The following is a 70,561-nucleotide window of genomic DNA, read 5'->3' as shown; positions in this document are numbered from 1 at the left end:
TCCCTCTTGTCCTCTCCTCTCCTGCTCTGTGCTGCAGAGACGCTGGCCATGAAGGGTTTGACCCTCAACTGTCTGGGGAAGAAGGAGGAGGCCTACGAGCTGGTGCGACGAGGCCTCCGCAACGACCTCAAGAGCCACGTCTGTATCCTTCCACCGCTTCCCTCCGAGCCCCCCCCCCAGTTCCTGTAGCTGGCACCACAAACCTGCTCTGAAACTTTGTTGCTTGCTCTCTCAGACATTATATTAAAAGGATGTGTTTAGATGTTAGATAGTTGCGTTGGCAGTCTGCTTCCTGAACTCCCCCTCTCAGGCTGGCACGTGTACGGCCTGCTGCAGCGCTCCGATAAAAAGTATGACGAGGCCATCAAGTGTTACCGCAACGCTCTGAAGTGGGACAAGGACAACCTGCAGATCCTTCGAGACCTCTCCCTGCTGCAGATCCAGATGAGAGACCTGGAGGGATACAGGGTGAGGATTGCCCCCTCAGAGAGATGACACCCGTATAATAATCTGGCTTAGTATTATATCTGACGTGTGTGTGTGTGTGTGTGTGTGTGTGTGTGTGTGTGTGTGTGTGTGTGTGTGTGTGTGTGTGTGTGTGTGTGTGTGTGTGTGTGTGTGTGTGTGTGTGTGTGTGTGTGTGTGTCTCTCTCTCTTTCTCTCTTCAGGAGACTCGCTACCAGCTGCTGCAGCTCCGTCCTGCCCAGCGGGCTTCATGGATTGGTTATGCTGTAGCCTATCACCTGCTAGAGGACTTTGAGATGGCCGCCAAGATTGTGGAGGAGTTCCGTAAGACGCAACAGGTATGAAGAAGCTGCGGACTGCTTAACAGAAACTCAGATATTATATACAGCCAAGACGCTCCACTCGGTATAAAGAAAGGCTCATTACATGTGAGGTGATAGAAGACCAAAGTTTGTAAGCAGTATAGTACAAGTATACATTTTTCCATCTTAAAGGGTGAAAACATAAATGTGTTAATAGTTCTCCACCAGCTGGACACCGCACTCCTTTAATATAGACAGACTCACAATGAACAGTTAAAAGAAAAGATTAAATGTGACACAGCACCACCAGAGATATTATTCCACACATTCTTCTAACTCATCAAAACCTGGTGGCTACATTACCCATAATGCATCTCAACCACCAACTGTTCTGTGAAGGATTCAGGTGTGTTGATGCTACTGTTGGCTCATGTGGTCTGGAGCTGCCAGCCTCCAGCTGACCTCACTGCTTTTAACTCCACACCCCCACATAAAAGAAAAAAAAAATCTTGTCATCTTCATCCCCAACTGAGCTAACTCAGGAGTATAGGACTTTACAGTTCGACCTGATGATCAAACCCTCAAGCTGATGTTTCCCTTCATTCATGTTTTACCATGGTAACATTACAAGCCACAACAGCAAATAGTTGTGTGTTTACACTGAAATCAATGGCTGTCTGTCTGTAAGCACCTTAGTCACATAAAAAAGAATGAGTAGAATGAATGGGTATTGATATCGTGATGCAGGAGAATAAAGAAAAAGAAAACAAAAATGAAACTATAATATAAATAAATGTCATCAGTTTTAAATTGGTTTAATTTGATATGATTCTGTGCTGTTTTTAGAACTCTTAAAGCCAATGGGTATATCTATTTTTTTTCTATGTATACATATACAAGAGCTTGTATGTATTTATACTCTCTTATCATCAGTCACATTGTGTACTCATCTGTGCTTGAAGCAATAATATTACCCAGCAAATACAAGGAAGCCAACAGTTTCAATACATAATATGATCATAGGACACTCTTTGTAGCAGGAAATAACAGAGTAACTTCTGGGAAAAGTTTGCCACCTGCTGGGGAGTTAAGGGTGTATGTGTGTGTGTGTGTGTGTGTGTGTGTGTGTGTGTGTGTGTGTGTTTGTTTGTTTGTACAGACGTCTCCAGACAAAGTGGACTACGAGTACAGTGAACTGCTGCTGTATCAGAACCAGGTCCTGAGGGAGGCCGGCCTGTACAAAGAGGCCCTGGATCACCTCAACAACTATGAGAAACAGATCTGTGACAAACTGGCTGTGGAGGAGACAAGAGGTGAGTCCCACACGCTGTCTCACTTTACTGTGCACACAATGCAAAGCTGTCTCTGCCTGTCCTCACAGTGACTAAGCCATCAACAGGGGTCACACTGTTTCTTCTGAGGGATCACACATTCTTTAGGTTTCAGTGCCATTTCATCATTTGGATGTGTGTGTGTGTGTGTGTGTGTGTGTATAGGAGAGGTGCTGCTAAAACTGGAGAGGCCTGATGAGGCTTTAGAGGTCTACAGGAAACTCCAGGAGAGGAACCCTGAGAACTGGGCCTACTACCAGGGTCTGGAAAACTCCTTAAAGCCAGGTGAGTACTATCCTCAGACCCACAGCTGTGTGGTCCACATTACATGATGGACTGATGTGGCGCCATATGTCCAACATCCATCTCTACGCACTTCTAAATCATTGTTAATGGACAGTTTTGAAGATATCTGCAGTACTTCTATTTGTTTAAGCCAGCTGTGCTTCCAGATGTATTCAACAGAGTTCCATCTGTTTCATTCACTGTGTTCCTCCAGGTAGTGCCGAGGAGCGTCAGAAGATTTACGAGGAGGCCTGGGTGAAGTTCCCTAAAGGCCTGGTTCCTCGAAGGCTTCCTCTTAATTTCCTCACAGGTAAACACAGTACAGCCTGCAGCATCAGCACCTCACTTAAACTCCGATTACTTAAGGTGGACCATCTATTCTCACTGTAGTGGCTACCTCAGCTGCAGAGAAACATCTGGCTGCTGAGTCTCTCCTGAGTTTTGCTGCTGTGGTGGATTTAAAAAAAAAATGTGTATACAAACTATTTAACTCATAAAATCCTTTTTTTATGAGCACCACACTCGCCCCAACAAAACTTCTTTTTTTTTTAAACCGCAACATTTTCCAGGAACTCCTTCCACCCAATGTTAAAGGGCAGTTTTATGCTATGCTGCAGTACAAATCTCACTTTGCTGTACCTTTGTGTTTACTGTGTGTTGTGCTGGGCAGGGGAGAAGTTCCGTGAATGTTTGGACAGCTATCTGAGGATGAACTTCAGTAAAGGCTGCCCGCCCGTCTTCACTACCCTTAAATCCCTCTACACTGACAAAGACAAGGTATGATTGACAGCACGAGGATGCATACTGAAAGTTTCATCCCTGTGGTTCTCAGTACAAACAGTTTTTTTTGTTTTCTCTCCTCATGCAGGTTTCAATCATTGAAGAATTAGTAGTCGGCTATGAAACTTGTTTAAAAAGCTGTCGAATGTTTAATGAAAACGGTGAGTCTTTTCTTTTCTTTTTTCTTGTCATAGCATATTATTCACCCTCCAGTCAACTCCAAACACACTTTGTGGTTGGTTGCTTTAAGATGAACTGTGAAAGTAATCACAATCAGCTGGGAATTCAATGACATCACAGGTTTTAACAGTTTTTAGTCTAGCTTTTATTAAACTTTTATTTCATTTTACTTTACTATATATTTATATATAATCTTTTTGTTAACAATTTCATCATTCTTATTGTCATTTATTTTACTTAAATTTTCAAATGTTTTCTTTCTTTTTTATCATTCCTATTCTCTTATTTATGTTAAGTTTTTTTTGTTTTTTTGGTATTTTCTTCTTTCATTGTTTTTCTTCCTTTTCTTTATGTTGTCCTTGGTCTACACTTGTTCTGTCTTATCAGCTGTATGTAAATGTGCTGTATTAATAAAGTGTTTTTGATTGATGTTTGAATGTGTGTACAGATGATGGGAAGGAGGAGCCCCCCACCACTCTGTTGTGGGTGCAGTATTTTCTGGCACAGCACTTTGACTTCGTAGGTCAGCCCGTCCTCGCTCTGGACTACATCAACACGGCTATCGACAGCACGCCCACGCTCATCGAGCTCTTCCTCATCAAGGCCAAGATCTACAAGGTATGGTGTAAACTCAGCACACACACAGACACACCTCTTACAGCTCACTAATTGTGGTGTTCACCTGTGTCCACGTTTCTTGCTCCGCAGCACGCAGGCAACATAAAGGAGGCGGCTCGGTGGATGGACGAGGCTCAGGCACTGGACACCGCCGACCGCTTCATCAACTCCAAGTGTGCCAAGTACATGCTGAAGGCCGGCCTGGTTAAAGAAGCAGAGGAGATGTGCTCCAAGTTCACACGGGTGAGACACACAGCTCAAATGTTTGTGTGTGTTGAAGTAATCTGAAGATTGTTTTACCTGCCAGAAAAGGACAGCTGTAGTCATACTTTTTATGTATTTCCCAAGTGCCATTACTGCTCAGTGTAGATGTCTTTTTATTCTCACTATGTGTAAATATGTGTGTGTTTTCAGGAGGGGACGTCGGCAGTAGAGAACCTGAATGAGATGCAGTGCATGTGGTTCCAGACAGAGTGTGCTCTGGCCTACAAGGCTATGAACAAGTTAGGAGAGGCCCTGAAGAAGTGCCACGAGATCGAGAGGGTGAGTCTGCAGCAGAGACACATGAAGAAGGAGAAGAAGATTCAGTATCATCAGTGATTAACGACCCAGAGAGTACCTTGTTTAACTCTCTCCGTCTCTCTCGTCATCCCCGCCAGCATTTTGTGGAGATCACAGACGACCAGTTTGACTTCCACACCTACTGCATGAGGAAGATGACGTTGCGCTCCTACGTGGACCTGCTGAAGCTGGAGGACGTCCTGCGGCAGCATCCGTTTTACTACAAAGCAGCTCGGACCGCCATCCAGATCTACCTGGCCCTGCACGACAAACCTCTGACTGACGACAACAAGGAGAGCCAGGCAGACACTGGTTAGTGTGTGTGTGTGTGTGTGTGTGTGTGTGTGTGTGTGTGTGAGTGAGAGTTGTCATTAACTTTACACTGTCTTTCTTTTTGCAGTTTTCAAAAACACCAGTGTAGTATAATAGTGTGTTAAAGGTAATAATACTGTATGCCGTTATGCTCTGTTTAGAGAATCTGACAGACAAGGAGCTGAAGAAACTGCGCAACAAACAGCGAAGAGCCCAGAAGAAAGCGCAGCTAGAGGAGGAGAAGAAGAACGCCGAGAAAGAGAAGCAGCTGAAAAACCAGAAGAAGAAGAAAGAGGACGACGACGAGGAGATCGGAGGGCCGAAAGAGGAGCTAATACCTGACAAACTGGCCAAGGTGGGCTCACCTGTACGAGCTTGTGTGAGCATGCAGTAAAAAGTAGAACACGGGTTAATAATGTGGTGTGTTTGTTTTAACCAGCCGGACAGTCCTCTGGAGGAGGCGGTGAAGTTCCTGATCCCTCTGAAGAACCTGGTGAGGAACCAGATCGAGACTCACCTCCTGGCCTTCGAGATCTACTTCAGGAAAGGTCAGATAATCTCCCAGCATGCATCTCACCAGCTTTCATACATACATTGTAATAGTTCAACTGGAAGCAGAGGTAGCAAACATTACATGATGTTTAAACCCTTTGTGTGTGTGTGTGTGTGTGTTTCTCCAGAGAAGTACTTGTTGATGCTGCAGTCAATAAAGCGAGCCGTAGCCATCGAGCCTTCTAACCCATGGCTGCACCAGTGTCTAGTGCGCTTCTTCAAAGGAGGTAAGAGACAGCAGTTTACTACATCTAGATCATCTTCATTCTTTAAAGCTTAATGTGGGTTTTTTAATATGTGTGTGTGTGTGTGTGTCTAGTGAGCGAGAGCACGGACCTGCCGGAGGCGGTGAGGACAGTGTTGAAACAGGAGATCTCCAGGCTGTTTGGGGAGAGCAACCCTCAGAGCTACAACAAGAACTACCTGAGCCAACATTCAAACTCCATCCCACACAGACTGGCTGGTAAGCAACACACACACTAACACACACTGACACACACTCATCATCAAAGCATTCCCTCTTTGTTTCCTTCACTTTTATGAATGAAACTCTCCTACAAACAGAGAGGAACAGCTCATCTCATATGGATTTTAGGGCTGTTGATTGTTAGTGGTGAATAGATGCCACACATTGGGACACACAGTAGAAACAGAACTTCATCTTAGCAGAGACACACTGTCTGGCTCTCTGTCTGTGGTGTTTTGTGGGAAGCAGATGATGGTGAAGCAGCGTAACTGTGGTAACCAAGTCAGTCAGTCAATCAATCAAGCTTTATTTATACAGCAGCTTTCATACAGGTTAATGTAGTTCAAAGTGCTTCATAGCTGATTGAAAAACTGATAATAAGACAGAACAAGTGACAAAAAAGAAAAGGAATAAAAACAATGATGGAAATAAAAGTAAAATAAGAGAATAAGAAAAATGTTATTAAAGGTTACAGTAAAAAAAACTAGGTTAAAATAGATTAAAAAGACAAAAGTAAAATGAAATGTTTTATCAATGCTGGACTGAAACTGGGTTTAAAAAAGATTAAAAGACAAAAGAAACATGAATAAAATCGATAGATAAAACTTACAGAATGATAATAATAAAATAACACAAAATAAAGTAGAACAAAATTTTTAAGACTCGAAAACAAATAAAATGGAAGAAAAAGTATTAATAATATAAATAATTCTTAATCAAAAGCCAGGCTGAACATGCATGTTTTGAGTTTACTTATAAACTTTTCAGCAACATTTCCAGCTGTTCTCAGATCCTCAGGCAGATGTTTCAGCGGCTCGTAGCATCATAGTTAAAGACTGTCTCACTGTTGGTTTTAGTTTTTGCACTTTGGAACAGCTGACAGAGGATCTGAGCAGCCGTACTGGTTCATACACTGTCAGCAGCTGGGCTTTATATGCTGCTACAAGACCATGAAGTGCTTTAAAACCAAGGTCTGACTTCCTAAACTCACATGATGGGTAAATATGTTTCCTTGTTTGTAGAATAACCAACCAATAGCATTTACGATGACCGTTTATGGGCGCAGAGTATTTGTGGCACTATAAGTGAAGGCCTTAAAGACGATCTACAGAGCAGTTCCCTCACAATGAAGGTGGCATCATTGCACTAGAAGCGTGTACTGATAATGCCTTCATTCTCTTCAGCCAAGTTCAGTAGACATTTCAGCAGAAGACATGCTGGAGTCCTGTGCACTATTCAGAATACAAGCAAACTTAGGAAACACTAAAGGAAAAAAGGTCCAATGACATCATCTTTTCTTTTAAATGTTGTCAGACTAACATTGATGTGAAGCAGCTTGTCATCAGCTGGAGTCTCTTTTGTTTTCCAGCTGCTAAGATGATGGTCTACCTGGAGCCTTCTTCTGATAAGATGGCCTGCGAGATAGCGACGGCCTTAGACGAGTCGCTGACAGGAGGAAGCATCCAGGTCTGCTGTGATTCACACACACACACACACACACGTTACACCCTGTTGACTTTTGAGTGGTTGATAATGTAAATTAACTGTGTGTGTGTGTGTTTGTGCGTGTGCAGATCTCTACTGAGGTGCTGGAGGCCTTGCGCGACGGGCAGCTGGGCGAGGGTCAGCAGCAGAAGGTGGTCGAAGCCTACCGAACCGCCTGCCACAAGATCTTCCCCTACAGCCTGGCCTTCATGCCTCCCGGTTACCAAGACAACAGCACCAACATCAGTGCCAACGGCGACCTGTCGGCAGGAGAGCACGACGACATGGCAAACGAAATGTGAGCTCATCAGAGGAAGAAGAGGAGGAGGAGGAGAGGAAAGAAAAAAAAAAGAGGAAGAGGTGCGAACACGCCGCCAGACGCCTTAGTCCACCAACACACCCCTTACCCCCAACCTAGCGCCCCTCTCCCTCCCTCTCTCTCTCTCCCCCTCCCCTTACCCCACCTCTCCTCTCCTCTCCCCCTCCACCCCCGGGCTATGGCAGCTGTGTGTCGCCCCTGCATTGCACTGATCTGGATGGACTGAGCGCCGCAGGAGAGAGAGAGAGAGAGAAAGGAGCTGGCACATAGAGGAAGACGATGCCCATTTAACTTTTTTAAACAATAAAAAACAAAAAAAAGGCCCTGTCCACACAAAGCAACAACAACAACAACAACAGATAAATACAGGTATGGAAGAGGCGAAAGACGATTCTGGAAAAAAGTGGACACTGGCTGGCTAAGATGGGTTCTGTAAACACAGTCTAGGTTTTCTATAACTCCTGTGTTTTCACGCCATGTCCTTCTTGTAGGTGCATCTGCTTCTCACGTTTTTAAAAGTAATTTATATATTACAAACTGACAAAAATTAATAAAACAATGTTTGCAAAACCAAAACGGTACCATTGTAATAGTGGTGGTGATGATGTCATCGTTCAGAATGTGAGCTGCTGTTTGCCAAAAAAAAAAAAGGAAAAAAAAGGGGAAAGTAGCTGGTTTTGCAGGTTGTAGCCGTCCTGCAGTTCTCTGCCATGCCACACGAGGGCGCTGCCTTTTCCCAACATGAACTGGAGGAAGGAGGAGGAGGTGACTGAATGAGCTGCAGATGTCAGGGTTGTGACACACTGATGTTGAACGCTGACTGCATCTCTTCCATTGGATCCTGGTGGAGAAACAACAGCGAGAGGTCCAATGAAAACCACTGGATTCAACCCACCGTCAACCTGCTCCTGTTTATCAACCAGCAAAACAGTTCTGAATAAAAACTGGGTTGAATAAAACTTGTTTTGTGAAAGGAGTCATTTGAATGAATTACACTGAGATACACACACACACACACACAGTCAGCTTCATTTATTAAAGTGTGGAAAATAAGAGTATTCAGAGCTGTTCTACATGTTGCAACTCCCGAGTCAGCACCTTCTTGTCTCGGGCAGTGAGGAGTTGGTGTGTGTCTTCATGTGGAGCAGAGAACATGGAGCTGTAGGTGTGTGTTTGTGTTCAGAGCCTCCACCTGTCCAGTGTTGTGGGAGCAGAAGGTGTGCTCCTGAATCAGGTATGAGGTGATGAACTCTGGAGAAACAGGCGCTCTGGTATGACTTGACACAGCTGCATGCAGGGACTGTGGATGCTTGGACATTTAAAATTTAAGTGACAGACTATAGTTTTTTTTTTTGTGTTCTGGATTTAACTTCACAACAGAGACAGTGAAATTACTTTCAATAGATGCCTGCCTGTCAGAGGAACATAAATGAATGACTGTATCAGTGAGTCTTGAAAAGTAACTTTTGTCGAAGACAGCAGTATCATTTTTTCCAAAGTAAACATGAATTATATGATTGTTTTTATTTTCCTCCAGGCTCTAGTTTGATCTCATTTCACTTCCAGAAAAGTGTTCAGTCTTAATACAACGTTGCTGTTCACATGAAACCTTTTTACGAAGGAGAAACTTAGGCAGAGAGCACGCTACTTTGGAATGACTTGAACGCAGCATGAGTTGCATTCTAGACATATATTTAGACGCCGCATTGACTGCTGCTGCCAATTGGAGCGACGTGCCTACACGGCGGCCATCTTGGTACAGGGCCACTCGCTCCTGCAGCGCATTATGTCTATAGAGGAATAACGTGTTTGCACTATTAAAAAGTGATCATACATCGCTCAATTATAATGAAAATAAATAAATAAATAAATTAAATTTGCTCAATTGTCAATATATATTCACACGGGTTTTTGTTACAAATGTCAGACAGACAGATAGATAGACACGTTTTTAACAAATCAAACCGTTTGGAAATCGGTCGAGATTTAAGTACATACTTCTACTTTAAAACTGTGCAGTAGCTCTTACCTCCATAGATATACATGCACTACTGCCTGCTAGCCCTGTACCAAGATGGCGGCGCTTTAGGCACGCTTCTCTACAGTCAATGCGGCGTCTATCTATGGTTGCATTCCTGAACTGCTGTGAAACTTCCTGCTGGTGTGTTCAGCGATGCTCAGACATTCAAAGTTTAAATAGAGTCTGACAGAGGTGGTGTATTTTTTTGTGTTCTGTTTCCAACCTTTTACAACACAACTCATCAGTGAAATGCCTTTCAACAGACACCTGTCAGTAGACTAGAGGGACATGAATGGATGAAAGAATGATTGAATGAATGATTGTTGAATGTATCAGTAAGCCACTGATATTGTAAAGATTGAACTTCCCATGTATACACACTGTAGACATGTGTCACTGTTCATCTCAGGAATAAAGGAGATTTCCATCATTGGGTTCAAAAGTTTGAATAGGCCTAGATGTACAGCAGTGTATCTAATAATATAGTCATTCGGACATGATTTTGACATTTTAATAACTTTTGTTCAGTAAGTAAAAGTTTGATAAAGAATTATAACTTTGACTTGAAAGGTAAAAAAAAACCCTCAGAAAATCTTCAGTTTGAGTTTTATTCAGTTAATGTTTGACAGAATTTCATAACTTCAAGAGTTGTGGCTTCAGCTGAGGATCTTTGCATCTCTTCAATTTGACAGTAAATCTTATAAGTTTGACTCAATAATAAAAACTCTCCTAATGGCTACCTAATTTTGACTAAAGAAGTAAGTAAGAATTAAACATAAAGTGGATTCAAGTGAACATCAAGCAGTCATAATAATATGTAAATATCAGACTGAGTTACAGACAGTAATAGTTATGTTCAGGACAAAAACACACCGAGATTTTCAATGTTGTTTTTTATTAAAGTTAATCACTGTGACTTGGATTATTCCCAAAGTTGTAGTTATTTCATGTGACAGCAAACAGCTTGGTTTCAGGCTCCATACATGCAGCACACAGTGACACTAACACACTTTGAGCTGCACTCATAAAATCCCATTCACCTTATTTGTATTGAGATGAAGGTAGAAATCTCAGAGACACAAGTTACAGACAGATAGACAGAAGCTCCACACATAAAACAAAGTATCTGCTGGATAACACAAGATGTAAAAGGGGAAACACATGTATGTGATTTAAACTGATCCTCATCTCAACTTTCATCTTTTTTGTCATAGAAACTGTAAACATATTTGTATATGAAAAGAGAATAACATGAAATAAATTCTTAAAATTGCATATCATCATCATCATCATCATCATCGTCATCATCTCTACCTCACTGTCACAGAGACTTTCACTGGTAGTATCTTTAGAGAGTGTGCATAACCTGTATAGAAGAATGGAAACATCTTGTCAGTGAAAGTGTGTTTGAAGGTGTATATGTGTTTGCTGGTGTCAGGATCAGAGAATGACAGTTTCCGTCTGTCCCAGTCCAGATGCACTCTGATCCTCTGAGGATTTGTCTTTAGTGAGAGATAAGTTTCTTTACCTAATGGGGAGGACACTGAGTATGTATCACAAAAAAACTGTAATCTCCATAATCCAGAATTAATGTCATCCTTCCTCTGGACAGACTCCTCTAACACACCCAGGTCCCAGTCTCTGTTGTCTCCAACTTCAACATCCCAGCTGTGAGTCCCTGAGTTGAAACCCTCAGAGGTTATAACATAGTTCTTGTAAAAAGTGTAGCCATCAAATCTCTCTGGATTGTCAGGAAGCTGCTGTTCCTCTCCAGCTCTCACACTGGTCAGATCATCAGACAGGAACAATTCTGATCCAGCAGTGTTTGGATCCAGAACCACAGGAGTGTAGGAAACCATCTCCTTCATCTTGTCCCAGATGTTGAAGGTCAGGTTGCCCAGGTGTTTGGCCTCATCTATCAGAGCTCCAGAAACCAGCTGTGGATCATCCAGCAGGGGGTGCTGTTGGACTCTTTCCACTGCAGCCTTGTAGTTGTTCAGGAAGGAGACATCTGCAGCTCTCAGCTGCTCCTTTGTGGCTCTTACTGTGTCTGAAAGAGGTTCTATCTCTCTGCTCACAGTTTCCATCTTCTCCTTCATCATCTGACTCTTCTGCTCCTCTTCCTCCCTCAGAGCAGCCATCCTGGCCTCCTCTTCATCTTCTAGAAACTGGTGGAGCTTCTTAAACTGCTCCTTAATCTGATTCTCTGTGTTTTGAGCCTGAACCTTGATGTGTTTTGCTGTTTGATTCCAGTTTTGTTGAAACCTTTTGAGAAGGTTCAGTTTTCCTCTTAAAGGTCTCAGGGATTTCTGGAGTTCTTCCCTGAGATCTTTTGCAGCTTCATTGATGGGTCTGAATGTGTGGTTTTTGTGTATTTTAGAGTCTCTGCAGACGAGACACACTGTGCTGATGACACACAGATATACATTATTTTAAAAACCCCAGATCCAAGCAGCCTAGTTACATTTAAATCTTTCCTCACTGTCATTAAATCCTGTATGTCTCAAACTTTTCTTAAATTTAATGATTACAAGTCTGAAGTCATACTGTTTGGTCCCCCCAAATTGTATAGTGTAGTTCTTTTGCAACAAACCTTGGCAAACTCACAAACAACATTGCATTGGCTGTAAGAAATCTAGGGTTAATATTTGATGCTAACCTTTGTTTTCATAAGTTTTTCAAAGTCAAAAATGTTGTTGAGTCATGCTTCTTCCAGTTGAAGATCATTTCTAAAATTAAGTCTTTTTATCTTTTGCTGATCTTCAAAAAGTCATACATGCTTTTACAAATGTGAAAACATTTGTCTGTACCCTTCCATGAAAATAGAAAACCCACAAGTCACCGCACACTGAAGTGTTAAATGATGACATCAGAGACAGTGGTGTCATCTATGTTGTTGTTTTTTTTATTAAAGTCAGTCACTGTGACTTGGATTAATCCCAAAGTTGTTGTTATGTCATGTTTCAGGAAACAGCCTGTTTTCAGGCTCCATACATGCATGCTAGACAAAAGCTCCAAACATAAAACAAAGTATCTGCTGGATAACACGAGATGTAAGAGAGGAAACACATTTATGTGATTTGAACTAATCCTGATCTCAACTTTCATCTTTCTTTATCATAAAAACTGTAAAAATATGTGTACATGAAAAGAGAATACCGTTTTGTTTAGTAGAAGAAAAATGTGTTTATCTGATTGGGAAAATGCTGTGTATTCATTCATATTACAATATATTATCCATGATCCATAGTCTATGGACCATAGACAAGGCTTTTCTTCCTCTGGGCAGACTCCTCAAACACACCCAGGTCCCATGATATGATGTCTCCAACTTCAACATCCCAGCTGTGAGCCCCTGAGTTGAAGCCCATCATCATCATCATCTCTACTTCAATGTCACAGAGATTTTCACTGGTAGTATTTTAAGAGGATTTGTATCTGCAGTACAAATATATGGAAACAGCTTGTTAGTGAAAGTGTGTGTGAAGGTGTGTATGTGTGTGTTGGTGTCAGGATCAGAGAATGACAGTTTCCCTCTGTCCCAGTCCAGATGCACTCTGATCCTCTGAGGATTTATCTTTAGTGGGACATCAGTGCCTTCTTCTGATGAGGAGAAAGCTTTGTATTTATAAACAAAAAACTCTATACTCCATAATCCAGTGACTATGTCTTCCTTCCTCTGGACAGACTCCTCTAACACACCCACTTCCCACCATGTGTTCTCCCCAACTTCAACATCCCAGCTGTGAGTCCCTGAGTTGAAGCCCTCAGAGGTTAGAACAGAGCAGGGTCTGGAAAATCTCTCTGGATTGTCAGGAAGCTGCTGTTCCTCTCCAGCTCTCACACTGGTCAGATCATCAGACAGGAACAATTCTGATCCAGCAGTGTTTGGATCCAGAATCACAGGAGTGTAGGAAACCATCTCCTTCATCTTGTCCCAGATGTTGAAGGTCAGGTTGTCCAGGTGTTTGGCCTCATCTATCAGAGCTCCTGAGAGCAGCTGTGGATCATCCAGCAGGGGGTGCTGTTGGACTCTTTCCACTGCAGCCTTGTAGTTGTTCAGGAAGGAGACATCTGCAGCTCTCAGCTGCTGCTCTGTGGCTATGATTGTGTGTGAAAGGGCTGTTATTTCTCTGCTCAGAGCCTCTATCTTCTTCTTCATCATCTGACTTGTCTGCTCCTCTTCCTCCCTCAGAGCAGCCATCCTGGCCTCCTCTTTCTCTTCTAGAAACTGGTGGAGCTTCTTGAACTGCTCCTTAATCTGCCTCTCTGTGTTTTGAGCCTGGACCTTGATGTGTACAGCTGTTTGATTCCAGTCTCGTTGAACTTTAGTAAAGAGCTTCAGTTTCTCTTTTACAGGTTTCAGGGATTTCTGGAGTTCCTCCTTTAGATCTTGCACAACTTCATCGATGGGTCTGAATTTGTGGTTGTTGTGTATTTTAGAGTCTCTGCAGACGAGACACGCTGGCTGCTGATGATCCAGACAGAACAGTTTGAATTTCTCAGAGTGCAGACTGCAGAGAGCCTCAGACCCTGATGAAGCTCTCTGATCTCTCTTCAGTAAGAAGGCCTCACACAGATTCTTTAACACCAAGTTACAAGCTGGTTCAAACTTTGAAGACGTCTTACAGAGTGGACACTCCTGAGTATGTTTGTCTTTCCACCAGCTGTGCAGACAGGTTTTACAGAAGCTGTGGCTACATGACAGGAGGACAGGATCTTTAAAGATGTCATGGCAGATGGAACAGCACAGATCCTCCTCTGAACAGGAAGCCATTATCCTCTGTGAGTAAAACAAACCTCTCAACAGGCAGACAGCTCAAACAGCTCAATGTGGTGAGGTTCCTCTCTCTCCTCTAGAAAGTTACTTTCACCTTCAGTCCTGTTTTCTCTAAAACTGCATTCAGTGTGTGCAGTCAATAAGTGGTTGAAGTGACAGTGTTCCAGTATTCCAGTATTCCCTTCTGTCGATGTCCTCACTCAGTGGAAATCATTGTGTTTCTTCTGTGTGTGTGTGTCAGTGTGTGTTTCCACAGTGAAGAAGACAGACTGTTTCCTGGTTTGTATCTTTTGGGTGATGTGAAAAGGGTGGAGCTTTGATGGGCTGTATCAGGGTTTAAAGTCCAACAGAGATAATATTGCTTAATCATTAAAGCATTAATACAGTGTGTTAAAGTAACATGGAGGAATAGTGATCTTCTTCAACAGATAAATGAAATCATCCACAGTTGAGATCTTGCAGGGTATTTTTTCTAAATTACAGAGACACTTTACATTTCTATGGTTTTCCAGAGTAAATATGAGATAAGATTTTTATTTTCCTCCATGCTCTGGTTTGATCTAATTTCTTTTCTTTTGTTCTTTTCCTGTTAGTTTTAAGTATGTCATTGTCCATCCTTTGTTTAGAAAAAAATGGACCCTCTGTTCTAAAGCAACTACAGACCTATCACCAAACTGTCTTTCCTAAAGAAAGTAATTTCTACTCAACTGATTTCTTCTATAAATGGCAATAGTGTTTTAACTCATTTGGGTCTGGTTTTAGAGCTCGTTCTTGTTGAAGTAATTAATGACTTACTTTTAGCTCCTGACAGAGGTAACTGCTAAATTTTAGTCATTTTAGAGTTAAGTGCAACTTTTGACATAATTGACCACAGTATCCTCCTTGGTTGCCTGGAGACTTGGGTTGGAATCAAGGGCATGGCTTTCAGGTTATTACAATCTTACCTCCTCTATAGAACTTTCTCTGTCACCCTGGGTAATTCTACCTACGCAACGACTCTGCTGAATTGTGGGGTTCCTCAAGGCTCAGTTCTGGTCCCCCTTTTGTTTTCCTTATACATGCTGCCCCATGCTGCCAATTCATACAGAGTCATGATGTATTGTATCATTTTTATGCTGATGACACACAGTTATACCTTCCATTAAAACCCTCAGATCTGAGCAGCCTAGTTAAACTAAAATCTTGCCTCGCTGACATTATATTCTGCATGTTGCATAATGTTCTTAGATTTAATGACTACAAGTCTGAGGTCATAATGTTTGGTCCCCCAAAATTGATGAGGTCTTTTGCTGCAAACCCTAGCGAGCTGTCAAGAAATATTACAAAGCTGCAAGGAATCTCAGGGTAATATTTGATGCCAACCTTTTATTTGACGATCAAGTCAAAAACGTTGTCAAGTCATGTTTCTTCCAGTTGAAGATCATTTCTAAAATGAGTTGTTTTAAAAAAAAATGTAGCTGATCTTCAAAATGTCATACGTCCTTTTACACGCATTGACAAATTTGTTGGTACCCTTCCGCGAAAATAGAAAACTCACAATGTTCTCTGAAATAACTTGACATTGGCACAAGTAATCGGCATCCATCATTGTTTATTACGTATTTTATAAATATCAGATATTGCTTTTGATTTTTGATTCAAATCTTGAATCTTTTAAATAATAAAGCAAATGAAAATGGCATGGTCAAAACTTATGGGACCTTTAACCTAATATTTTGTCGTACAACCTTTAGAGGCAGTCACTGCAAAAAAGTGATTTCTGTAGCCCTCAGTGAGACTTCTGCACCTGTCTGTAGGTAGTTTGGTCCACTCTCTTCCTGAGTAAAATGCTCCAGCTGTCTCAGGTTTGAAGGGTGCCTTTTCAAGACTGTTTGTTTCAGCTCTTTACTTATATGTTTGATAGTATTCAAATCAAGACTCATTGAAGGCCACTTCATTAAAGTCCAATGTTTTCTTCTTAAAATCTTGGGTGCCTTTAGCTGTGTGTTTTGGGTCATTATCCTGTTGGAGGACCCATGACCGATTGACACAGAGCTTTCTAAAACTGGACAGTACCCCATGCCAGATGCAGCAAAGCAGCCCCAAAACATAGCCAAGCCTCCTCTATGTTTCACAGTAGGCATGGTGTTCTTTTCTTGGAAAGCTTAATTTTTTTTTGCCTCTGAACATACAGCTGATGTGACTTGCCAAAATCTCTACCTCACTGTCACTGGTAGTATCCTCAGAGGATGTGTATCTTCAGTCCAAATGTATGGAAACAGCTTGTCAGTGAAAGTGTGTGTGAAAGTGTGTATGTGTGTGTTGGTGTCAGGATCAGAGAATGACAGTTTTCCTCTATCCCAGTCCAGATGCACTCTGATCCTCTGAGGATTTCTACTTAGTGTGAGATCATCATAATTTGATGGAGAGCATGCTGTGTATTCATCATTACAAAAATGTATACTCCTAGGCAGAGTCTATGTCTTCCTTCCTCTGGACAGACTCCTCTAACACACCCACGTCCCACTCTGTGTTCTTTCCAACTACAACATCCCAGCTGTGAGTCCCTGAGTTGAAGCCCTCAGAGGTTATGACAGAGTGGGGGTAGTAGTAGCCATTAAATCTCTCTGGATTTTCAAGAAGCTGCTGTCTCTCTTCAGCTTTCACACTGGTCAGATCATCAGACAGGATTAGTCCTGATCCAGCAGTGTTTGGATCCAGAACCACAGGAGTGTAGGAGATTATCTTCTTCATCTTGTTCCAGATGTTGAAGGTCAGGTTGCCCAGGTGTTTGGCCTCATCTATCAGAGCTCCAGAAACCAGCTGTGGATCATCCAGCAGGGGGTGCTGTTGGACTCTTTCCACTGCAGCCTTGTAGTTGTTCAGGAAGGAGACATCTGCAGCTCTCAGCTGCTCCTTTGTGGCTCTGACTGTCTGTGAAAGAGTTACTATCTCTCTGCTCATAGCCTCCATCTTCTCCTTCATCATCTGAGTCTTCCGTTTCTCTTCCTCCCTCAGAGCAGCCATCCTGGCCTGCTCTTCCTCTTCTAGAAACTGGTGGAGTTTCTTAAACTGCTTCTTAATCCTCCTCTCTGTGTTTTGAGCCTGAACCTTGATGTGTTTTGCTGTTTGATTCCAGTCTCGTTGAACTTTAGTAAAGAGCTTCAGTTTCTTTTTTAATGGTTTAAGGAATTTCTGGAGTTCCTCCCTGAGACCTTTTGCAGCTTCATCAGTGGGTCTGAATGTGTGGTTGGTGTGTATTTTAGAGTCTCTGCAGACGAGACACGCTGGCTGCTGATGATCCAGACAGAACAGTTTGAGTTTCTCAGAGTGCAGACTGCAGAGAGCCTCAGACCCGGATGAAGCTCTCTGATCTCTCTTCAGTAAGAAGGCCTCACACAGGTTCTTTAACACCAAGTTACAAGCTGGTTCAAACTTTGAAGACGTCTTACAGAGCGGGCAATCATGTGTTTGTTTGTCTTTCCACCAGCTGTTCAGACAGGTTTTACAGAAGCTGTGGCTACATGACAGGAGGACAGGATCTATAAAGATGTCATGGCAGATGGAACAGCACAGATCCTCTGAACAGGAAGCCATTATCCTCTGTGAGTAAAACAAACCTCTCAACAGGCAGACAGTTCAAACAGCTGCCACAGTTTGGTGAAGTCCCACTCCTTCCACTAGAAAGTTACTTTTTCTAAAACTGCATTCAATGTGTGAAGTTAGTAAGTCGTTGAAGTGGCATTACTCCAATATTTCCGTATATCAGTATTCCCTCCCTTTGATGTCCTCCTTCAGTGCAAATCGCTGTTTCTTCTGTCTGTGTATATTTCCACAGTGAAGGTTTGTATGTTTTGGGTGATATGAAAGGGTGGAACTTTGTTGGGTTATGTCTTGGTTTAATCATTAAAGAAAGAGCACCAATAAAAAGGTTTAATAATATGTTCCACTCCCTCCTCTAGAAAGTGACCTTCACCCTCTGTCCTCTTTTTTATATGTGTGTCAGGATCAGTTTTCAGTCTTAATACAACATTGCTGTTGACATGATGTCATGGATGCTCCCTCCACATCTGGCATTTCCTAGTGTTTTCCCTTCCCCTATCTTTCTTCTTCTTATTATTATTATTATTATTATTATCATATTATATATTTTATTTGCTGCAGATGTCAGAGTCGTGTTTTGTGTGACCCACAAATATCCAAGACTTCACCTTGATTCACTTGTCTGCACCTCTTGTGTTTGACCCTGATGGAAAGCAGAGGTGTTAGGTCCGATGTAACCGACTTCAAAAGAATAAAATAAAGACACATGATATATGTAGAACAAATTTGATTTATTAAACTGAATTCACTTTACACTGACAGTATTCAGAGCCATTCTACATGTTGCAAATCCTGAGTCAGCACCTTCCTGTGTCTTCATATATAGAAGCAGTGGAGCAGAGAACATGAAGCTGTCTTCACAGTTTGGCTCGGTGTGTGTTTGTGTTCAGAGCCTCCACCTGTCCAGTGGTGTGGGAGCTGAGGAAGGTGTGGTCCTGATTCAGGTAGGTGGTGATGAACTCTGGGAAATCTCTCTTCAGGACTACCTCCAGGAACATGTCTGCTGCTGTGTGTAACCTCTGTTTATCCCTGAAGGAGACAGAGAGACAGTTTCAATCAGGCTTTACAGGTTCATCACAGCAACTTCTCATCAGTATCTCACACACTATGATTAGACTTTGGGCTGTTCTGCCCTATGAGTGAAGTTTAAAAAACTATAAACGATGTTTAAAGGAACATAACTCTTTATCATGTACAGATGCTGAGGCCAATGTTTCCTTTGCAGGCACATGCCCACACTGTAATATTGTGTAATTTTAACATTTTTTTTAGGTGGAGGTTTATAATCTGCTTCTCCCTGCAGTGTGTATTATCTTTCATTATCTACCATTTTTGTATATATTGGAACTCATGCTAACTAAACTAAACTAAGTTTTCAGTATAAACACAAATTCACATTTTTGTTTCTGTCACAACTTCATGTGTATCCAATTCTAATGGTCCAATGAGTATAAACCCATTCTTACTAATCCTATTCACTGAAATTTCCACATGAAAAAAATTGTCCAGAGCACATCTTCTCATTGATTTTATTAACACCACGGACCTTTTTGTAGCCAGTTGTTGTTGAAGAAGAGTTTCAAATTTCCCATAAGGTGATGATAACAAAGATACAAAAATGGTTAATATCATTGCAGTTAATCATTAGAATTACCAAACACAAGGAGGTGATACAATGAAGATATTGGCTCAACTTTTAAAGAAATAGTACAACAAATACAGTGCTGTTACACACAGACATTCACTTTGTTTACCCTATATGACAGTGTCAGAGGTGAGATACTTGAACATTATGTCTAAAATAGCATTGATGCAATCCTATGCACACCAATGTATTTTTCCAGACATTTCCTGAAGAGAAGCTTTATATGTGTTGGGTTGACTCAGCTGTTTCAGAGCTATGACAGCAGTCATGTGACTGGCTGAAAGATTATTTAACAATCACCACACCCACTGATCTATATTTACCATAACACAGCCAGTTTGTACTTTGTGCTGCTGCACATATACGGACCAAAATAGCAGTTACTCATGGAGACGCCCACACAGTGGGTTATGCAAAGTAAGTGGGACATCGGTTTGTGGCGACCACCAGGCAGCCATCAAAGGCTTACCATTGACCCCTTAAGTTTCACCAGATAAAGCTCTTGGACCAAATGCATACTGAGATAAGTCAGTCAAGCCAGACTGACGAGGAACACACACAACCTCATTGCTCAACAGGTGGTTCCTAAGGTCTCCTGGAGTGTCTGCTTACCTAACGGACTGACAGAGATTGCTGAGCTCTATCATCACCTCCTTTGTGATGTCAGTCACCAGCTGCCTGCTCACCACCCTGCTGTCATCCTCCAGCTGAGTCTGATGGCGGATCCACTGCCACACCTAAAGACACACACGTACACAAACTTTTGCTTTCCACAAGAAGATGAATACCAATGGAATTGATAATCTGCTCTCTTGTGAAGGCAGAGGAAATACCACTGTTGCCCGACTGTGATGAAATGGTAAGACATGAATCTTTCTTTAATCAAATATGTCTTGTTTCCTGTTCTGTTTGTCTCTGTTTGTGATGGATTGTCTTTGCATGTCACCAGATGTCTAACTACATTTGACAGAAATTGAGCCATGGACCAAGACTAAAAAACTTCTGGTAATTTTTTAAGCAGCATTATTCCTAAACATGATCCTTAAACTGGAATCTTTTGTTAAACAACATCTGTGTGTTTAGATTTAGGTACATTTCTATTCAGATAGATTTCATCTCATTTTTATCTCATTTTGCTAAATAATAACATGTAATTGTAATATTTTTTTTGATATGCTATTGTTAACTTCAAATGTCTTGTAGGTGTGGCTCATTTGATATTATCTGCAATAGCCTATCTTTAAAACACATTTTGTACTTGATCAAATTCATGTAATGACTGACATGACTTTTTGCACAATTCATCCTTAAAGTTAGTTTATTTTGAGACATTATATTGTCTATGTACAGCTAACTTCTAGCGTCTAGTCCACAAACACTGAGAATGTGAAGTAGGAGGCATCCTATGTATATTTGCTTGAATGTTCTGATCAGTGTGATTCAGCTGATAATTGTCTAAAGTAAGTCCTCTTTTGATTTTAGATAATTTAATCTTAAACTCACCTGTGATCTGGAAATCTCTGCTGTGGCTGAATCTTCCACCTGGCCTCTGTAGAAAAAGTGACCTTTACCTAGGGAACAAAGTGTGGTTTTAACAGTCAGTCTGCACAATAAGACTCAATAAACATATGAATTAATACACTTACCTAATAGCCAAGCATCAATAAAGAGGACACCAACTGCAATGTTGTATTTCAAACCATAAAGGGTGACTCCTCCCTATAGAAAATCAAAATACATTAAATTACACTTTATTATTAGGGACTAATACAGTATATTTGTGTCTTCTAAGTACATTGTCATTCCCTCCTACTAACATCTGCACATAGTAAAATAGTGCCATCTTACTGTGCCATAATGTAACACAGTGTCTTTGCCTTTTGCAGTATAGACGCTGGAGGAGGCTATCAGTCTGCTTAGAGATAAATAGACTCACATCCAGTGGTACAAATGTATCTGATTTTAATATCTAGTAAGTGCTACAACTTTTGGTGTATTTGGTATATTCCACAGTTGAGTTATGGGACTGCTGGATGACTGACCGCAGGCATGGACAGCAGGTCATCAGGGGTGACAGTGACATCATTTCGAAGCTGATGAAGCTGGTTATCACCTTCAGTGTGGTGCTGAAAGAGCTGCGACAGAGAAAAGATTATTATCACTGGAGAATAGATCAGAAATACTGACCCTCCACCTTGGCCAGGATGCCATTATTATTATTATTATTATTATGTTAGGAAACAGTATATAGACCATGATCTGTTAGTACTCACTTTCTGCATGGGCTCAATCAGGTTCAGGTCATACACCATGAAACCGTCCACACCTGCCTTGATCTCCAGAGACTTTAGTCTAAAAAGAGGGAAAGAAACAGTGGATGTAGTGTATATTAGATAAATATTAAAAATAAACATTAAAATAAAACATCTCAGGCTGCTTTCACATCTAACCCTGTTTGATTTAGTTCAAAACAAACATATTTTGGGTTTACACCTGAACAACAGGGTCTCAGTCTCCCTTCCATTTGGTGGTGTTCATTTATAATGTTAAAACAAAGCTGATCAACACAGGACTTCTGCAATATTAAATGCTATACATATAGATTATACAACCCCAATTCCAGTGAAGTTGAGACATTGTGTAAAATATAAATAAAAACAGAATACAATGATTTGCAAATCCTTTTCAACCTATATTCAATTGAATACATTACAAAGACAATGTATTTAATGTTCAAACTGATAAAATGTGTTTTTTTGCAAATATTCACTGATGATGCCTCCAACACATTCCAAAAAAGCTGGGACAGGGGCATGTTTACCACTGTGTTACATCACCTTTCCTTTTAACAACACTCAATAAGCGTTTGGGAACTGAGGACACTAATTGTTGAAGCTTTGTAGGTGGAATTCTTTCCCATTCTTGCTTGATGTACAACTTCAGTTGCTCAACAGTCCGGGGTCTCCGTAGTCGTATTTTGCGCTTCATAATGCGCCACACATTTTCAATGGGAGACAGGTCTGGACTGCAGGCAGGACAGTCCAGTACCCGCACTCTTTTACTACGAGGCCACGCTGTTGTAACACATGCAGAATGTGGCTTGGCATTGTCCAAACAGGTGTTATTTGAGCATTCATCAACTTTCCCAGTCTTTTGTTGCCCCTGTCCCAGCTTTTTTGGAACATGTTGCAGGTATCAAATTCAAAATGAGTGAATATTTGAAAAAAACAACAACACAGTTTATCAGTTTGAACATTAAATATCTTGTCTTTGTAGTGTATTCAACTGAATATAGGTTGAAAAGGAACTGCAAAACCCTTTCCATTTTGGCACCTATACTTCAGGACAAATGATTATATCAGGGGTCAGCAGTCAGGTTCAATAATGGGCCAGTTTTTAAAAAAGATTTTTCATTGGGGGGGTGATAATCGATGCAATTTGTTCAAGAATAAAACAGATTTACAACACTGTTGAAGATTGTATCTAAAAGGGAACAGAGGCATCAACACACCATTTCTCTTTCAATGCCAAAAGTTGTTGAATTCACATATTAAACCTTAATTTCTGGAAGGTGTTTTGGACTTAGGATAGCATGACAGTTTTATTGCTCCTGCTGGTGTGGGGACAGGATTAGATCTAACAAGGATATATGACAATAATTGGGATTTACAGGAGCCTTGTGTTTTGACATAAACTATGAAAGTCAGTATAGTACCTTTATAGTCAGTACCACTGTATTATATTAAATCTAAATGGTTGGTTTCAATTACCCCATAGTATTATTTGTCAGACTGTCTGTAGAACCCTAGATTTTGGGTCAGTTTAATGAGTCAAAGCCTAAATATATGCCAACAATGCTGCTCTTGCCTGGTGACAGTAGCCAACACTGTCCTGTAGGGGTCACTGTTTGGGTCCTGAGGCAGCAGCAGGGCAGCCATGCCTCCTGTGGCCAACGCTCCCCGCCGATGACACGTCTGAACCAACAGATCCATGTAGCTGCGCAGGAAACGCTTCTCCATGTTGACATATTTACTGCGGTCGGGCAGCAAGAAGGCACTTCGGTGACCTGGACAAAAAACATGGAAGGACATTTCCCTTTTCTCCTTTTCACCTGATTTTCCCCTTTTAACTGTGTAGAGTTATATTGAAAAGCTACTCATCTGTATGACAATACCAATACTTCATCATACCCTCTGATGGAGTACATGTGACCCTGGTCCTTTAATGAGGCAATGACTAGATTGAGAGGCTCAGTGGAAACAAAGAGACAGAGGAAAGACAGGAGCAGTTGAAAATGAAGGTTTTTGGCTCACCAAACTTATTGACAAAGGAGGCTGAATAATCCCAGATGCCACAGTTGAGTCCTGCTGAATGGTCTCTCAGCTCATAGAGGATCTCCTCCATCTCAAATGCTGCTAATACATTTTCAATTAACACTGTTGCCTTGATGCTGCCCAGAGGAAGGCCCAGCTAGACACACAGACACAGCAATTCACATATAGTACACACACGTACAAAGGGCAGTTAGCTATGAGTTAAACCAGAAAAAAATAACCAAAATCAACAGTCTAGATTATTTGTGTACAACTACTATTAGGGATAATGGAAGGTATTGATAATTAAAATGACAAGAAGATATGGAATCTGAAAGAACATCTGACTTTTTCTGCTGCATGTGGCTGCAACTGTGTTGGACGGGTTTGAAACAGTCTGAGATGCAATGTATGAGTAGCAGGGGGAGTCTGTGTGCTAATTATCAGTGCAGGGCTTTGGTGTCAAATAGACTTTTTAGATTTTTCTCTCAATTTCTCTCTGCACTTTCTACTCTATATTAAGCATGATTTGAACAGTTTACTGCAGTGATGTAATTTAGGTGTAACTGTAATGTATAAATTTGATACTTTAGCACTTTCTACTCTTATAATTTCGAATGAAATATCTTTATTTTACAGTCCACGGTTTTCATACGAGCTGCTGCAGTGACTAGTTAGTGTTTTTTACAGATTTAATGAAATGATCATTTCATAAAATATGATACATTCTAACAGATGAATCTACACAAAGAAGTAAGGAAAGGACAACCCATATATCTTATTTATACCAACACATGTTAATAGAGTGGGAAAGACACTCACAGTGCATTGTAATTTCAATGCAATCAGATCAGCTAGACCACATTTGGAGGTCACTGATTCCTTTGACCTGGGATGCACCATGACCATTCATATCATAACAGGTGTAAATGCCACATAGATTGGATGTCATTATTCAGATAATGCGTCCAGATACAGATCACATGTTAACTTATATGCATTGTGTGCAGACCTTCTGTTGTGTCCAGACAAAGATGTTGTTCCATAATCTGGCCTCCATAAAACTCTCCACCTGGAAAACAAGGAGAAAAAAAGCTGAAAAAAAATGACATGCTGTCCATATAAATATTACACAAACTTTGTGTGTGTGTATGTGTCTGTATGTGTGTGTTACTTTTGACAGGTAGAAAAACGGTCCGCTCTTGTTTTCAAACAGCGTCTTTCCACAGTGAAACATGAGGAGTCCAAAGTCAAACAGAGGACCAGGAGCCTCCTTCCCCTCCACCTGACAGAAAAACACACAATCTGTTTTTATGCATGTATTACTCATATAAATGTAACTTATAAACATCGTATAAATAATGACAAATAATGGCCATTACAAGAAAATGATATAGAAAAAGTGATCTTTTTTTTCTGACAGTGTATTGATGAAGCCTTCATTCATTTATTATTTTGTTTGCCTAACCGTTAGGCTCCAAATTCAACCACAGCTGCTAGTTTTGTGGCAGCTCAGGAGATTGTAAGGAGGGGGAAACCGTTCACAGACGGAGAATACATGAAAGAGTCATTCATAAAAATATCAGAGCATCTATTCTCCGACTTCAAAAACAAAGAAGAAATTGTTCAGAAAATTAGAGATATGCCTCTCTCTGCAAAGACCGTCAAGGACCGGACCATTAAAATGGCAACAAACATCACCAGTAAGCAAATTGATGACATAAATTCAGCTCAAGCATATTCAATTGCCTGTGATGAGTCAAGTGATGTAAACGATATTGAGCAGACAGCGCTGTTATGCAGATATGTGAACTCTGATGGGCCGCAGGAAGAACTGATTGAACTCATACCACTAAAGGGCCAAACACGGGGACAGGACATTTGTGAGGCTGTTGTGAATTGTCTCAAAGCCAAAGAAATAAACACCACTCACCTGGTGTCCGTGTCTACTGATGGGGCACCCAGTATGAGAGGAGCACAGAAGGGCTTTGTGAATTTACTTCAAAAGTCACTGGATCGAGAGCTGATGACGTTTCACTGCATCTTGCACCAAGAAGCACTGTGCGCTCAAACATTCCCCCCCGAGTGTGTGGAAGTGATGAACCTCGTTATTAAAATAGTGAACAAAATAACGGCAAACGGGTTAAACCACCGAGAGTTTCGTTCATTATTAGAGGAAGTCGACAGCGCATATTCAGACCTCCTGCTGCACAACAGAGTCCGGTGGCTGTCAAGGGGAGACGTGCTGAAACGCTTCGCTGCTTGTCTGGGACATGTGAAAACCTTCTTAAGCAACAAAGGCCTCAGCTATCCCGAACTGGGAGACCTCGATTGGCTGGGAAAATTTTATTTCATGGTGGATATGACAAGTCACTTAAACAGGCTGAATAAGAATCTCCAGGGAAAAGGCAGCACAGCCCTGCAGATGCTGGAGGATGTTTTGGCGTTTGAGCGCAAAATGACAGTGTTTGCCAGAGATGTAGAGAGAGGTACACTCTCTCACTTCCCCACCCTGAGAGAGTTCAAAGAAGAGAGCAATCACATAAATTATGATTATTTACATCGTGCAATTATTGCAATGCAAGCTGCATTTGGAGAGAGATTCAGCGAGTTCAGAAAGGAAAAAAACACGCTCTCTTTCCCTGTCACACCCCTGGACATCGACCCATCCCTACTGAACATGTCCGCATTCACTGGAGTAAGTCAGCCCGATCTTGAAATTGAACTGGCTGACATAGCGGATAAAGATTTATGGGTGTCCAAGTTCAAAAGCCTGAGAGTGGATCTTGAAGAAGTCGCCCGTCAGAAGGCCACTCTCGCTAAAGAACACAAATGGAGTGACATAGAAAACCTCCCCAAATCCGACAAGCTTGTTTTTGAAACATGGAGTGCCATTCCCGACACCTATATGAACATGAAAAAGTATGCCTTTGGAGTCCTGTCCATCTTTGGCTCAACATACTTATGCGAGCAAGTTTTCTCGAGCATGAACTTCATAAAGTCCAAATATCGCTCCCGCCTCACAAATGAGAGCCTACAGTCCTGTGTGAAGATCAAAGTCACATCTTACAGTCCTGACATACGGAAGATCTGCAGCGAGCTTCAGAAACAGAAGTCACATTAAACGGGTAAGAACAATAGCATTAAATATTAAATAGCATTAAATAGCTTTTTGTTTAGTTTTTTCTGAAAAAAAAAAAAAATCGGACCCGCAGCTGATGTATTTTTTTTGTATGTTCAGGTGTTTGCCGGCTGAGAAAGAAAACTGAAGAGGATGAGAGCGCACTGAAATGGACTTGTCACAAACGTTCAAAAATGTTATGCTTACTTTGTTAAAGCTGCTAAGCTGTTGCTAAATGTTGTATTTATATAGTTTTTATTTTACTCTCATTAAGAATATTATTAATATATTATTATATTATGCATGATATGCCTGTTTCCCATTTTCCCCTCTAGGTGTGTTTGTGTGTACACAACTGTGTTTGTCTGTGCATATGAGTGTGTTTGTGTGTGTGTGTGTGTGTGTGTGTGTGCATTCTTGACATGCATGCACACATACACACTCACTCACTGTGTGTGCCAGCATGATTTGTGCACATAAACCACACAAACTTAAAAGGTAAAAAGTGAAAGAGGCATGTAAATAAAGAAGTAACAGATGTTTAAGGAAAGTAATATTAAACTTATTATTACAGACAATATGTCAAACAAAACAAAAAAACAGGGAGTATAGAAGAGGTTAAGAAAGAAACAGAAAGGAAAAGAAAGGATGTATATGAGGGAAGAATCTGTAAATACAATCAGTGGGTAAAGAAGAGGAAGAGGGGAGCATGAGGTTATTATAGGAAGACAGTCCAGAGAAGCCAAAAAGTGATCACACACTCTCTTGCAAGAGCATGGAATATTTCTTATGAAATAGTTGTTTTGATGTAATTTAACTTTAATATTATATTGTTATAGTGTATAAATGTGTTTTGAAATTAAAGTTTATTAGATTGTTTTATTAGAAATTACTCTGTTTTCCTTTGCAATTTTAGTGGCCCATTTTTACAATAGCTGTAGGAACCTAAACAATTATATTTTCTTACATAAATTCCACACAAAAAAATTGAAAAAAACCTTGACAAATAAATGTCATACATTGTTCTTTTGTTAGTTTCCCATGCCTTTAACCAGAAAGTGGCCCAATTTAGCTGATATCACCCTGTTGTTCTGTTGTTGTAAGAGATAAAATTAAAAAAAGATTAAAAGTTTTAAAGTTTATAAACTGTGTTGTGTTTTGCGGCTCCAGACTATTTTTCTTTGGTGGGAGAGGGGGCAAAATGGCTCTTTTGATAACAAAGGTTGCAGACCCCTAACGGTTTCAAAATGTAAGTATATTTTGTATGAAAATATTAGAATCACTTAATGAAATAGTCACATTAATTAAGCCTCTATGTCCTGCCTTATGTGATTATAACAACATTGAAATTATTCTGATTTAGTTTGAAGAAAAATTAGACATTTGCAGTTTTTAACATGTTATGTTGCCATACCGCCACTAGGGGGTGCTAGGGTCAAATGTTTAAATCCTACACATCAGGCTTTAAATCTCAGACCATGTAGACATATAATAGACAATAATATACAAAAGACCGCTATGGATCCAAGCCTGCTCTCAATAAATAAATGTGACAGAACCAGGAAGAGATAACACTGTCCTACCATCATGTTGTGCTCCACCATGTTCCAGGCTCTGGGACGAAGCATCAGCACTGGAGCCTGAGATATGTGTGGAACATCTGTACATACGTGAACAGAGGTGGGTGAGTGATAGAGGTACATTTGCTCTGCTCCACGCCTGAAATATCCATACACAAATGTTACTGTCCATGTGAGAGCATGAGCATCAATGTATGGCAAAGCACTTACTGGGGAACTGATTGTACACCGCCTTAAAAACATTATGAATTCCTTTGATCTGATTGTAGTATGTAGGACAGTTCCCATCATCGAAGTCAACCTGCAAAAAAAACAACAAAGGGAGATACGAGGTATTCAAACTGAGTCTATAGAGGAAGAAAACTTAAGACAATGAATGCTGCTTTAAATATTTTCATCATCTTAATGTGATCACAGAGGATACCATTCTGTCCAGCTAAACATGTAAGAAAGGTTTAAAAAAGCATTGACAGTGACTGTTGGTGGTGTGTGTACAAGTAACGAAATGAATTATTCTTCCAAATTAGATTTTGATACTATTCTATATTTCAACAAATCCCAGGAAAAAAACAAAAATCAATGATGTCTCTCAATACTTTATAACCTGGCTACCAGATCTTATATGTTGTTGAGTGAGTGTAGTGTTATTTTTGATATTGTTGTTTGGCTCTTTTACAACTTTTTTACATGAGCAGAATTGATTTTTACTGCATTGTATGAGTACTGCAAACATTAGTAGTAGTAGTAGATTTTTTCAGTCTGTATTAACAATTTTTTAAAAACGACACATAATAAAAAAATTAAAAAGGAATTAGATTAAAACGAAAACAAAAAATATTGTTCATTTTTAATTAACATTAACAAGTAACATTGCCTCAACTGAAATGTCTTCAGAAGTTTCACTCTTAATAATTGTTCACAAAATCTTTCAGATTCAGTCAGCAGTCGGTTAAAAAAATTTTAAATAGAGTCTGGGCTTTTGAAAAAAATGAGGGGCTTTTGAGTATTTATGTAATATTCAGATCTTGTGTCGGCATCATGTGGTCACAGGTAAATGATACCTGTATGCCTTGTGCTGGTGACTGGAGAGCTTTAATGAAGCGCTGGGTGTCACAGGGAGCCAGATCCCCAATATCCACATGTCTCCTCTGTAGCCTTGAGGGGACGGGGAGCACCCTCCAGGCCAGGTCTCTCCTGACACAGGTGGTGTTTTCCAGGAAACTCGGCAGGTCACCTGAAAGGTCCAAGTGGGCTTTTTTGGACACTCGTAACCGCAGGACCTGAGGAGAAAAGAGTAAGAGAGAGTTAAAAACGCCCTCCGTTCATTTAACCAAAATATCTTTTTCAGCAGTCCTACCTGGTCCACCTCCTCATCAAATGTGGAAATCAGCTCATGGAGGAAAAGGAGGGAGTCAGTAGTGAAAAGTGTCTGATACTCTGCTTCCAGGCCTGAAGGAGGGGGGGACAGCTCCATGCTGACTGGACCCTGTGTGCAAAAAGTTTGGATCAACATATCTGAATAATGATAAAGTATGTTTTTCAATGTCTGTCTTTGTATTCATAGAAAGGTACTAATTCTAGAGGACTCATTCAGACTCATGTCAGAAATTCCAAAAGAATCATTTTATCACCTGTGTTCACACATACTGACTCATTGCCAGCTTCAATCGACATACTGGTGCTGCATGCTTATGCTTAGGCTCAAAAACTGAAGCAGTTCAAAAGGGAATAGGCAAACTTTCAGCTTAATCCAAATGTCACACACATGGATGTGACCACTGGCAGCATTAGTCTGAGTTTTCCTCTGAAAATAGGGAACAAAGAGTTGTTTTCTACTCTACCCTCATTTATTTATAATTATTAACCATGAGGAGAGAGAATCTCCCCATGGTTAAACAATAACTGTGTTAATGAGATCAAGAGCATGTGTCTGGTAGAGGAAAGCTAGACTTATACCTCACTAATAGATACAAAGAAACAACAACTGCATATAACAAAGCAGGATCTGATAAGAAAGGATTACTTTTCTGAGATTATTACAGAGAATGCTGGGAATTCTAGAATAATATCTTCCACTATTGAGCAGCTACTCAACACTGTCTTCACCCTCCACAGGTCTCTGCATCAAACTGTGAAGAGCTTACATTATTCCTTAATAAGAAAATAATATCAAAGATACATTTATGTATTACATTTACTGAGCTTTGCAAGACTGTCATTGAATGTAGCAGTTCATTTGACCCTGTAGCAACAGTATTTTATAAATGGGTGTTTGACAATGTTTCAAACCCAACCTAGATGGTTTTGCTCTGTCCATCTACAGGCCGATATCCAACCTTCCATTTCTCAGTAAGATACTTGAACATATTTCAGTTCAGTACATATAAACTGCTCTTACTAAAATAATCAGTGACCTCAGACCAAACTCTGATGAAATGACCCAAGTGCAGCATTCCATACGATTGACCATGATATCCTAATAAATCATCTAGAAAACTTTAACTGTAAATTTGGTACAATGACAATAGAGAATCTAATCAAAACATATATCAAAAGGAGAAAGTCTCATGTCAGTCTTGGAGATCACATGTCTGAGGAACATGACAACTATTTTGGGGTTCTATAAGGATACTGCCTGGCTCCATTGTTTACTCTACATGCTGCTACTTAGTGGCATCATCAGAGAGCAAGATAGTTATGTGGATGATACACAACTTTACATTTCCATTGGACCAAATGATGTTGCAGCCATAAACTTCATTGCTCCGTCATTTCTTAAAGTTAAATGAGTATAAAACTGAGATCCTTTAGTCATCTCCAAAACAAAAAGAGAAACACTCTACTATAATCTGGAGAATTAACTCCCAGGATTGAATCTGGGGTTACATGTCTTGGTGTTACTTTAGATTCAGATTTAAGCTTCAGGTCTCACATCAACAATGTGACAAAAACATCTTTTTTAACCTTAGAAACATAGCTGTGCAGCCATTCATAAATCGAAAAGATGCAGAAAAACTGATTCATGCTTCTATCTCAAGATGTCTTGATGTCTTGATTCAGCCCATTACCACTCTGCAGCCTCAGTCCAGTTTTAGCTGCTCTGCACTGACTTCCTGTAACTTTCACAATTGACTTTGAGCCTTAATGGCTTGAACCAAGCCAACTCCCTTGTTAACTATTTGCCTTCAAGAACACTGTGATTATTTTTTTTGTGGAGTAATTTATCATGTTATTTTGATTATTATGTTATAACTAGGATTATCTTTAATCATTTTTTATTCTATCTATCTTTTATTATCTAAAGTACCCATCTTTTATTGTTGTCTATTCTTGCATTTGTGCATATGTCTCCGAGTCCTCATTTACCATCTTGTGGGTTTTTTAGTCACTTGTAAAGCACTTTACAATTGCATTTGACTTGTATGAAAGGAGTAATGAAGTTAGATTGATTGATTGGATGAATACAAGACTTTTTTTTTTGCCTTATTTCAGTCTCCACTAACTCCCGAGGAAAATATTTGTCTCTTTAGCTTCATTATTTGTGAAACTGGTAAAGCTTAACTTTAATAGTTACAAAGCTATAAAGAAAATGTGGTAAATGTGTCCTTGTTTTTGGAGTTGAATAAGAAAAACAATGCAACTGGTTTTGAGTGTGTAGCAGAGGAAATAACACTTAACCTAACTACAGCCTTGCCAGCATTGTTGTTAGAAGAAGACTTCCTCCGATAAGACTTCCTCCGATAAGAAAGTCCCTATGTCTGTTTCCACAGATAAATTCACAGGAAATGTCCACGTCCAAGAAACAACATTTCAATAATAACAGCATACTTAAACTGATGAAACCAAAGCTCAAAGTCCATCATGCTACGCAGTGTTATGCCTCCTCACATTTCTTCATATCAGCCATAACGTTGTATTTTCTACTGTCCATTATGTCTATTTAGCTGCAAAAATAAAGCCTGGTTACTCACAGACATGATGATGGCAGGTTCCTGTTCAACCAACAGATGTGGACTTTGGTTATGAATTTACTTCAGTCACTGTTTGAACAGGAAGATGTTTGTTTGTATGTAGGGTTTAAAGTCCTATGTGTATATTCTGTACATTTCTATTTGATGCTATTTAAACACTACATGCCCCATTTCTTTTTGGAAGTGATCTCAAACTTGGATCTGTCAGTCCTCAGAATGTTTCGTCCATACTCTCTCAGATTCTACAAGAATTGCATTGTTCTCAGTTAGTACTTGATATCTGTTGATTTCTAAATCATAATGCCAAAACTTAACCGTGACTAAAGATAAAGGAAGGCCATGTAGGAGATGGAAGTAAAAGCAGATTGCCATTCTGTATTTGCATTAGCATTCATTTGAAGCTGTATTTTTATCTTGCTGATGAATGTTGGCTCCTTTTCGCTCTGTTTTGGTCCCCACCAACTCCTGAGAGCTGCTACATTTTTTACTATATTCATCAGCTAGTCTCTAACTGTGTATGTCTGCTGTTTGCTGCAGGCAGGTAGTGAACAGTTTGTGTTTGTAGTGTACACATTAGAAATGTAACTGGGATACATCCTTGATATTTATCAGTAACAATTAAAACTAAACATTTGATTTGAACTATTATTTTATCTGTTGTTTTGTTTTTCAATCTATTCACAATCTACTCCTCGTATGTTTTCAAAATGTATTACAAAATGTAATCCAAAATGTACAATAATCTGCATCCCACCTGTTTACCAGATCACATTAAAAATCCCACCAGTCTAAAATCATACATTAACCATTCTCTTCTTTCTGGATCAATTAAGTAATGCAACATCATAACCTCTTTCACTACCATACACTATGTGTCAGTAAATTGTCACCTTTCTGGAAACACTTGCAACACCATAGTTTTTTGTTAGTTTTTGTTTAGCGTTTGTATGTATTTCTTTACTCTTAAGTAAACTTATTTGTCAAACAGTGCCATAATCCATAAATGATAACAGAGAATGTTTGGGTCAATGGTGATATTGTATATCCACCCATAATAAATCAATAAATGATACACTGAGACAAAGGGAATTCAGCTTTTATTTGTTTTATCATCTTGAAACTGAAACTATTCCTGACACCTGAGATGTTCTTACTGTGGAAAAACAAGCCTTTAATGAACAAGTTGTGCGTGACACTGTGCAACACCATAGTTTTTTGTTAGTTTTTGTTTAGTGTTTGTATGTATTTGTTTGTATTTGTTTACTCTTAAGTTTTTATGTTGTATGTCTCACAACACAATAGAAGGGCCACCTGCTGAGCCCTGATGGCTTTTATTGGCTCTGTGTGCACATTTCTCTTTTGTTAGTTATTCTTTTCTATTCTTAATTTCAAAAAACTGTACTGTTTTTTTTCTTTATGTGCAATAAATAAAACATACATGCACACACACGCACACACACACACACACACACACACACACACACATCAGGGGCCTGTTTCAGAAAGCAGGTTTAGTGAAAACTCTGAGTTAGTTAACCCTGAGATGAGGGAAACTCTGGTTTTTCGGTTTCACAAAGCCAGTTCAGCTTAACTCTGAGTCAGTTACTCTGGCAATTTACTCTGTGAACCTAACCTGCTCGCTGGCAGGTTTTCTTCAACTAACCCTGAGTTTCTCCTCCTTTTTAGTTGAAGCCTGCAGACTGAAGGAGCTGTCAGACATGGTGTGTCCTTTTCTTAAAGAGTCAGTTAATATTGAAGCACAAATACGAAGCACAAATCTCCGTCAGGGTGATTGGACCCTGCTGGGATGTTATTCTCTGATGATGTTCTGTTTGAGTGTTTCCATTTTTCTGTACAATCGATAATTTATCTGAACAATATTCTCAGCCCTCGTATCGTCTGTACGACACCACATGAGGCCTGTACTACGAAGCTGGATTTTCTCTTATCGAGGTAACTTCAGGGTTAACCCTGGGTTTTCCGTACTACGAAGCTGGTTCACTTCTTACCGGGGTAAATCACCATGGTAACTTATGCTGAACGGCTAACCTGCTCCGGAGCAGGTTATGTCCTGGATAAGAGATCAATGAGTACAAAAGCACCACCTCCTGACCAATCAGTTCTCTTAGAAAATGACATGCCCATTCTTAAAAGATCCTGGCTGTCAACATTGGTGCGCGGATCGCGAGAGGAGCGCTTAGGAGAGAAAGAGTTTTTAGGGATAGATGCAATTTTTTAATTGGCCAAAATATATATTTGTAAAATAATCCTTGAGGCACGTGGGGGATATTATTCTGTAGGTTTGACATCCTGAGATCAAAGTGTCAGGGAGCATAATAACGGTATTTATTTATTGTAATTGTAAAAAATTGACGAAAATATATTGAGGCACATGAGGGATATTATTCTGTATGTTATACAGTTGGTTTGAAATCATTCACTCAAATGGTTGAAGCGCATAATAGGTTAAAAGTGACATTGTGTGATCAGAGTGCTGTCCGTTTATATTGACCAATAAATTAATATTGTATAATCTCATGAATTTACACATTAACAGAGTCGGCAATTTTCTGCCAGCATTGCTTCCTGGCTGTTGCTGCAGCAACAGTGTTGCTTTTGGCCTGGATGATGTGATTGAATTCTTCATATTTATGAAGAATAATTGTCTGCTCCTCCATGGTAAAGTAGGCTGCTCTGCAGGGTTTCTGCATGTTTGTGATTGGTCAGACGCTGCAAACACCTTTATGTGAACGCGCAGAGATCCAGATTGGAAAACCCTGGGTTGATTTACCGAGTTGATAACCAGCTTCGTAGTACCGCTTATCCTGGACTGCGAAGATCTGGTTAAGTCAACCCAGGTAACGGAGAGAGATCCTGGATAGGTTAATCCAGCTTCGTAGTACAGGCCTCTGGACATGCTCTCAATTCAGAATAAGTTCTCTGTTCAAGTTCATGTTTCCAAGGCAACCGTCAGTCGGGCTGTCACAAAGGCAATATTTGAAGGTGATTGATAGCCAAGTGGTTACTGCGCATGCTTCATAGCAACAGTGTCGCTGGTGCAATACCAGTGAGGAACTTTCTCTCTCTCTCTCTCTCTCTATACCAGCTACTGTTAAATTAAGGTGAAAGTGCCCAAACATAAAACTAAATTTGACTATTACACTTAAACGTTTACACTTTTGTAGTGTTGTATGTATAAAGGCATGTAGGTGTTGCTTTCAAATAGACAATATTAAATACTGGCAGTGTTGGGATGGCTGAAAATTTGACTTTTTTTGCTTAGAAGATTTCATCAACTACTGAAATATATATAACATGTTGAATGTAGCATTTAAATGCTGTTTAATGAGGTAGGGCAGGCTAAACAACACCACAATTGCTTGTAATCAATACCTTACTTGTTTGAGCTATATTTTTATATTTCATATTCAGTTGCTGCCAAGTAGGCCTACGTTTTGTACCTGTTGGGGTCTGTATGAATGTTAAATGTGCCACGCACACACACATACACAGAATATAAATGTTGAATAAGTCGACCACTCGAGACAAAATGTTTCTCTTTTTTTCCATTAATATTCACTGTTGACTGTCTTTTCTTAAATATACTCATCATCTGCATGTATTCATTAATATTTCTAACTCCTTTGGGGAGAAGTAGGAGGACTGAGCCCTTTGTTTCTCCCTGTTGTCATGGTGAATCATGTTATCTGTGCTCCATTGATGAGGGCTTGGTATCTCCTCATGCAGAAGCTTCACTCAGAGTTACTTTGACTCAGAGTTGATTGAACTAACTGTTAACACTTGTTCTGAAACCGAAAACTCTGAGTTTGACAGCTCAGAGTTGGTCAACCTAAAGTTAAGGTTTTAACTCAGAGTTAGTTAAACCTGCTTCCTGAAACAGGCCCCAGGTGTACACCTCCTCCCACATCTGTTGATCCTGTACCTCCGCAGGAACGCTCTTATTTTGAAAACACCGCTACACTTCCGCAGGAAGGCTTTAACTTCGAAAAGGTTCAATTTAAATCGTGTCCGCCTCTGCTTGTCTTCACTGTAGATTGACAGCAGCGAGTAGTCGGAGGTAGCAGTGGAAACACATTGATGAACAGCCATGGGAGACAAGGCACAGATACAAGAAGCGATTAAGACTCAAGGTGAAGTCGTTCGGAAGCTAAAGACCGAGAAGGCGAGCCAAGAGCAGGTCAGTAACTTACAGTACGCAGTGATCTGTAGAGGTGATGTGAAGGCCTGGTGTTAACATGCGGTGAACAGCATGTTCTGGTGTTTAAATGAACAGACTAGAGAGAGAACTTCATTCATACTGCCTAGTCATATTTAAAACCCAAACCAAAACATTCTGTCAGTTTACTGCGGCCTGTTGTAAGTGACATGATTCTGCCCACACCTGACTCACTAACGTAACGTTACTGTCTGATTCATTATCAATCACTTAGTCGAAATACTTTATATGCACTATTTTAGCGAAACGCCCTTTATAAAATATGCCAGCTGTTGTACCTAAAAGAACAACTTCTTACTCTATTATTTATACGCCGAATGCACTATAAGACTGCAAGAATTTAGCAGACATAACGCGTTATAACACATACTGCATTGATATCCAGTGATACGTGAGTTAACATTAAATGACACAATAAAAGAGCGGTGTTTGGTGCAGTTAGCTCTAAACGACACGAATAGCTAACGTTAGCTCCACGCGCTGGGGCCAGCCTGCTTTCGCATCACATTTCAGTGGCTAACCGGGTTAGCTCGCTAATGCTAACAGCGCCGTGGAACTGACATGAAAGCAGCTAGCCGACCCAAAAAGCCATACATAGGACGTTTTAATTTACAAAGCGGCGTTTTAATACAACTCTGACAAGATGTGTTGTTTAAATGTGCACTTCATTCTTGTCTGTTTTTTAAAAATGTGGTGGGACAGCTGACGCAATAGGTTGCTTTATTTACACGGACATTTGCCACTGGCTGTTTCTATTATACAGTCCAGTTAGTTCAGGTGCTAGGCTGCTGTTATTAGCCTTTAATTAATGGTACATCTGTGTTTGTTATTAGCATGTAGCTACAGCCATAGTGCTTGATGCCAGTGTTTATCTCTGCAGCTCTGAAATACAGTATGAGGGTTGATTCCATTCAAATTGTAGTTCATCTTTCATCTGGCCAACATATGGCCCGTGGGTCAGAACCGGCCCGCCAAGGGGTCCAATCTGGCCCACTGGACAAGTTCGCAAAGTATGAAAAATTGCTTATAAGTCATTCAACATTTTTTCTGCTGCTTCAGACATATTTACACCTTAATCAGAATACAATTATATAAAAAACAACTCATACTTATTGTGGTCATATTTAAATAATTCAGATATTAAACCATCAATCAGCAGCTTCTGTAATAATCAGAGACATAATACTGTTGAAATTGCACTCATTTTTATTCTCAGACTGTTCATCTGTAGATAGTAGATAATTTATTATAGTAAAGTTACAATATATATATATATATATATATATATATATATATATATATATATATATATATATATATATATATATATATATATATATATATATTGGCATGCAATGATTTTATTGGTCTGGAAATCAAATTGGGCTGTATGTGTCCCCTGAACTAAGATGAGATTGACGCCCCTGCATTAGAGATTCTTATGCTATCTGAATTTATCATGAGTAGTCTATAGTTAGCAGCCTTAATGCTGTTTTCTTTCTCTGTTAGCTTTCCTCTCTGCCCTCCTGTATCTACCTGTGTCTTGTAAGGTCTGATTCCTGTTATGTCAGGATTTGAGTTTAACAGACCTGTCAGAGCTTTCACCACTACAATATCACCATTGACTACGTGTTTATGCTCTAAACATGTTATAATGACTTGACATAGCAGGGGAAGCATGGGTGGTGCTGATAACTTAAATTAAGACTCTATTCAAATGTTCCCAAGTCATGGCAGTGTGCCAGTGAGTGCTTGCACGCACCTTTGTCATTTTGAAACTGAAAGCATCCTGGTTAGTGGTGTTATTGAGGCTATTGAATAATGTGTGGGTCAAACACTGAGATAAAGTGAATTCAGCCATTATTTCTGTTATCATCTTGAAACTGAAAGTGTGATCGTAAATGATTGAGAGCAGGTACTGCCCTGCTGTTATCATACCTTGATGCCACACCTGTCACTGTTATCAGAAAACACCCAAAAGCCAGTGTTTAGGCTATCTCTGTAACACAAATATTTACTGTAACAACACAAGTTGAATCTTAATTTATTAGGGGTTATTATACCATCTGAATTTACCATAGCTGACCACTATCACTTCAACATCACCAGTGGCCACATATTTATGCACACACATTATTTTGGTTAGTCATAGTAAGGGAAGCACAGGTGTTACTGATAATATAAATAATGATTGTGTTCTATAAAAGTGTAAGTCAAGTCATAACCGTGTGAAAGTGCCAGTGAGCGCATTCATCCGCCCATAATAAATCAATAAATGACACACTGAGACAAAGGGAATTCAGCTTTTATTTGTTTTATCATCTTGAAACTGAAACTGTTCCCAGAGCAGCGCGGCCATAAATGATAACATAGAAATGTCTCAATCAATGTTGATATTGTGGGCCGCCAGTAATAAATGTGGGGCAAATACTTTGATGAAGGGAATTCAGCCATACATTATTTTCTCACCTTGAAGCTAAAGTTATATCTTTCAGTTTCAGGATGACATTGTGCATGCAGCAGCATGAGCAGAAGCAGCAAAACTGTAAAGATAGATAGAAAATGTGTGGGTCAGTGATGATATTGTGGTGGGCTGCCACTAATAGATCAATATATGACAAACACTGAGATAAAAGTGAAATCAGCCATCATTTATTTTATTATGCACACCTGTGATTTTCTTACTGAGACATATCAAGACTTACTCCAGGAAAAAAAGAACATTGGACTTAATCCAGGACAAGTAAAAACAAGCCTTTAATGAACAAGTGGTGCATGACACTGTGAAACTTCCTTTAACTTCACAGCTGAACAGTATGCCATTCAAGTCAAGCACTGTGACAGTGTTATGTGTTTGAACAGTGGCAGTGGCAGAGCATCTTATTATTTTACACCCTTGGTACACTTAGTTTATCTCATAGATAAAAAGTTAAGACACACCAGCTGCCAATCAGGAGAGGAAATATAAATAACATTACTTTTTAAACTCTTAAACATATTGATAAAGCAACATGAAATAATAGATTTAGTCTCTCTTGTTGTTGTTAACAGATTTAGGGGGACAGTCAGAATATTGTGTCCATCACTTGTTTTCACAAATCCTCCATCCTGAAATGTCTCATTTTGTCCTGACTAACAGCCCACAGTCCAAACATATTCAGAGACATTGTTTCTTAAAAAAAAAAAAAAAAATCAGTATATTTAGTTGCTGATTAATTTTCTATTTTCTGTCCGTCGACTAATCGTTGCAGGTCTTGATTAGTAGCTGCTCATCCTGCAGCCAATAGTATGCAGTGGAGACGTGACATTTTACAGTTTAGGAATAAACTTCATTTTTATAAAATGACATCAGCACACCAACAGTAAACATCACCGGGAATTTAACATACTGGATAGCATTAACACTGATACCAATATATCAGTAATAGGCCAATAATGGCTGATAATATCAGTTGAGTGATATATCATTGGAGCTCTACTCTAGATACACACAAGACACAGATTTGATACGAGGGTCAGTGTAGGACCCTGTGTGTGTGTGTGTGTGTGTGTGTGTGTGTGTGTGTGTGTGTGTGTGTGTGTGTGTGTGTGTGTGTGTGTGTGTGTGTGTGTGTGTGTGTGTGTGTGTGTGTGTGTCCGGGGTGGGGGGCTGCGATAGGCTGGCTGCTTTGATTGACTCGATACATCTCATGTTCTATCCTCCACGCTGTGATGATGATGATGATGATGCTGATGCGTCATGCCCCGCCCTCCCCTAGTGCTAGGGTTGCTTACCACTTTTCTCCTGTTCTTCTGGGCTGACCCTGAATGACCTTTGACCCGCCTCACCTTTCATCACCATCATCTACCTCATCATCTGGGGAATCCAACCGTCCTGAACGTCACTGCTCATCGACGTGATTGGCTGATCCTGGACAATACCTCTGGATGACGCTCTAAACATGATGCACTCCTGAACTTTTGGACTTTTTTTTTTTGTGTGTGTGTATCCCCCGTGCTGCTGAATGAACATGCTGGCCATGTCATGTGTTCGTGCTTGCTCTGGTCTGGTGGGCTTCCGGACTGCCACACGCGTGCGATCTGTGCATTCTGTCTCTGGGATGACTGTGGCTCAGGTAGGACCTGCTGCTGTGTGCACGTGGAGTAAAATTCACTTGTGTTAGAAAAATTCTACAATAAATATTCACAAAGTTCTAATCTTCCTGAGTGTGTATGTGTGTTGCAGATTAATGAAGAAGTGGCCAAGCTGCTGCAGCTAAAGGCTTCGTTAGGAGAAGATGATGGCAAACACCAGTTTGTTCTCAAGACAGCAAAGGTGAGATGCTGTATTCAGACACACACATGCATTTACTGTTCTTCCACAGCACCATTTGAACAGGAAAGTAAACAGGAACTTCCAATCTCCATCTGGTGTTAACATATGATCTGTATCTGGATATTATCTAGTGCACAGCAGGACTGTTGTTCTTATGAAGATGACAAGAGTAGTAGCCAAGTTTCCATTCAAACCTAGTACTCAATTCAACTGAATTTACAGAAAATCATCTTGTTTTCATCCAATATTGTTATTTGAATATTAAGAGTTTGGATCATTAAGATAAAAGGTTGGTGGCACTGTTTTACTAGTCAGGTGTCAGTTTAGTTACTGCAGAAGAAGACAGTGAGATGATGTAATTAATAGAGCAGCCGTTTCATGTCTGAATCTTCCACTTGGCTGAGGCTATTTAGATATTGTTTTAATTTTTTATTTTATGCACTACAGTACAATTTATAAGACTAACTGGTTAACAGTTTATGCTCAACAACACAGCTGATAGAAGACAAAAAAAAAGTAAAATTTAGTTGACAGCCATATCGTTGTTTTTGTCTCAGGGAACGAGGGACTACAACCCGAAGCAGATGGCCATCAGAGAGAGAGTCTTCAACACCATCGTCGGATCCTTCAAACGCCACGGAGCCGAAACCATCGACACACCTGTTTTTGAGCTGAAGGTTATACTTCACACAAAACCTGTAGCACGCTCATACACATATACAAAGTGTGGATGCACCTGAAGTCATCTCTCATACAAACATTAACGATGGTTGTCTTTCTCTGTTGATACGTAGGAAACGCTGACAGGGAAGTACGGAGAAGACTCCAAGCTCATCTACGACCTCAAAGACCAGGGAGGAGAGCTGCTGTCCCTCAGATATGACCTCACTGTATCCTACTCACTGCTCTCTGCTTCAGACAGCCTCATATTCAGTCTAACAGTATTTCAATTTTCACCTCATATTCAATTCTCTTATACCTATTTTTTAATATATATCTGTGGACATTTCCCACACTTGATCGGGTATTTTTTGCCAATGAAACAATGAGCCGTGTACTCTGGAAACCTCTGGATAAGCGTGAGAATTATTATATAGGCCTTTTTACAATGGGGTATTTTCTGCTTTGATGTTACATCATGAACACTATTCTGAATTTATGATGCACATAAATAAAAAGTTGAAAGTGATGTCAGATAAGATACGATTTATTGTAGAAATTTACAGCATTACAGAAGCAAAGCGGATCATAAAAAATAGAATAGAACAGCATGAATAAAAAAATAAAGAACAATAAATGATAAGTAAGTAAAACAAGCAATATGAAGAATAGGCAATAAAATAGTAGGAGTATGCTGAGATGAATATTGGTGTAATGATAATGTACCTGAGTGTGATATTGAATACTGATATTGCACAGTAGTGTGTATAAAAAGAGAGACGGTTTGTCAGTTGTCCAGGTCGGGGCTGTGTGAGCTTTACTGGGAGCAGTGCTGGTTGTACGGTCCGGACCTGCAGTATTGCTTCACTACACATTTCGGGTGAAGGAGTCCGTTGCCAAAGGAGCTCTCCAGCTTCTGCCGCCAAAGCAGAGACGAGAGGAAATGTAGTTATTGACTGATTTGAAATGTCACTAATAAACAGTGTGGATTATTTTACTAATAAGAAACCGAAACCGGTTTAGTTTTTATCTTGTAGATCTGACCGATAGAATCAGTGTGTAAAAGCATCAAGTTGCATGTTAGGAATCCCCTTTTAAGATATAAGGAGATAAGAAACTGTTCAGTGTTCAAGTGTAGCACCCACTCTTCAATCCTACCCCCCACCCACCTTACATTATTATGCTATTATATTATCAGTGTTACACAATGATCTTCAAATGACAATAATATTGTTTATCGTGACTATTTCTGAGACAATATATCGTCCAATAAAAATAGTTATCATGACAGGTCTATAATAACTACTCATGATGTATTTAGAGTCATTAACTAGCTCTCTGTTTGTTAGAAGCTGTTTTAAACTTCATGACTGATGAAAGTCTGGCACATATCAGGACTTTAGCCCCAACAGGATCCTGTAGGATTGATGATTTGATGTTGTTGTTTTAAATTTTGAAAAAAGTTCCAGATTTTACAAACTACATTAATCTGTAATGGATCTCTCTATCAAAGCAGAGAGCAGTGTGTTGTCCTTGACTGGACATCTTTCAGGTGCCCTTTGCTCGCTACCTGGCGATGAACAAGATAACCAACATCAAGCGCTACCACATCGCTAAGGTCTACCGCCGTGACAACCCAGCCATGACCCGCGGACGCTACAGGGAGTTCTACCAATGCGTGAGTCGTCATATACACCTGTTCACTCCTGCCATTTGTCAGATCTCTGGAGTTTAAAATCCAAATAATCAATGTGTTGGTGTTTCAGGATTTTGACATAGCTGGTCAGTATGACGCCATGATCCCGGATGCTGAGTGCCTCAAGATCGTCTACGAAATTCTCAGCGAGCTGGACCTCGGAGACTTCCGTATAAAGGTTTGTTCCATTGGTTCAGTTACAGTCAGAGATAAAAAAAAAGTTGTGTCATGTTTGTAACCACGTCTTTTATCCCCAGGTCAATGACAGACGCATCCTCGACGGGATGTTCGCCGTGTGCGGAGTTCCCAAAGACAAGTTCCGCACCATCTGTTCTACAGTGGATAAACTGGACAAGGTTTGCAGATTTATTTAGAACACCTCTTTTACAGATGAGCAACTTCAATTTTTCAACTTTTGTAGGATCAACCTAAACCAGACCAGAGGTGTCCAAACTATTCCATAAAGGTTCATGTGTCTGCAGGTTTTCATTCTAACCAAGCAGGAGCACACCAGGCTTGACAGTTGATTGGTTGAATCGTGTGCTCTTGATTGGTTGGAAAAAAAACCCCAGCAGGCACATGACCCTTTATGGAATAGTTTGGACATGCATAATCTAAACCTATATGACAGAGATCAAAATTAGTCGATCGCTGACATCTTCTTTTCCTTGTTCCTCTGTTCCCTTTTTCACCTTACAAACGTCTGCTTTGGGCCATCTGCTCCTCCTCTGCTCCTCCACTAGTTGCCATGGGAGGAGGTGAGGAAGGAGATGGTGAACGAGAAGGGCTTGTCAGAGGCGGCTGCAGACCAGATTGGGGAGTACGTCAGTATGCAGGGTGAGACTCATTCACTGCTCTAACTAAAAGCTGCCATGTATTCAAGAACTGCAAGGGTCAAAAGTTGCTTCATGACTCCAAATGAATGATAATGTTGGAACTGCCGATATGGAAATAAGAAAGGTTTTGTTTGTTTTCTAGGTGGGCTGGACCTAGCAGAGCGCCTCCTTAAGGACCAGAAACTGTCTCAGAGTAAGGACGCCTGTGACGGCCTGACAGACATCAAGCTGCTGTTCACCTACCTGCAGATCTTCCAGGTCACAGACAAGGTGAGACATTCTGTTATTCATTACTCTTCATTGTGTTACTGTTAACTCTGTTTTACTATGGCTCTGCTTCATCGCTCTCTGTCATCTCCAGGTGGTGTTTGACCTCAGTCTGGCTCGCGGTCTGGACTATTACACAGGAATCATCTATGAGGCAGTGCTCACCCAGGCAGGCGTGTCGCTGGTCTCTGCCGAGGGCCAAAACGGGGCCCCTCCAGAGGAGAGCGTCAACGTGGGCAGCGTGGCCGGTGGAGGGCGCTATGACGGCCTGGTGGGCATGTTTGACTCCAAGGGTAGGAAAGTGCCATGTGTGGGCGTCAGCATCGGCATCGAGAGGATCTTCTCCATCATGGAGCAGAAAGCTGAGGTATTGTGTGGGGTTATCGTTGGTGCTCGTCCTCAGCAGCCACGCGTCGTACACACTCTAACTAACCGTCATGTGTTGTTCAGGCTTCAGCAGAGAAGGTTCGGACCACGGAGGTGCAGATCCTGGTGGCGTCTGCACAGAAGAACCTGCTGGAGGAGAAGCTCAAACTCATCACTGAGCTCTGGAAGGCTGGAATCAAGGTGTGTGTGAGGGTTTTGTTTTCCACACAGCAGATTCACAAACATCCTCATACCACACACTAACATTTTTAGTGCCAGGAACCACTTCTGTTAGATAAGATTCTAAGATCTGACCAGATGCGGTATTCAAACAATGGCAAAGTTTCTTCTGATAGTCAGAGATGGCCAGCATGAACAAATAATACTTTGGAATGATGCTGATTCACTAACACATGCACAGTAATGAGAACACAATTGGCTGGTTTGTACATAATTTGGTTTGGTAATTTTGTGTGCAAAGTATCTCTACACACACATTAGTGAATGAGACCTAATTTACATTTAGTATAATATCCATTTGCACAACAGTAAGGTTGTCAGTGCAACAATAATAATGTTAAAATCACCACTCTTTCATTTTCAACAGAAATAATGTTTTCATGCTCAAGTCATTTCCAAATTAGTTTCTTCTTTGCTGATCTTTTTACAAAACTCACCACTTCCTGGTGTTTTTTCACATTAAAAGCCTACTTATAAAGGGAAGATTGTAAAATTGTAGAGAAAGTGTTGAGTCATTGTGGCGTACATTGTCTAAATGCTTGATATGAAAGGACATTAGACATAAAGACGTGTCCCTGATATAACATGAATCTGATTCCAAGCCAATCGACTGAGATTTGTGATTTAATATTGATTCAGCTCAGATTCAATATTTTGAATGAAACTGTACGTGTGTGTATCCAGGCAGAGGTGATGTACAAGAAGAACCCCAAACTGCTGAGTCAGCTGCAGTACTGTGAGGAGATGGGGATTCCCCTGGTGGCCATACTGGGAGAGCAGGAGCTGAAAGACGGAGTGGTTAAACTCCGTGCTGTGGCCACCAGAGAAGAGGTACAAATGACTCTTTCTCTCACACACACACACACACACACACACACACACACACACACACACACACACACACACACACACACACACACACACACACACACACACACACACACACACACACACACTTGATACACAGACTTGCACTGTCATACAGCATTCAATTTCTTAGCTGATTGAAATAGTTTGGCAGCTCTTCCAAAAGGAAAAGCAGGTTTGGTTTGAAACTTTGTCAAATTAAAATTTTCTCTGTTTGTATTTTTCTGTAGTGATGTTTGATAAATGCCTCTGTTTTATTAGTAGCTCTATGTTCTACTGTGTGAAGTGCATGATGACACACATGCACATCATGTGGTGACAGCGTACATGCTAATTGGTTGCCATCTGCAACCTCATCGTTAGTTGCCACTAGATCCTACACACTGCACTGACAGGAAGTAGTTTACAGTGTATGTATTTATGTTTGAGTTTAAAGTTTTTAATCTCACTGTCTGTTCCTCTGCTCTGTCTCCACAGCTCGATATTTCAAGAAGTGATCTTATAGGTGAGATCAGGAAAAGGACCTCTGAGGCCTAGCCATTCCCAGCAACAACTCCAACTGCATCATCTGATTGGTTCAAACATGGACGCTTTGCAGGGCCTTGTACAGATTTACTCGTCTAATCCTCAACTGAGCATGTTGGACATGAATGCAGACGTGAAAACACTCATCCAGTCGCACTTGTTGAGAAAGGGTACATGAAATGTAATGTTTTGGATTATGTTTGACAGACATGTATTTGCTTTCAGTATCAACGCTGTATAAAGATGTGCTCTGAGGAACAGGTCATACATGTTCATCAGACTACTCCAACCTAGGAAGAACTCAGTCTAACACTGCATCAGTTTGCTTGTTATCACATGAACTAGAAATACTTCATCTGTTCAGGACCAATGATGAGAAACTCTGGTGCACATATTTGCTTTCTACCTGAACCCTTCAAATGATTTTCTGAAAGTTTGGTTCTTGACAAACCCACATCTGATTTCTGACTGTATCAAACACGCTTGTATCAAATATAAACACATCATCTTGCTCCATACTGAGTCATGATTACTGAGTTGTGCATGCTTTGTTTTCAGTCATCACACTAGTGATAGTTAAAAGGTTAAAAGTTTTCCCCCTTTTGTTGATTCAAGATAATTGTCTGAAAAGTGTTAGAGGGTGTCCAAAGCAACATAATGGGCCAGATGCAAGAACATGTTCCTATTTTTTTCTTAAATGTGTTGTACATTTTTTGTGAGATGGACCTTTACCAGTCTGCCACGTTGGATTCACCAAACAGTTGTATCACCAGGAAACAGTCATAAATGACCTTCATAAACATGATGAGTCTCATCTGTTCTAAAGGAACGCCCCACAATATAGTAAATTAACATGAATGACGCCCTCAAAATACCATATAAGGTCAGACGACCGGCAGGTCGTAGAGAAGCTCCAACCATGAAAATGGAACTAAAGACGAACTAATCGAGCTCTCAGACTGAGGACCCACTCTCAGAAATAGATCAACAGAAACACATATTATTATTTAGTGTTAGTGGAATTAAAGGTCCTGAAAAAGACAAAGGATGAAAAATGAGCCGTGCTGTGGACGCTGTCTCAGCTGTTACTGCACTGTCACAGAAATAAAAACAAAAATGATTTAACATGAATTCAATGCCAAAAACATCTGGATAGGGGTGTCCTCAGCCAGGGATCTAAACTATAACTTCGATCACCAATATTTCAAGTAAATGAATGAAAGTAATTAATAGTCAGTTTGTGTTGTGGGAAAGTAACTGGACTTTTCTATAGCCTTACCTTGATGAGATCAATGTGTGGATGACTCATAAAATCATAAGAATGGCATCTCAAATTCTAATCTTTAGTTTCCACTCAACGTTAGAGGCACATAAAACTGAAGTTTGAGCGTAGTGATTTTTGTGTGTTACCAAAATGTTATTTCAAGTCATGTTGACGCCATATTCCTTAGGTTTTAATTTATAGCCTATAGGCTAGTTCCTTAGACTTTTTATCAAAGAACAAAGATCTCCTCTAGCACAGTCGGCCAGTCACCTGACACTGTCTGTGCAAACACTCAAGATTTCTGCTTCCATAGCATTGGATGTCCAAATAACACATCTCACTTTTCAGCTCTATTTCTCATTCTGTTACTGTCTGTGTTGTATTGAGTTTTCTTCTGTCCATCAGATGCCTGTGAACTCACACTGGATCCAAACACAGCAAACAAAAATGTCCTCCTCTCTGAAGACAGCAGAAAGGCAACAGTGGTGAAAGAGTTGCAGCCATATCCTCCTCACCCAGACAGATATGACTTCTTGTTTGGGGTGATGTGTGTTAATGGTCTTACTGGTAGATGTTACTGGGAGGTTGAGAGGGAGGGATGGCTCTCTCTAGGAGTAGCTTACAGAGGAATTGGACGGAAAGGGACTGATAATGACTGCAGGTTGGGAAGGAATGACAAGTCCTGGGCTCTGTTTGCTTCTGATGGTCTTTTCTCTGCTTGGCACAATGACAAAGCAAAGACTGTCAACATCCCACCCTCTGTCCAGACTAACAGAATAGGAGTATATCTTGACTGTCATGTTGGCATCCTTTCTTTCTATAGAGTCTCCTCTGACACATTGATCCACCTCCACACCTTCCACAACACATTCACTGAACCGCTCTACCCTGAGTTTGGGTTCAGGGATGGATCTGCAGTGTGTTTGTGTAAGCTGTCAGAGGGAGAGCAGTCTGGAAACATGACAGGGTAATGGCAGAGGTTGACGATTGACAAAATGAGGAAAAACCACAATAAGCTTGGGTGGTGGTTGATGGCTGTCAAAATTCTAATAGTGTTTATGGGATTTCTTTCTGATCAAGTGTTGTAATTACAGTTAAGTGTCAAAATGTTCACACATTAGTTCAGTCCTTTTGCATTTTTGTGTTACCCACTGTTGGTCAAACACTTCTAACCGCCTCTAATCAGGACAAGGTTATTTAAGACACCTGTGTACCTTTGTTCTTTCTTTTCTGCTGCCATGTGTTCTGGCCGGAGGTCGGTAGGCTGAGATTTAACTGCCAGAAGTTCTTGTTTCTGAGTGCTAACTTTGGTTTTTTATGCTAAGCCTCTCTGTTGGTGTCTCCAGCCCGTAGACCCTTTTCCCTACTATGGTGGAAAGTGGTGCCTGGACACTTTGATTCTATTGTGTATGCAGGTGGCTAACTAACTCTGCGTCTCTTTTTGTAGGATGCCATCTGCTGCTGCTTTTTAGTACAGCCTTATAAATAATGGAGATTAGAACCAACTATTTTTGTTTAACCTCTGTAGTTTGTAGTTTAATTACATTTAGTGGAGTTGTGGGCCAGTCTGCTGGGATAGGTTTGTCCCTCTGATTGAGGTCCCTTCACTGTTTGCTGTGGTTAAAGGCACTGGGATACATGAGTGTCACCCACTTGCTGTGACTGCACAAGTTAGTATGTTAGCCCCAGTCCACTTGTTTTGTTTTTCTAACTTTCATTTTTAAACTGAATGTGTAATAAAATACTTTTACATTTTAACTCAATATTGTCTTTAAATCATTTACTTATCAGCTTATTCTTGAAAAATGTATTGCAATGGATTTTTGATTTACCATAATTCATTCCCCAAGTGATAGTAATGCTAATGGTTTGAAAGTGGTACAGCAGTTAATTTGGATATTCCTGCTGGAAATAGTCCAAATGTATACTAACCCCTCATTTAGTTAAATAAGAATCAAGAGACTGTGCAATATCTGGATACATTGAAAATGTGGAAAACAAAGAACCTATAAACCACCAAAAAGTTACTACAGATTGTTCACATTTTATTCAGATTTTACATTCCAGTAAAGTTGTTGTAATAAATGTCACACAGTTTAAATTGCATCCTCAGGCTGAGCAGAAGTGTCTGACAGCCTGTCAACATCCCAGCCGGTGGACTCCAGTTCTTCACACCAGTCAGGCAACACTAAAAAAAACAAGAAATGCATTACTAGAGAGCACTTGAGTTTTTAAAGAAATTGCAATTCACATGTTGGCTTAATAGAATCTCACAAGGAGCATGTTTCAGGTCTTGAGTCAGATTGTGGTAAATAGTTACTTGAATCTGTGCCAAAGTCCTGACGTTTCTCTCCCAATACTAAGATTCCACAGCAGATAGGGAAGTCTCTGCCATGGCAGTACAGGATTGGGGTTACAGTGTCTATACTACATACAGGATGCATACTGTTACATACCTGACATCACTCTTGGTTCCTGGCTGTGTACTGCCCCCTGCAGGCCAGCTGCTCCACACACTGCTGTAGAGAAAATAGTCAGTTAAAGCAGGAACACTACTGGTCACTGCTCACAGCCAGCTGCTATGCTCAGGGTTTGATAATCACCATGGTATTTTGTCAGCATGATGTGTTATATTTTATCATCACAGCATTAAGTGCTTTAATATAAATATTACTGGTTTTGCAGCGCTCACCTTCAGTCAGTCTGCAGCATGACATTCATCTCCACACTGAGCAGCTCATCAGTAGCTCTGCCTGCAACAGTCAACAAGGAAAATTTACTTCACTCAATCGAAAGTGTCATAAGTTACGTTGCTACTTTTTAATTGATTCTATGATGGTGGCTATTTTCTACCACCACCTATCAAAGTTTAACTTTCAAAGCTTCCTTATAGGAGTAAGTCTGAAGTGTGCAGCCTTGTACTAGGCCCGTCCTGCTGTTGGATCAGGACAGGCCACTCTCGTTGGGCAGCACTCTGCAGCAGCTCAGCGACAGCAGACTCTAAAACAGAACCTGCAGCCGAAGCCAAATACAGAGATACTCTACCAGCACTGTAACACTGAGCCAGACACCAATACCTGGACAGCTGACTGAGCGCTGGAGTGAAAGAAACAGCCACCATGATGTGTACTTTACTGAAACTTAAACATGTGTCTGTTTTACTGTGAATCTTAAAGTGAACCATCAAAACTCTGTTTACCTTTACTCCAAAGAAAGAGGCAGGAGGTTGGTTGAATCATCTCATGGCGGAGGCCCGGTCACGTCTGTTCACCGGGAACCCAGCATTTCTGAAACAGAATATAAAGGGTTACACCGTGCTGCAATGGAGCCACTAAGTGTCACAGAAATTGGTGGGCAGGCAGTTCAATGAGCAAATAAAATGACTTAATTATAGATAATTACTGGTTTATATATTATTTAAAGTCAGGTAATCCATGTGACGTAATATATGTTCATATAAGTGCTCAAATTAAGGCGTGGTTGAACACTTTCAGTAACGTGTCCAGGTGCAAGTCTGTTCTTCCCGCCGATATGTGTCCCAGCTTCTCCAAAATAACCCAAACCAGTCCTATTCTGATGTGCTTAACTTTAACCCAAGTTTACCGTATCCATAACTTAAGTTTACTAGGAGGGGAACGTTATTCGAAGGTGAACCGACTTCGACATAACACCGGCCCCAACCGCCAAAAAACGACTCAAAGGCGCTATTTTATAAAAAATTCGAGGTTGATTCTTTTTAATAAGTAACAACACACTTTAACTTTCTCACGAATTTAGTACAATAATACATTTCTTTAAAAAAAAAAAGCTGAAATTCTTACCACGTTTAAGCAGATATCAGAGTCACATCTCTCACACATTTTTCTTCTGGACTGACAGGCAGCGCAAAAGGCACGCTCAGTGTCGCACGCATAGGTCGCACGGCTGTCGCAGTGCATTATGGGAAGAGAAGCCCTCCCAAAGATCGTCTCTTAAAAAGAAAGACCACTAGTTTATTTCCCCCTGGACGATAAAACATACAGTATTATAGGTTGACTGCTCACCAGCCACACTCAACACAAAATGTTTTGAAAATATTATAGCCTATTTGTTAAACTTATTCATGTTAATATATTATTACTGTGATAAATTAATGTAAACATTGTCATTACAGTTGAATAAGCTTGAAGTCTTCCACTGGGAGATTCAGGATAGCCCTCATGCCCTTGCAGTGTTAGTATGAAGTAAGAGAGCTTTATTGTAGAATTTTAAATCAGTATAGACTGGCTATCATGAATATTATTTCATATATTTTTAATCAGGTGATCTCATCAGGATCAAAATATATTTCGCAAAAGAGTGCAGAAATACACAGCAGTGATCTCCAACCCTGCTCCTGGAGAGCTACTGCCCTGCATATTTTTAACACACCTGATTGTAATTATTAGCATGTTATTAAACCCTTAACGAGCTTCAGATAATAATTAGAATCAGGTGTGTTAGAGTGGGGAGATACCTAAGGGCAGTAGCTCTCCAGGACCAGGGTTGGAGACCACTGGTCTACAGCATCTGAAACAAATCACAAACCATTGAATAGACTCAAGGTTAAAAGCTGGCCGGTGGGATGAGAAAGATGGACTAACCGTGAATTAAATAAAATATTTATGGTGTGTTCTTTCATATCAGATTTCATATTTGATATTTCACTTACACAAATATATTAGTGCATTTGGAGAAAAACTGAAACTGAGCAAATGGTCCAGTTACATGATAGCAGATAAGTTTGTTTAAAAACATGTACAGTTATGGTCAGATCTACCATACTGACAATCTGGGTAAGTAAGTGCCCAGGGGTCCTTGAACAGAAAGGGGCCCTTTTGGTCAGGCTCTACAGAAATGTTGATAATTATGGTCACAGTCAGAAATCTAGTATGTCCAAAATAACATATATAGTTACAAGGTTTCAACATGACAGGGACTCTGCCATCATGTAGCATGCCCTTTACCCACTCGACTACCCAAGCACCCCCACTCATGTGTTTTTAATAGTATTTGGCAACAATGGAGGTCTACGGCAAAGAGGAATAAGATATATCAGACTTTGGAAACACACACAATAGTTGTCAGTAGATCAGTTCACTGTTGGTTTGACTCTGTTTCAAAAGAACAATAAGAACAATATAGATAATTGCCAGCCTGATCCTCTAAGGACTTATTACCCTGTTATAGCTACTTGTTCCTGATTGATAGAACTCACTAGAAGCTAATGATCCAGTTACAAGCCAGAGGTAATTAGCAGAGGCCTGCTTTCCACAGAGTGACTCAGTTATAGAATGTGGTGTCCAGGCTCCAGTTACCCTACCAGTGGAATATTTAATGTGTTCAGCATTTAATGTCTGGAGAGGATTAATCCTGCAAAATATTATTTTTGCTATTTCTGCTGCATTTAGTGTCAGCTACAGTCTCTGTGTGAGAATAGTTAGGTCATTCATTTGTACTTCTCTGTGTTGCTTTACTGTGTGTGTGCACTCCCAATATGAAACATTAGAGTACACCCCTAAATAGGTTGAGCTGCATGAATGTAGTCATGCTTCATTTGTCCTAATAAGTCCCAGTTCAGTTGCTGTTAAAAACCTTGCCAGCAGAGGGCACTGTCAACATTACTCAGCACAGCCAATTGCAAAGCCAGTCTTTAGCATTTGCAATGGACATGATGGCACCTGTATCACTGTCTTCTGGTGTAAACAGGTATATTATGATATCCAATTTCACCTTGTCTCATGTTTATTGTCTCAAGTTAATATATAATATGGACCCAGGAGTAAATACAACTGCATGAAAACCATCTAATTCTTTTCAACAACCTGTAACAAACATCATATACACATACTGACATACTGTTAATCAACAGTCACATTTCCTTCCATAACAAAACATCTTGTTACAGAGCTGAAGACTAAAGGAACTCAACTTTATTTGAGCTGTCATGTGTTACTATACATGTGATATCCTGAATATTATACAAGGACATGCAATAGAAGAGAAAAGGATTCAGTGAAGGGAAAAGGGAAAAAGTTCACAAATGAATCCACTGTTGAAAACTTAAACATCTACATCTTTTACAGCTCTCATGACAGCAGGTGGTAAAACAGACACAGTAACATAACTTATACAGTAAAAAAAGAAACATGTTGGTGTGGTATGGGTAATGTAGTCAGAAGGTCATCACAGCTGGGATGGTTGAAGTGTAGTTTACAGAATTTACACTCCTGAAACAACAAGAAAGAACAATTTAGAAGAAAATTAATTGAAAAAAAAACTCAAAAACTCATATTTTGTAAATGTCAAGGCTAATTCAAAGTCAGTGTAGAAAAGATTGGATTAACCTAATTTCTTGGATTTCCTTTTCATGTATTTTTTCAACACTGATAAAGCAAATACTTACTTGTTGTGTATGACAAACTGAAGTCAGAATGGAACTTCTAGGATAATGCTTGATCTCAACTTAGACTGTTACTTGTTAAAGCTGCTCTAATCAATATTTAACAATAACAATAGATCAGATTACTATGTATAATGGGTCCACAGAGAATTATCACCAACTCTGCATCTCTATAAAGCATGTTTAATTACTTAACAGGCAATTGCTGACAAGTTACCATCAACTTGAAAGGTAATGTCAGTGTTTTATATGGTTTAGTTCTGCTCACCCCAAGTGGTCAAAAAAGGTACTGCAGGTTAATAAAAGAAACTTTCAATGTTTTCCACTTCACCCTAAACACACCATATAGATGGCTTCCTTGAATTAACCCTTTAACCACTTAACGCACGCTGTTCCTCCTACGGGACGGGACGGAAGTTAGGAGGTAGCCACACATTCTTCTGAATGTTTTAAACACCAACCCTTAAACATATATATTCATGCCGTACATCGTTGGAAAGCTTAGATTCTCCTGATTCATTCAAGACCACTCACTTATATGGTTGCTCACAGCCGTAATAGTATTAGCGATTAGCTCGGCTAGCCCCTGAGCTAAGTAAGAAAAGCTATAATGCCTACATACCTTCAAAGTCTTCCCTTTATCCACAACGATCATCTTATGACTCAGGACTTTCTGTACAGCTCGCCAAGTATCCATTCTTGTGAAATATGAAATCCGTTTCCATAAAACCGAAATATTTACCTCAATATGTCCATGTATTTAGTCCAACACGTAACGTAATAACACAAATAACAAACCATATGCGGTCCGTTTACGTCATTTCCTGACCTGCACGTCCATCTCAGAGTACACGTGACTAGATGTTTACGACCGTGAGCTCCTCCTGCTTCTGACGACACCACACACAAGCCAATCGGTGTTTAGGATTAGGCAGTACATGTCTCCAAAGCCAATGAGGACATGTGACCGACAACAATGACGACATGGCTTTGATTGACAGCTGTTCTAGCCTATGGAAATATTCGGTGAAATGAAGTTGATAACCTTTTAGCCAATAGTCTGAGGTTTCCAACGGTGTATGACACTAAGCTATCAGGTTTGGCTGTCCATAAACAAACTCCAAGCGTAACCGGCGTGCGCCCTGTGCGTAAAAGAGTTGAACCATATATCATTACGCACTCGGCATTTTGGTACACGGTTGGTTCTTCTTCGACTTGACATATGACTTATACCAAAATAAACAGATAGATAGATAGATAGATATGGCCAAACAAAAAATATATGGTTATATGTAATAATAATAATAATAATAATATTAATAATAATAATAATATGGCGTCAGCTTTCATTAGAGACCAAGATTTTGATTGTAGGCAAAGGGGATGTGACGTTATAGGTGTTTGATTGTGGTTATACAGCTTTGGTAACCAAGTGTCCATTTGGAGTCTCCAAAAAGGACCTGAGGAAAACGCATGGACATACCTGTTGAAAAATAATTCTGAAAAATTCATCTTTTGGTCTTTTGACTCCAAATTTGGACTGCATGAAGCCAAGACCTGTGGCTGTGGCCTCATTGTGTCTATATCCTGCTGAGAGGTCCCTGAATGTCTGTACACATGTCATTGTAAAGGCAAACCTATGGGCGAGTAAACAACCCCATCATTGTAACCTCTGCCACTCTTTGTCAGTAAGTCACAGAATCACACAGACACTTTTACAAGAATCCTGAGAGTGTTTCCTTTCCAATGATACCAGACACATCTCTGAGTCTCAAACTATGTGGGATCTGTGCTGCTCACAACTTGGGCATGTCGTTTAGGCTAACAACATAAAAAACAGGGGCGTGTGTTAAGTGGTTAAAAAATGTTTCATTAAATTCTGCAGATGGTGGTTTGTCTCACCTGAAAGCTATATAGTATGTGAGAGCACAGAGAGTAGAGAGGGTAGGTGATTAAAGAGAATTAGGGATCACACCTGTTAACATTGACAGTGATGATACTCTTGACAGGTGTGCTCTTAGGACCAGGAGTGGGACGGAAGACTGGCTCTTGATTGGTCGGTTTGGAACGGCGAAGGACGTATGGATCAGCAGAATGTGAGGGATACTTGTCAAATGTCCCCGCTTTCATTCCTCCAATCTAACACAAGAGAGAGCCACATGAACAGTCATATTACAGGTGGGCGACACTGTTTGTAATAAAAAGTAGTCTGATATTTCACTCAAATTCTGCTTCTGTAGAGCAGATAGAGATACTGACTTGTTTGCCGGGGGATGCTGGTTTAAAGGGAGCAGGAGAGACTTTCTGTCTTGGTGGGAGGGGCTTATGTGCTGGTGGGGTTGGTTTGTCACTGTGATATGGATTGCCCTGGAAATAGTCTCTGGGATGGAGGTTGAGCTTGAAAGGGCCATCTCTAAACTTGGAGCGATGGATTGAGTCCTCCTTCTGTATCTCAAACAGCACACATTTTAATAAAGTTCGTTTAAAGGAGCAGTGTGTAGGATTAGTGGCATCTAGTGGGGAGGTTGCAGATTGCAACCAACTGAATAACTCTAAATATGAGGGGCTATTGTTTTTTCAACCTAGTTTGAGTAAAATCTGGCACACTTCTGCATGATGAAAGCCTTGGTGAAATGATGGAAGCCTCAACGGCTGTATTGGCATGAAAACTGCATTCACATGGGTCCCGTAAAATATGACACCTACAGTAGCTTAGAAAACAGCGATACTGAATTTGATTAATTTAATGTTCATCAGAAGAATTAGCTAGCTAGTGTGCTGTTTCCTAACTGTATGTTCAGTAGGTATGTAGTGTTGAGTAATGGAAAATGTTATTTCTCGAGGACTATGAGTGAGTCTATAAAACTATGAGTATGATCAGTTTGAGTCAAGCACAGAGGCTGTATTGTGTGTAGCTTTAGAAAACAGTGATAGGGAATTTATTGTTTATTAGATCACCAATGAGACGAACTCACGAGCTAGATGATATTTCCTAAAGAGAATGAAGTCAATTTAAAGGCCTTTAGTTTTTCTCCTTTGTTGTATCCTGATGTGATGGCAGTAAGTTATTAGTTTGTTTTTGTACATTGTTTCCAGTAAAAAACATGAATGGAGTAGTAGTATACACAGATTTGAAGGAGAATAGGTTTCTCTTTCCATTAGGTTTCAGTATTTCAGACATGACACACACCTTGAGGCCTGATTTAGTATAAAGCCCACTCACCACGACAAGGTACAGGCCACGAGTGGGATGTTAGAAAGACAGGACAAAGACTGTTAGTAAAAACAGATTAACAAAGCAGAGGCATACACATGGAAACAAGACACAGATATATAAAGGAGGTAGAGGGACATCAAACATCGACATACTGCCTCTAAGGAGATGGGTGAGGGGATAGAATGGATAGTGGTAGAGGGGCATCTGTCTGAAATAAAAGCAAAAAACAGCTGGCTATCTACAAACACATCACATCACAATACAACAGATCTAGCTACATCTAATTCATTAGTTACAGAAAATACAGTTATTAATAGTAAAGTACTAAACATACTGGCATCTAAGCAGGCTGTAAAAATGTGTAGAGGAAGCAAGAGTTAATGTCAGACTAACTTATTAGATACGGTTTGCTAGTATATTCTCCTGGTTTCATCTGAACTGGGTTGGAAAAAACAATAGAAGCATATAAATAATCAATATTCATATTTTCTTACATTGTTATCAAAATATATCGTTCATTAAAACTCAGACCTGCTACTGTAAAATTGCCATTTTCAGAAGGAAATGTATTTCTCACTTTTGACCCCATGTTAACAATTTGCTTTGCTTTTTCTTGACTCCTTTGTCTGCATGTCACTCAGAATGTGATTGAAACAGGAAGATTTAATCGAGATTTAGAAGTAGAAGAAGTAAAATTGATTTTGTTAATGATTTTTATTATTATAGAAAGGACCATACAGAGAAATGAAAGTTTTTCTTTACTTTTCGCTTGATCTGGTCAGTTTGTATCTAACAAAGCCTCACTGAAAAAGCCTTGTTCTGAAATCTTGTGAGAGTTGTGTTGTTGTTGAAATCAGTGAAACCATAAGACATGATTTTGAAAAACAATAACACAAAGGTACTCTTTCTCTACTCTTGGAACTCCTCTCTCCAACTCTATCACGGCTGAAAATTTAACTGATTTTGACAAGAATGTAACTCTCATGAGATTTCAGAAGCAGTCTTCTTGAGCGATACTTGGTCAGACCAAGTAACAAACTGTAACAAATTGAACGAAAGGTAAAGAAAACCTTTTCATTTCTCTGTATGGTTCTCTCCATAATGTTGTCAGACATTTACAATAACAATCTGAGCAATCTGTCATTGGCAAAAACAAGCCTGTACATTGACAGGGAGCTCTTGCCCCGTCAGATTACATTGCAGCCCGTTTCTAGCTGCAGTGCTCTCGGTCAATACTAGACCAATTTCTAAAATTATTGTCCCCATGAGTCACTTAAACACAAAAAGATGGAAAACTATGGTCCAGGTTGAAAAATACAGAGGTTTCTCTTTAGCATTACCTTCAGGGCCTCTTTGGCTCTGTCGTAGGGGTCCGAGGTATACAACTCCACTTTGGACAGTGTTACATTAGGATAGCTGCCGGAGATATTATGTTATTTACTTATGCAAAAAATGTACATATTCATGACTGGTCATTGGAAAGCATCCTAAAACAGAGGTTAGATCATTCAACAAAATAAACTATGTGAATATGTTGCTTAGGCTACTTTTCATAGAAATGCTTTTTCACTCTAGTATTGTAATTATTCCAGAGACAGAATGAGTCTAAATATGCTTGGTGAGTGGTGGTGAAAGAGTTCTTGCCGTGAACCTGTAACCACTGCCTTTCTTGGGAGGTGAAGTGACGATGTTGCGTCCAGGTGAGGGATGGGCCTTCCGAGCAACAGTCAGAGGACTCATGGCTTCAAGTGGTCCTGATAGAGTCCCGTAGTAACTACCTGAACCACTGCTGGAAGCAAACAGACAAGGAAAGAGATGTGAAGCACCACAATGAATACATGTTATGTCAGTCAAAGGTGTAAGTACAGTCTTTTGTCAATATGTGTGTGACCTCTGTGGTGTTTGTGTGCTTTCTCACTTCTTCTTGATCCCATTACAGGGCAGGAAGGCCTTCCCCAGGTTCTTCTTGGTCTGCTGGATGCGGTACTGTCGGGCCAGTCTCACCGGGTCACTCAGTGCCTCGCGTTCAAATATCCGCTTGAACGACTTGTCGAAGAAGCCGCTCTGCAGTGCACAGCGTTGTTTAGCGATGCCTGCCTGAATCTGCCGGCTACGATAGGCTGACTCATTGAACGGACCTGGAAGGAAGAGATGACATACTCACACATATGTCAGTTGGCTATTGTCAAGAACTCATCATCTCAAGCTAAAGGCTGATGTTTCTTTACAGTTCATATTGTTGGCATTTCATTTACAGGTAAACAGGCAGATAAATGAGCTGTTCAGATGCTTACGGTTGGTGGGTGCGTTGTACTTGTCTCCTATAGAGATGTAGCTCATCTCTTTGAAGACACCCAGATGCTCCATGTCACTCTTCCCCTCAATTACTGGCATCTTTTCTCACTGGAAACACTGGAAACAAACACACACATTAAAATGCTTGTCACGCTGCCTCCAAGAAACATTCAAACATAATAAAGTAAAAGAATAGTTTAGTCAGTACTGACTCAGTACTGTTTAGTCAAAAGAAAAGTAACACTTTACAACACACAGACTGACATACATATATACATACCTGGTTTCTAAGTGTTGCAGTTAAAGGCTATTTGGCTGTCCTATAGCATGTCATCTATCTATCTATCTATCTATCTATCTATCTAGACTCTGCACAGTCGCTTTGTATACAGGTCGGTTACCATGGTGAAGGGGAAGTAAACAAACTGTCCTAAACGAGCACTCAGATTACTGGTGAGGCAACCATGCCTTCAAAATAAAAGTTTTAGATGTTGACAGTGACTGTTTATTGAACTATAATCGGTAAGGTTTTGTTTGATGGATTTCTTTAGTTTCTGCATGTACGCTCTTTTTAATAATGTTTAGTGCACAGTGTTCTTGGCTCCACTCTGATTGTACAGCTACATAGGTCATTTAACAGTATCTTTCTATCAGTTTTCTGCTGATGTAACCATGGGGACAAAAAAAGTCTGCATCCAATTTCAAATACTGAAATTCATCAATCCATCCTCTGAACAAAGAAAGAAAAAGTTTATCTGTCAACCAGCTTTTCTTTGCACTCATCAGTGAGGACATTACTGTGGACTAACAGCACACATGCAGCCTTGTTTGCTGCAAGTAAATCAGTTAAAAAAAGACATATGCAGTATAGAGTAAGTAAAGTGGAGTATAAATAACATTACAAATGTGAATACTACATATATTATAATCATATACAACATGAAAGATATAATGACAAGATATACAGTACCAGTCAAAAGTCTGAACACATCGACACATTAAAGGATTTTCTTTATGTTTTACTATTTTCTGCATTGTAGAAAAACACTCAAACTCAACTCAACTTTATTTATAAAGCACTTTAAAACAACCACAGCTGAAACAAAGTGCTGTACATAAATACATAAAAACAACACAGGAAACGTAAAACAATTAACAGGAAATAAATACTAAGATAATTGTTTATTGTTTTTAAAACAAATTAAAAACAATAAAACAATAATTAAAATAAACCATAAAACCATAAAACACTAAAACAGGAGCAGAGTCTCATGCTCGGTTGAAAGCCAAGGAATAAAAATGGGTTTTAAGACGACTTTTAAAAACGTAAAACTTATGGAATCACAAAACAAAACAATTATGCAATCATGCAATAAACAAAAAAAGAGTTAAACCAAACCTACCAAAATATGTTTCATATTTTAGATTCCTCACTGTTTGCTTTGATGACAGCTTTGCACTCTTCTAGCACTCTGTCAGCCAGCTTCATGAGGTCTTCACCTGGCTGCTTTTCCCATAGTCTTGAAGGAGTTCCCACATATGCTGAGCACTTGTTGGCTGCTTTTCCTTCTCTGCAGTCCAACTCATCCTAAACCTGCTGCAGAATGTTGCGGTAGCCGTGCCGGTTCAAGTGTGTCTTGAATTCTGAATAAACCTCAAACAGTGTCACCGGCTAAGCCCTTCACACCTCCTCCACCATGCATGGAACCACAAATACCAACAGTACCATCTGAAATGTTTAAGAGTTGTTAAGACTGACAACAGATGAAGACTCAAGAGCAGGACTCAACTCAGGAATAGGTTTTAATGGGACAGCAGGTTTGGTACATAGAAACACAGGAAACTGCAGAGACAGACTAGCAGAGACAAAGAGGAGCACACACAGGCTGTGTCTCAATTGCGAGGCTGCATCCTTCGAAGTACGCGGCCTTTGCGGCCTTCGAAGGATGCAGCCTCGCAATTGAGACACAGCCACACTCAATACACAAGGAAGGATGGATAATTAGACACAGGTGACACTAAACAGGGCGGGGCAGGAGGCGGGAACACAGGAGGACAGGAAGCAAGAGACAAAGGTGAATACAAAATAAAACAGGAAATAACCAAGAAACCAAACTCAGTAAACTTAAAAGCTGTCTGTTGAGCCTGGCCTTCAACTAAGAATTGTTTCTTAGTTCATGTTTTTTTTTTAAAATTTTGTTCTACTTTATTCTATGTCATTTTATTATGATCATCATTCTATAAGTTTCTTACGTTTTTCCTCTTAGTCTCTTTCTTTTGTCTTATTAATCTTTATTAATTTAGTTTTAGTCAAGCTTTTATTAAATCTATTTTATTTCATGTTCACTTTTGTTTTCTATTTCTATTCTAATCTATTCTTTAACTCTAACTTTTATTAAACGTTTCTTATTCTCTATTATTTTTATTTATTTATTTACATTTTTATCATTCTTACTTTCTCTTGAGTGCATTGGTCTTAATTTCATAGTTTTTATTCCTTTTCTTTATGTTGTCACTTGTTCTGTCTTATTATGAGCTCATCTATCAGCTGTGAAGCACTATGAACTACATTAACCTGTATGAAAGCTGCTGTATAAATAAAGTTTGATTGCTGTATACCAACACTACACTCAACAACTCAACTGAAGAAGATAAGAAGTTCATCATCAGATAGTAAAAATAAAGAAAAACCCATAAATGAGTAGGCTTGTACTGTATGATGATGAATATGAATTATTATTATTATCAGCAGCAGCAGCAGCAGCTCCTATGTGTATTGCTGCAATATTAGGAAAGAACATGAAGCAAACTGTCCCTTAGTATTAAAGTCATGTGAGCATTGAGCCTGTGCTGCTGGTGCAGTGACTGATACTGCTGACAGGAAGTGAGCTGCAGGATCATGTTGCAGCAGCAGTGCTTCTATAACTTCATTATGTTTGTTATGCTTTACATGTGTTTGAATGATTCTCTATTATATATATGTGTGTGTGTGTGTAAATATATTGTATATATATTGTATATATATATATATAAATGTATTTTGGGATGTGTCTGACATGAATGTATTTAAACAAACAGAAGTGTTTAACAAATGTCTTTATTATAATGATACTGTAGCTGCACATTGTAGCCAGGAGCCACAGCCAGTACAACACTGCTGTTAACAGAACAAGGTTCCCATATTGAACAGCTCTCACTGAAAAATCTTTCTCATTTCAACCATCACAATACACAATAACCTACAAATAAAGTTGAGCTACACATCTCTGTGTGGACAAAGAGGAAATGTAGAGAATAAATGTCATTTTAGGAGAAAAATGTTACACTCTAATTTGACTTTAAAAAAAAATAGATAGTGGATGTTGTAGCTCTCTGTCACAGTGCATATATACTGTATGCAATAATTCAATACTAGCAGAAGCTGTTGAGGTATTGCTTCACATTAAAGGAAAAGTTCATAACTTTTCAAGTCTGTCCTAAAACAACAGTCAGGAGCAAAGCTAGATTAACATGGCCAGGGGCTCCTGGGCACTACCGACACTCATGCCCCCACCCACAGTTAAAAAAATAAAAATAAATAAAATTGGATTGGATAACGCTGCTGTCTGGTAGAAATCTCATTACCCCAAATTGCCTATATGGTAGATCCAGCCATTGTCAGGAGACCAAATGAACAGTGAAACAGGTTTTCTTGCTGTAATGATTCCTCCTGTTCATACTGACCTTTAGAAGATCCCTTCATAATGCACTTACAATGGAAGTGATGGAGGACTAAATCCCACCACCCATCACTTACACTGAAAGACACAATTTAAATATCATATTTTAGTATGATTACAGTGAGAAAAACCTCTTTCACTGATCATATGGACATCTGACTGTTGCTTTAAGACACACTTGAAAAGTTGTGAATGTGTCCTTTAAGGTGGTCTAATTTCTTGAGTCACAAGGTGGCAGAGCAGCCTTGGAAATGAAGGGAGATGATGACAAAGAGCTCTGCTGTGAAAAGCCCCCAAAATGCTCTCAGCCAGCTAATGAAAATTTGAACAGGGGAGTACCCTACACTGTTACACATGTAGAGAGTTTAAAAACTTCAAATAGGCCTGGCAGGATTCTAGAGAACTGCTTTTTCTCACACTGCAGAGAAATGACAGACAGACAACACAGAGAATGAAACATAAAGAAAATGAGGTGACGTATGAGAGATAAAGGGAAGAGAGGTGCAGTTGTGAGGAGGAGAGAGACGTGGAGACAGAGCAGGACGGGGACGGAGAGACAGAGAGAGAGAGAGACAGAGAGAGAGAGAGAGAGAGAGAGAGAGAGAGAGAGACATGAACATAGATGATGTAAAAGAGAGAGGATACATGTAAGCTCACTGAGAGACAAAGGGGCTGACTCTCTGTTGGCCAAACGTCCTTGGAGAATGGGGGAGGGCAGCTCAGTGGCAGCTGGGTCACACACACACACACACACACACACACACACACCCACCCACACACACACTGACCAATGTGCACACATGCATATGTTGACATATTCCACAGTAATCATAAAAAAGGAAAGCATGCATGACACTGGAGCCAGCATGGAGCAAACACACAGACATGTCTGCAGTGTTATTGAAGAGTGTGTCCTGCTGTGTGTTCATTGTAATGAGACTGTCAGCGTTTGTATTTATTTTCCTATTCTGATCTCCAGTTTTATTGGAGGGAACTGCATATGTAGCTCTTTTGTTTGTGGATGTAAATATGTATTCTTGTGAACAGCCCACAGAGTCAATATATAGGAGATGCAATGGAGTTGCAAAAGTCTGTGAAAAAAGCCGCATGACACAAGTGGGACTCAAAATACTTTGCCAAGGTTGGCAGGTCTGCAATTCACAAACAGAGCTAGATGCAAACTTTACATGAAGTTGTTTGACATCACCAACATGGAGGAGAAGATGATTCTGAGCCACAATAATGGAAAAAACACTGACGTCTCGTTATGAGTGTGTGTGTGTGTGTGTGAGAGAGAGAGAGAGTGTGTGTGAGACAGAGTGAGTGTGTGTGAGTGTGTGAGAGAGAGCGCATATGTGTGAGAAAGAGTGAGTGAGTGTGTGTGCGACAGAGTGTGTGTGTGAGAGAGAGAGTGAGTGAGTGAAACAGTATCTACAGTTTCATTTCAGAAACTTGAGGGACACAAAAAAATTGTCATTGAACTGTTAAAATATGGAATTTTGTAATTCCAAATGTCTAGGAACCCTGTTTTGTAGTTTTAGCTGCTAATATTTATATTGCCAGCTTGCATTACATCATAGTTTCAATTGTCAATTTAAATGAGACACATCTGCCTAAATTGTTAAATAGACTAATACTTTAATACTTAAAGTAGCCTGGTACTTTTGCAAAGAGAGTAATGTCATCATGATTATAGATTCAGAAGTGCAATTTAATTAAGGGATACATTTGAGAGTTGACACAACACAAGGCTGGGTCTAGAACAATGCGAGTAAGTGGTTTAAAGCTAAGTTTAACAGGCAGTGCACAGAAACTCTAGTCCATCAAGTGTGGAGGTGTCTGTAAATGAGCTGGAGGGAGGACATGAACTGGTGGAGGTAATATCCAGATACGAAGCACAGTGAGTGTGGAGAGGCAGATTTGATGGTTAACAGTATCAAAGGCAGCAGTAGAGCTGAGGATTTACTGGCAGTTCAAGCAGTGATTCCATTGCTGACAGGAAAGCAGTGTGTTGAGTGACCCCGCTTAAAGCCAGACTGATTCAGATTGTACAGGTTGTTCCCAGAAAGGAAATCAGACTGTGAGCTCAAATATTGTTCATCGGAAGGGCAGGAATACAATTGGTCTGTAGTTTTCAACCTGGGCTAGGTTGAGTGTAGGTTTTATGAGGAGTGACTTCAGTTTGCTTAAATGCTGTAGGGAACGCACATGTAAGGAAGGAGTTGATGAAGTTCAGGGGAAATTTGGAGACTTCCTCCTCAGTCAGAGGTGAGAATGAGGAGTGTGTCCCTGTTAGCTGGCAGCTGCAGACGGTTGGTCTGGCTCTAAGAACTGGCTGCTGATGGTGGGAATCTTATCAGTAAAGAACAAGGTGAATATATTTGTAATGAGCAGAGTGGAAGGCCAAGAGGAAGTGGATTAAAGAGTGAGTTCAAAGAGAACATTTTCCAGGTTTCTATTAATGAATAATGTTAACGAAATCTAGTATCATGAGGGCTCACACGGATGTGAATGTGTGTGAGTGAAATATTATACAGTAGAGTCAATATGAAACTGTCTTCATCTGCCGCCTAATAAATTGACACCAGAGTCAGTTATGTGTAGTAAATAGGTTAATTGTAATGGAGTCATGTAGAAGACAGCTTTGTCTCAGTATGGTAAATAGTATGTACTTATATAGCACTTTTCTAGCTATTTGACCACACAAAGCTCTTTTACACTACATGTCACATTCACACATTCATACACTGACAGTAGGAGCAACCACACAGGGTGCCAACCTGCTCATCAGAGAGAAACTCACATTCACACACCATTGGTATCCTATCCTATCAGGAGCAATTTGAGGTTAAGTATCTTGCCCAAGGACACATCGACATGTGGACTGAAGGAGCCGGGAATTGAACAGCCAATCCTCCAATTGGTTTAGGACAGATTTGGGATGAAAACAGACAATAGGGGCATATTGATCATAGATACTATCACATCTGTTGATCAGCACATACCAATGAAGTGAGTGAAGTCTATGCCTTCATAATGTTTCAATTACCCCCCTCTAGTGGCTAAATGAGGAACTACCTGGGGTTGCTTTCAAGGTGTTGATATTACTGAGGTTCCTGCAGCCACATTAAGAGAATTCCTGTACTGCATCAATGTTTCTTACTAATCAAGGTGAATATGTATCATCTCTGACTCCTTGTATGTTTTAATGTGGGTTTTATTTTTATTTAGCAAATTGCATGTTTTTATGTTTTTTGTTTCCAATTCTTACTGTTAAATGTTTGTTTTATGGAAAGCACATGAGTTGCCATTGTGTATGAAATGTGCTATATAAATAAAGCTGCCTTGCCTTGCCTTGTAAAGTTCTTATCTATACACTGACAAAAGGTAACACAGCCATCATATTTTCCTTTCAAATCTCATTTAATTAAAATGAGGAAACAGTCAAACAGGAACACACAATAAACAGCATGCATAAAACAAACCATGCAAGTAAAAAACATGCAGAAATCAACAAACAACATGTACCATTAAACACTTCTTTTTTTAAGATTACTGACAAAACAAACAGATCCTGAAACAGTGCAGTAGGGACGAGGTAGACTGTGTTTCTTATGAGGTCATCAGTGGGTGAACTGCATGTTGTTAATAGACTGCAGGACCTTCTGGGCTGCAGCCTGCTGAGCCTCCTTCAGCACGTTAGAGCCTTCGGATCCAGGTAAGATCATGACCAGCCCTTTGAAGGCCGTGGTTATTCCCGGGATGCACACCTTAAAGGTAAAGTAGAGGAATCCATCTGAGCCGGCATGGCTGTAGCATATCTCATAGAGTGGCTGGCCGACCCCAATCACCTCGCACATCTTACGGAGGAGCATCACTGGGCATCCTAAGAATGCTGCGGACAGAATCTCTTGGTAGGTGGAGGAGCGGCGAGGGTGAGGGTGATGGGGGGGATCAATCGGTGGCCCTCCCACTGCTCTGCAGAAACCTGTGGTCATGGATGGAGGGCTGTCCAGGTGAGAAGACACGACTGAGGGCTGAAGAGAGTTCGGGATGTGGCTCGGTGGCTTCATGAGTGATGACTGGAGGCTTTTAGAAGGCTGCTGATGGTCGTCTGGACTCGACTTCACTGATGTCTGCCACTTTACTGACACGCTCAATGCAAAATGCTTCTTAAATGCTGCAGAAACAGGAGAGGAAGTATAGCTGAGGCTACGTGTCATAAAATCCTTTTGAACATCTTGTGCTCAAAGTTCAAATGTACTGTATATTAATGTCATTTTGAGAGAGGTGACACTAGAAATTGGCACAAACCAGTAACGTGTGGGTTGTCTATAGTAGATTTACTGTGATTAAGTATTATTCATTCTGCATCATATCAGAGGGTTCATAGTAATAACTGGATCCTTTACCTTCCACCAGCATTTTTTTGGCCATAGAAGCTGCGTGGTGTGATGAATAGGCGACTATAGCAGACACCCCCTCTATACCAGGCCCAGCCTTCAGAGACACTCTCTGTACCTCGCTTGTCAGTCTGCGCAGAACCTGACAGAAAGTAGGTGTTAATAGAGGACACATGTAATAAATATTCAAAAGCCTTTTACATATCATTAAAAAGCTTAAATGCCCTTGATAGGACCCACCGGACTCTGGAAATGACGGAATCATTCTGTGACAGTTTATAGGCGCTTATTTTGGCGCTTTCTGTTGATGTCACATCCTGCTTTGAGTATACTCAATCAGGATCAAGTCAGGGAATTTTTCGAGTACATACTTCGAGGCATGGACTGGTTTTGCCCCTGTAAAAGTTGCAGGAGATTGTCCTGCTATGAAGACAAACATCAATGGTCACGGCCCTGTAAAACTACCCTAAAGTTCCTGGAGTGGAAACGGCCCTATAGTGGGTATAGGTGGTGTGTACTGCCATGCATTGCATTGAAAAGTGTTCCCTAAAATGTCACCCTCATGTATGTAAATGAAGTGGACATAACATAAGGAAAATATGTTAAAATGTAGATTTGCTGAAACGTGCAGTTCTATTCAGGCTGTAGATTCATAGAGAATCTGTTTTGACATCGAATGCTGCTGTTTTCTTACCTATCAAACAGCTTCTCTCATGCTACCAAGACAGTCAACCTTGCTGTTGTACCTGCAGTAGCTCGTCTGGCTTGGTGGTGGTCGGCAGATCTCCGATGCAGATGTGTCTCTTCTCTGTGCTCCGGCGTACGCTGAGGCGGAAGCCGTGCTCTAGCATGTGACCGTGCAACAAGCGGATGGCTTCCGAGGCGACGTCCACCGAGCCGTATTTGGCGTAGGCGAAGCCGCGGTTCTGGCCGCTGAAGTTCATCATGAGCCGGAACTCCCAGAGCGGCCCCACGGAGCTGAACAGGGGGATCAGCAGGTCCTCATAGGTGTCCCGCGGGATCTGGCTGATGAATACCTCGCAGCGGGCTCCTGGTGGGGGTCCGGTCCACACTGGCAGCACAAAGAAAAGGAGAAGAGAAAGGGTTTTATTTGTGTAGCCTCAGTGTGATGCAGCTTCTACTATATGTTATCACAAGTACTTTAGCTCACTTTTCACAACTCAGTCTCAATTTGTCTCTCTTCTCAACACTGTACTCTGCTATCTAACATAACATGAAACAATATTTTTAAATGAGGAACTACATTATGCTATGTTCATTACTTAATTATTATTGATTATATGAATTATTGTTCTATTGTCAAACAGCTACTCATCAAAACAGTGTGAGGTGGTCTTTTACTCATTATACTGAAATCAATGAGAAAACTATGTGCTAATTATGCAGCAGCTAGTGTTTGAAATGATGATGTAAAGCCATAAAGTGAACTGTTTTGTAGTGTAGTTACAAGCAAATAACAACCTTTCTTGTGCATAAAATCTTTAATTGTGAAATTAGGAGAACAGATTTTAAGTTTAAAGCTCCATCAGACTGAGAAAACGTACCCAATTCACTCAGATCACTGTCTTCTTTCTAACAATTCAAGACTTCTTTGCTTGTTTACCTTACCAGTTCTTGTGTTTCTCTGTATTTACCCTCAATTTAGTTTAAAGTAGACTTTACTTTGACATAATGTTATTGGATCTATTCATTTATTGTATTTCTCATTCAGTCTTTATACAGACGACATGTGTAACAGATGTAGTGGGTGTGGTTTGGGATGGTGGCAGTGCCAGTGTGTATGTATATGTTTCATTTATTATCATTACCATTACCCTGTTAAAAATAAGATTTATCTTCTAATTATAAAATAAAGTTATGTCCCAATTCCATACTCATAGTATACTGTATATTATATATATACATATACACATTTTTATAGTATTAAAAAAGACTAGAATTCAGTGCTTATTGATCCGTTTCCTGTGGTGTTGCTGGAGCTGTTTCACTACCCTTTCCCAATTACTTTTAACTTCTGTGAGTAGCTCCTCCATTTCCTTTGTGCATTGCATTATGGGAGAATAATGTGCATCAACAGCACACAGAATTGCGGGGATTTTAATCTGCGTACCGACTGTCACTTTTCCTATGTGAACTCATGACACACTCCAAACCTGGTTGTAATTACTGTTTTAGGGATTTGGAGAACAGCTGTGAGGAAGGGTTCTGTCTGCAACTTAATCACACCTCATCATCAGTGATATTACATGCAGTCAGAGAGAGTGTCAAGATACATTTGACAAGATGTTCACAGCCTCCTTCTGTGTGAAAATGTAATTTAAAATTGAAAAAGTTAATATGAAGTTTCAGCTGCCAAATGAGTCAAATCTTCATCTTCTATGTTTCATCATTACAGTGTTTTTAGTAGCAAAGTCTTTTTGTTACTATACTTCCACCACAGCTCAACAGGAAACACTAAGAGGGAATCTGATGCTAAAAAGACTGTAAATGTGTCAGATATCACTGATATGACTAACTCTGCTGAGGCTGAATAGAATCTACATT

The 70,561-nt window shown here is 40.1% G+C and overlaps 6 protein-coding genes, 1 long non-coding RNA gene and 1 other non-coding gene across 8 annotated transcripts in view; 2 read left to right on the top strand and 6 right to left on the bottom strand.

Annotated features, from left to right (window-relative positions):
* The window catches only part of naa15a (N-alpha-acetyltransferase 15, NatA auxiliary subunit a), an 11,502-nt gene extending 3,834 nt beyond the window's left edge, over positions 1-7,668 (top strand). Inside the window, exons 3-20 of the mRNA XM_053323913.1 lie at positions 38-142; positions 311-468; positions 669-803; positions 1,927-2,080; positions 2,264-2,383; positions 2,598-2,693; positions 3,054-3,160; positions 3,252-3,324; positions 3,792-3,961; positions 4,052-4,204; positions 4,376-4,504; positions 4,621-4,834; positions 4,996-5,189; positions 5,274-5,382; positions 5,515-5,613; positions 5,706-5,849; positions 7,222-7,319; positions 7,427-7,668. Coding sequence (XP_053179888.1) covers positions 38-142; positions 311-468; positions 669-803; positions 1,927-2,080; positions 2,264-2,383; positions 2,598-2,693; positions 3,054-3,160; positions 3,252-3,324; positions 3,792-3,961; positions 4,052-4,204; positions 4,376-4,504; positions 4,621-4,834; positions 4,996-5,189; positions 5,274-5,382; positions 5,515-5,613; positions 5,706-5,849; positions 7,222-7,319; positions 7,427-7,639 — 2,471 coding nt within the window. The 3' untranslated portion in view covers positions 7,640-7,668. The remainder of the gene's footprint in view (positions 1-37; positions 143-310; positions 469-668; positions 804-1,926; positions 2,081-2,263; positions 2,384-2,597; positions 2,694-3,053; positions 3,161-3,251; positions 3,325-3,791; positions 3,962-4,051; positions 4,205-4,375; positions 4,505-4,620; positions 4,835-4,995; positions 5,190-5,273; positions 5,383-5,514; positions 5,614-5,705; positions 5,850-7,221; positions 7,320-7,426) is intronic.
* A 5,393-nt stretch (positions 7,669-13,061) lies between these two features.
* Positions 13,062-18,238, bottom strand: LOC128363473 (nuclear factor 7, ovary-like). The gene is made up of 2 exons (XM_053324474.1): positions 18,128-18,238; positions 13,062-14,550 (listed from the first exon to the last, which is right to left on the bottom strand). Exon 2 carries the CDS (start codon positions 14,451-14,453, stop codon positions 13,062-13,064), a length of 1,392 nt encoding a protein of 463 aa, XP_053180449.1. The 5' UTR covers positions 14,454-14,550; positions 18,128-18,238.
* Positions 18,239-18,756: 518 nt separating this feature from the next.
* Positions 18,757-32,722, bottom strand: ugl (ureidoglycolate lyase). The gene is made up of 15 exons (XM_053324046.1): positions 32,669-32,722; positions 30,055-30,183; positions 29,759-29,977; positions 28,908-28,998; positions 28,701-28,777; positions 25,171-25,281; positions 25,009-25,068; positions 23,997-24,153; positions 23,551-23,749; positions 21,957-22,035; positions 21,726-21,818; positions 21,330-21,402; positions 21,187-21,254; positions 20,296-20,420; positions 18,757-19,067 (listed from the first exon to the last, which is right to left on the bottom strand). Exons 1-15 carry the CDS (start codon positions 32,672-32,674, stop codon positions 18,896-18,898), a joined length of 1,659 nt encoding a protein of 552 aa, XP_053180021.1. The 5' UTR covers positions 32,675-32,722; the 3' UTR covers positions 18,757-18,895.
* Positions 32,723-36,717: 3,995 nt separating this feature from the next.
* hars (histidyl-tRNA synthetase) lies at positions 36,718-47,187 on the top strand. Its single transcript, XM_053323945.1, has 13 exons — positions 36,718-36,866; positions 41,131-41,220; positions 41,778-41,897; positions 42,015-42,110; positions 43,433-43,558; positions 43,647-43,754; positions 43,834-43,932; positions 44,320-44,413; positions 44,555-44,682; positions 44,774-45,046; positions 45,130-45,246; positions 45,970-46,116; positions 46,630-47,187. Exons 1-13 carry the CDS (start codon positions 36,777-36,779, stop codon positions 46,687-46,689), a joined length of 1,548 nt encoding a protein of 515 aa, XP_053179920.1. The 5' UTR covers positions 36,718-36,776; the 3' UTR covers positions 46,690-47,187.
* A 2,778-nt stretch (positions 47,188-49,965) lies between these two features.
* LOC128363259 (uncharacterized) lies at positions 49,966-51,805 on the bottom strand. The gene is made up of 5 exons (XR_008321659.1): positions 51,763-51,805; positions 51,141-51,228; positions 50,634-50,694; positions 50,398-50,460; positions 49,966-50,129 (listed from the first exon to the last, which is right to left on the bottom strand). It is a non-coding gene; the product is annotated as an uncharacterized LOC128363259 (long non-coding RNA).
* Positions 50,847-51,042, bottom strand: LOC128363530 (small nucleolar RNA SNORA74). Its single transcript, XR_008321686.1, has one exon. It is a non-coding gene; the product is annotated as a small nucleolar RNA SNORA74 (small nucleolar RNA).
* Positions 51,806-54,134: 2,329 nt separating the features above from the next.
* Positions 54,135-59,973, bottom strand: LOC128363269 (UPF0602 protein C4orf47 homolog). The gene is made up of 7 exons (XM_053324219.1): positions 59,874-59,973; positions 59,498-59,717; positions 59,231-59,368; positions 58,920-58,995; positions 56,622-56,807; positions 56,338-56,501; positions 54,135-54,189 (listed from the first exon to the last, which is right to left on the bottom strand). Exons 1-7 carry the CDS (start codon positions 59,971-59,973, stop codon positions 54,135-54,137), a joined length of 939 nt encoding a protein of 312 aa, XP_053180194.1.
* A 7,243-nt stretch (positions 59,974-67,216) lies between these two features.
* The window catches only part of dnd1 (DND microRNA-mediated repression inhibitor 1), a 6,284-nt gene continuing 2,939 nt past the window's right edge, over positions 67,217-70,561 (bottom strand). Inside the window, exons 3-5 of the mRNA XM_053324506.1 lie at positions 68,743-69,068; positions 68,006-68,138; positions 67,217-67,773 (exon numbers count right to left, since the gene is read on the bottom strand). Coding sequence (XP_053180481.1) covers positions 67,217-67,773; positions 68,006-68,138; positions 68,743-69,068 — 1,016 coding nt within the window. The remainder of the gene's footprint in view (positions 67,774-68,005; positions 68,139-68,742; positions 69,069-70,561) is intronic.

The sequence above is a fragment of the Scomber japonicus genome, chromosome 8 (assembly GCF_027409825.1).
Source record: "Scomber japonicus isolate fScoJap1 chromosome 8, fScoJap1.pri, whole genome shotgun sequence".
NCBI lineage: Eukaryota > Metazoa > Chordata > Actinopteri > Scombriformes > Scombridae > Scomber > Scomber japonicus.
Note: the sequence above shows the minus strand (reverse complement) of the source record. Positions and strands in the feature narration are given on the sequence as shown.

Excerpts from the sequence above, each read along its gene's own strand:
- LOC128363473 (XM_053324474.1), bottom strand. The coding sequence starts at position 14,453 with ATGGCTTCCTGTTCAGAGGAGGATCTGTGCTGTTCCATCTGCCATGAC.
- ugl (XM_053324046.1), bottom strand. Across the intron at positions 21,403-21,725 it reads ACCTGCTGTCCATGCCTGCG|GGAGGAGTCACCCTTTATGG; the intron begins GTCAGTCATCCA and ends GATTTTCTATAG. Across the intron at positions 19,068-20,295 it reads AATCTCTGTCAGTCCGTTAG|GGATAAACAGAGGTTACACA; the intron begins GTAAGCAGACAC and ends TGTCTCCTTCAG.
- LOC128363269 (XM_053324219.1), bottom strand. The coding sequence starts at position 59,973 with ATGCCAGTAATTGAGGGGAAGAGTGACATGGAGCATCTGGGTGTCTTC. Across the intron at positions 56,502-56,621 it reads CAGCATCCCCCGGCAAACAA|ATTGGAGGAATGAAAGCGGG; the intron begins GTCAGTATCTCT and ends CTCTTGTGTTAG. Across the intron at positions 54,190-56,337 it reads ATCACTGTCAATGTTAACAG|GAGTGTAAATTCTGTAAACT; the intron begins GTGTGATCCCTA and ends TTGTTGTTTCAG.
- hars (XM_053323945.1), top strand. The coding sequence starts at position 36,777 with ATGGGAGACAAGGCACAGATACAAGAAGCGATTAAGACTCAAGGTGAA. Across the intron at positions 45,047-45,129 it reads TCATGGAGCAGAAAGCTGAG|GCTTCAGCAGAGAAGGTTCG; the intron begins GTATTGTGTGGG and ends TGTGTTGTTCAG. Across the intron at positions 45,247-45,969 it reads TCTGGAAGGCTGGAATCAAG|GCAGAGGTGATGTACAAGAA; the intron begins GTGTGTGTGAGG and ends GTGTGTATCCAG.